Raw genomic sequence first — 71,645 nt, forward strand, 5'->3', positions numbered from 1 at the left:
GCTAGCCTTTGCAGGACGGGACCCGGCGGATCTCCCGCCCCACTCTGCTCCCGGGAACTGCTGGTCAGAGGTTAAGCTAATATGTTTGCAGACGGTAACTGGGAGCTGGAGCTGGAGCTGGATGCCAACAGCTCCTGCTCAGGAGAATCTCGATTTATGTTTCTTGGAACAATTCCTTCTTCCATTGCATTGATGCCTTTAAAAAAGTGACTTAACCAAGCTCCGCGTCTACTAGAGTCTTGCTAATTTATTAACCTAAGCCAGGGCCGAGAACCCGACGTGGCGCTAAAAAAGTAAAAGGAGGAAGAATGGAAGAAACGAGGCCGCTCCTGGGCCTCGAGGAAGCCTCGGCAGTGCTTTAATGGAGGGCAGGGCCGTGGGCGCGGGGGCCGCTCCCGCATGGCGCGGCTCGGGAACGTTCCAGGGCNCGGGGCGGGGCGGGCCTCCCTTGCACAGTGAGGATGTGGCGGCTATAAAAGCCCCACCCAGGGCAGCCAGCTCTGCTTTACAACTGGGGACGCTCGCAGCTCTCGGCTCCGGGCCCAGGTAAGCGGGGTACGCCCCGCCCTCCCGCTATGGCCCCGCGGCCGCCGCGCTAGCGGGGCGGGGAGCAGCGGGAAAAGAGGGAGACGGCCTTGCAGAGAGCCTTGGGTCACAGGAACCCGGGAGGCCGTCCAGGGAAGGGGGCTGGTGGGACGGGCTGGCCCGCACAAGGGGTTCTGGCGGGGGGGGCGGCGCAGTAGCAAGGTGGTCTGGGTAGGAGTGAGGGGGACTGGCTGCGCCCCGGCGTTGGGGTTGCAAGGCAGAGGGAGGGGGTCGGGCATCCCCCCGAAGTGCCCCCAGGAAGCTCGGAGAGGGGCGCCGGGAGGAGAACGGAGGGAGGCCCCACATTCCAGACGGGCCGGGCGCGGTGGTGGGCAGGGCGTGGCTGCCCTGGTAGCCTTGGGTCCCAGGCGGGGCAGTCTTGGGGACATTTCCCTCCACGTTTAACAAAAGCTTAACGGCCATCTAGAAAGTAACCTCTGGCAGTTTTAAATTACTTTATTTGAAAAAAAAAAAAAAGCCCACGCATTTGTGGAACTTGTATCGACCAGCTGGAGGGAAGCAGTGGGGGGAGGATGAGAGGTGGGAGTTTGTAGTCGCAACCTCTTTCCCCAATAATACAAAACAAAAAAAGGGGAAAAATAAACAAACCTCAGCTCATTGTCCTTTGTCTAGATTATCTTGTAGGAGAACAACCTCTGATTTCAGAGTTATCTGGAGAGTTTCCCACTTGGTTGACCATTTTTGCGTCAGGAAGGAAGTGTCCCCCAAGGTTGGGGGGAGGGCAGGAAGAGGGTTGTCATTGACTGTTACTCCTGGTGATGCGGCAGTGAGTGAGGGAGGAGGGTACAGAAAAGGGCGTGGTGCCCCCCCCCCGCCCCTCCCCGCCGGCTGCTCCTTGCAGCTGTGTGGCGGGTCTCAGCCTCTGGTGTGGAGGGCTGGATTCCATCAACTGGCTGTTGAGAACGTAGGAGGAGAACATCAATTTCCTTACCTGCGAAAGTGGCTTAAGGATGCCCATTCTTATCTCCACCTACGCAGTTATTATGGAAGACTTCAAAAAACACGTTCATTCAAAAATAAATATGTAAAGCACACTGAAAACACTAGGTGCTGTACCAATGTAGATGGTCGCTTTTATGTTAAGATTTGCCCTTTTGAAGCTGTGAGTATTCTGAACCTGTAAAAGAGCAGTGGCCTCCTGGGTGCACACTGGGTCTTTACCTAGAACTTTAAGATCCTAGAGTCCAGGAGCCTGGGCCCTGAGCTCAGTCTGACTCTACTGATGGATTCTGTCCAGAAATATGTGCTACTCTGCTGGTCTGGAGCTTGGTGGTTTGGAATGCAGAACATACTTTCTCACTGAGACAGTGTTATAGAGGTGTTTAGGTTCCTAGGTTAGCCAAGATGCCCCTAGTTAACATGCACTGTATCTAAGTACTATATTGGTAATACATGCTTAATTTGGGGGTGGGGTAAAGGTGGGGAGGAAAGGTGGGAGGATAAGGGATGAGGGTATGTGGGTAGGAAGAATAAATCACTGAAATTCTATTCTGGAACTTTCCTTGGTGTTAAGATTGGCCCTGATTATTTTAATTGGAAAATTATATCTTTGCCCCTCCCTCCCACTTTGTTTTTTCCACCTTCCTCATGTGTCCTTAGCATCCCTCTTCCCTGACATATTATAAAAGCCATTAGGCTTATCCATTTCTGCTGCCATCCCTCCTCCTCCCCATTTCAGTGACTCACACCCAGCTAGAGACTAGCAAATTGAATCAATATTCATTAAGTTAGGGATGGTTGGTGGTCCTGAAATCCTCGGCAACATAAAAGAGTCGTATTATTTAAAAACCAAGAAAACCTTGTTAACCTGAACAGATCTGTGCTTTATGAAGTTAGAGGCCATGGAATTAAGGAGCCACATAATTATAACATTCAGGCATTGTGAAGGAATATTTCAGATGAGGCTAGATTCAGAGAGGCAAACTCCAGAGAGGAGTCCACTAGCCAGTGGTGGTAAGAATTCCTGTTTAGTACTTCTCTCCCCTTCTTCCAAGTCCATCGATTATCTAAGAACTTCAAGGGTTTTTCTGAAAGTATCTATCACATCTGTAGTGCAAGGGTGTGACCATCAATGTGCATTTCTTTAGTTAACTAAAGATGGGAGTTAACTATGATTTGGAGACCTCCTGGATTTTGTAATTTCTCGCAGTGCCAAATGGACTGCCCGTGGCAAATGACCAGGAAATACTGCTTACTCACTGGCTTTGATTTGGTGCTTGTTCTTGGATTGCGTCTCAGAATTTAACATCTTGTGTCTTTGAGCTATTAAAGTACTGTATTGACTGACATTAGGCTGGCTGTCATGGCCATTAGTTTCCTGACTAATTTCTGAGCTAAGTAGTTTTCCTGGCAAGGTGGGTATCCGTCTATAATTGCTATTGATTTGGGGGACTGTAGGCTTTTCCTACACCGTTGGACCTAGGCTCTTGCACTGACACACTCATGAGCCTTGTGCAGGGCTGTGGGCCTGCCGAGGCATTTTTTGTTAATGGGGAGTGGCCCTGTCACAAGAAGGAGTCTCAGTCTCTTCTGGGCTGCTTTGACCATCTATTCATTCCACAATATTTATTAAGCATCTGTCATGTTCTGTGTACTGACAGATAGAGGTACTGGGTATGCAAGAGTGAACAAAACAGTCTGAAAAACAACCGAAACAGAACAAAAACCTGCTCTTTAGACTTCAAGTCTGGTGGGGAGAGAAAAAAATAGACCAAGTAAGTGAATTGTATAAGCACTAATTGGATTTTGAACTTTACATATTCCCAAATTAATATTTTTGTTTCCAAACTTGGCAGGGGCTCCTTTCCCCTTTAATCTAGCTGTTCCACAGACCTGAGTGTCATATTTAGCCTGTCTTGTGGTAGTGTTTTTTAAAATAATTGTGACTTAACCTGCCTTCCGGATTTTATTGTGTGAAGTAAATAGAAATGGAATGCTTCTGTTTTTTTGTTTTGTTTTTTTTGCACATGGGAATCCACCTCCCTCATTTTCCCTGGTGCCACACCCCATTCTAGTTAGAGGCTACATCAGGAAATTCCAGTTCTTTTAATAAATTCTTTCTGCCCCTTCACTGGTGTGCTTTTCCTTCTGTTGCCAGAGGCAGTCTCCATCTACTTTGCTGGGAAGCAGGTCAGCAGTAGGGGTCAGGAGATGCCTAGGCTTGTTTTGGGTGGTTCCAAACTGAGATTACCTCTGAATCTCCCTTCTGGGGTACACCCTGAAGCTTGAAGACATCTGCCCTCAGTCTTGTCGGAGAGAAGTCAGTATATCCAAGTAATCTGAGTTCTAATCCCTCGTTCAGTGTGGAAAGTTCTCAATCAGGGGAGTGGCTGTGACCTGGAGTCCTTGCTCTTTGTCTCCCTGCCACACCCAGTGTACACACTCACAGCTCAGAGGAAATGGGAGTCCCAAGGCCATTTGCAAGTTCTTCCTCCTTTCTGCTCCTTCCTTGCACTCCAGGTGCCCTAGGAGATGTCGGTTACATTTGCACGTTGTCCAGGGACTTAGCTAGGACCCGGGAGGCCCTGGCCGTACAGAGGTGGGGTGCTGGGGTGGGAAGGGGCTGCCTATCATGATGAGGAAGAGGCTGCCTCTAAAGTGACCTGCCCGGCTCTGTGAAGATTTGCAAGGAAGCTGGCAGCTGGAGCATCCAGCTCAGAATATATGGAACTGGAACTGCATTTAGGATGTTCAGTCTGAGGGAGAGAAAGAAAACGGAGCAAGAGTGCATTGAAAAAGAAGCCGTAAGGATGTGGAAAGGCCCCGTGTGTGTAAAGCATCCGTAAATAACGACTGAGCGCCTACTCTTTTGGTAGGCACTGTGCTCAGACATATAAGGAAACAAAAGTGAATGCGACAGAAACCGTATGGGCACATAAAATGGAAGACCACCTTTATATACTCATTTTTGATATTTCACAGACAGACTGAGACAGGAGCACAAGACAGGGAGGGGTGCGGGAGAAAAAGTACAGTATTTTTTGTATCCTGAAGTCTCATGAGGCTGTCAGATCAAGATTGCGTGTTCCCAGACAACCTGGGCCTAGAGGTGGTAGAACTCTGCCGAGTGTATTTAGAGAGGAAACACCAGCCTGGTGTCACTGCAGTGTGTGTGTGCGTACCCGTGCAGGGGGCCGTGTAGGAGATATTGATGGAGAGGTAGGTAAAGTCCAAAGTGTGGAAGATCTCGAAGACTGAATTTAGGCTTTTTCTGTGGGCACCAGGTCCCCGTTAGAAACACGGTAAGCAGTTGACATTGCACTGTAGCTGTGAAGGCTTTGATTTCCCAACCCTGAAGGTGTTCCATGCCGACTGACTTCATTCTTCCTGCCAGTCTCTTTGCACCCACTCCAAACCCATGACCGGGGACTGACGGAGAACCTCTGGGAACAAGAGGCTGCCACGTAGGTCTGTAGGTAGTAAACAAACAGATGTTGATTCAGATCAGGTAGCAAAACGGGCAAGCCAAAGCAAGTGTTCTTGTGTCTGTCCTTCTCAGTTTGATCACGGCCACTGGGCACAATTCCAGGATTTCTGCAAGATGACTTGGCCCTGTGACTCAGGCATTGATCAAGACCATAAAACCAAGGAGAAAAGGATGTGTTTTCAGGAATGTTCTGTGTACTAAAAAATGCTTTGGGGGGTGAGGAGTAGATGGAGCATTCCCAATCCCACTCATGCAATTTTTCCTCCCCTTTTGGTTTAAAATTCCAGTCTGGTCCTGTAGACCTGAACTCTGCTCAGAGAAGGTTTTGGTGGGGAAACCCAACCCTCTGCACTGCCACCCCCACACATTTTCACTTTAAAAACCCTCCTTTGTATCGTCCAGTTCCCGATTGATTCATCATGGTTGCTAGGGCTGTGTTTTGTGGTAACACATCAACACCACGTTTAAACTGTAAAGTGGGTGTGTCCACGAAACTGCTGGGTTGTCCTCAGATTTCAGATTTGGCTGTGCAGACCAGCCTTGTCGCAACATGTTCTTGTTTGTTTGTTTATGTGAATTAATATTTGGGTTTTCTGGAGCTGGTTTTTGCTGTTTGCAGAGTGTTGACTTTTGGGTTTGCTTTGTCTGTTTCCACTCTTTTTGCAAATTTTGTTTTACTTTCCTTTTTCGGGGAGAAGTTAAATCTCTTTTACTTGTACTATTTTTATTACCGCGTGTTTGAAGTGAAACAATAAAAGACAAAAAAAAAATAAGTAGGGTTTTAAAAAAAAGGACAAACCCTTAAGTATCTCTAAGACAGTCCTTATGTTCAACGTAAATGATTGCTTTCCAATAGCTGCACAGATTTCATAAATGTCTAGCTTTGCACTCCAAGGGCTTTTCCAGTCAGGCAGCTAACAGTCTTCATTCGTTAATATTTTCAAGGCCAGAGGAGAAAACTGTTCCCTTCATGACTGGGGCCGGGGGGCGGGGGTGCGCTACAAGGAATGAGTGAGGCTGTTCTCACCCTAGTGGTGAATCACTTCAAACCTGTTTGAAGTGGGTGTGGCTCTTTCACTAAGTCTCTTGTATCTCTCTAGTTCTTTTTCTTCTTTAAGATTTATTTGTTTTTCGAGAAGCGGGGGAAGCAGTCTCCCCACTGAGCTGGGAGCCAGACGTGGGGCTCAACCCCAAGACCCCGAGATCATGACCTGAGTGGAAGGCAGACGCTTAACCGACTGAACCACTCAGGTGTCCTTCTAGTTTTCTTAGAGAAAAAAAACTACCCGGTAAAGAGCTGTTTTAATGGTCTTGTCAGCCAGCCCTTCCCTGGGAATGGCACAGACTACTCATCAACAGATTGAATTTGCTGACTTTTTCCCCTTCTTTTTTACAAGCTGAAACCAGTTGGAGATCTGGGTGAGGTTGAAGTGCTGGAAGGAGTGGTGCAGACTGCCGTTTTCCTGTTCTGGGAGAAGTCTGCCGGGAAGGAGTGGTGGTTCTGCTTTTAACACACTTGCGAATTTTACACTGTGATGAGGCGTCAGTGGGGGTGGAATTGTCACATGGCTCATAGACTTCATTTTTTTCTCAAAGCACTGGGTAAACTAAGGCAGAGCTCCTGCTTTCAGTGAGAAATTCAGCCTCCAGAGCAAATGTGGTGAACAGATAGGATGAGTATTGGAGTGCAAATCACTGGCTTTCTGGCTCTCCCCTATTTCCACAGCCATACTTAAATTTGCACCATTCAGAAAACAATATTTTAGGCCCCCCACAGGGCACTACAGTAGACAAGGCTTGTTTTAAACTGTCTTCTTCGTTCTCCCACCACCCAGGGACAGACATTCTCCTCCATTCCTTCTCCTCAGCCTTTCCCCCATGTTTGTCTGGCTGGAACCTTCCAGAGTGATTGTCCTTCTCAAACCCGTGGGTACCTCACCGTTAATCTCTTAGTTGATCTCACGCATATTACTTTTATCTTTCTGTCTGAGTTTCCATCTTTTGGAATGGAGAACCGTTGTGGTAAAGCTGCCAGGGTGAAGACCCAAGAGCGAGATGACCCAGATTCTGGCGCTGCCTTGATTCTCAGAGGAGAATCTGGGCTGAGTCATCTGGGCTGAGGCCTCAGGTGTCTCACAGGGGCAAGCCGGGAAGAGAGCTGGAGAGCCCTGTGGCGGTGGAGTCTGCATTTCACCGTTTTGTGTGAAAGCCACGAGTGTGTGCTTGTCAGGGGTTTGTTGAGTGATTATGTGAAGGTTACCAGTGCCTGTAACCTACCATAGCCCTCCTGAGACTTTCTTCTTCCTGCTTTCAAGGGTTATGAGTGGCAAAGCCGACTGTTGGTTCCAGAAACTAATCAGTCCTCCACACGGATGTAGTGAAGAAACAAGGGCCGTATTTTATTCGTAAGGTGAAAATGTGTTTGCCATTAAGCTCACATGAAATAGGAAATATTTACTGGATACAAAACAACATGCACAGAGTTGTAGCAAGCTTTATGGAGATTCTTTCGCGGTTATTGTGACATTTTTGCTTTTTCTGCAGAATGGTTATAAATAATACAAATATAAATGTTAATTATGCCAAGTGCCGACTTATTTCTAAAAGTTTAATTAAGCCCCAGAGTGTGCAAAGGCCCTCTTAAATTTGTGGGGGACCAGGACACTGTGAGGAAGGTGAGGTAAAATACACTCCCTGCTGCTTTGAATTGGACTGAGGCATTTGAATACTTGGTACATACGGAAACTCAGTACATTGTGCTCAGCAAAGAAGTCTGGTGGCATCAGAAAGTGCTTTTGGCATTGGAAGGTGGGAGAGAGCATGTGGCATGGCAGCTACAGCCACCCCATGAGCTGAGACCAGAGTAGTGGTGACTTCAGGAAGGGGCACCGTCTCCATAACTAAAGGGAGGTGAGGGTAAGGAGATGGGGGAGGAAGCAGGGATCAGGGCTCTGTGGGTGAAAGGAGTACAGCGTTTGGGGAGAAGCAAGTAACCTTGGGGCTCCAGTCCAGTTTTGCTGGCAGAGTAGACAGAGGACGCTGAGGCTGGTTTTCTGTGACCATCTTTGAGGGCTGGCCTGAGCTGGAATTAGAGAAGGCTACCGAAGGATGAGTTTTGAATTATTTTGACGAGATGATGTGTAGGAATTTAATTAATAGTAGCATGTAGTATTGATGTGATGAAAGAACAGCACAACTGTGGGCGATAAAATGGAAAGGAACATTTGTGGGGCCTTTAAAATCCCTGTTTTCCATCTCTCCTCAGTGTGTTGTGGCTGTGGGAGAAGAATTAACGGGAATGGAGAGTGTGTATCAGATTGTCTTTGCCTTATTCAGTAACGAGGGTCCCATGTGAGACAGGCTTAGGCAGCTTTCTGCAAAGCCAGTGCTTAGGGCTGAAAGGGCAGCTTGAAAGAACTATACAATAAAAACTTGCTGTGCCTTTGTGGTCGAGATTCCCTAAACATCATTACCCACGTGAGACACCTGATTTAAGAACTAGGTGAACTTTCAGTCCACATTTCTTTGTGAGCAGAAACAATTCTGTTTGCAAGTCTGACTTAACTGATCCTGTCTTTGGGGTTTTGCTTTTGTTTTGGCATTTTTATTTCTGAGATGTTTACAGTGGGGACTTGAATTCTGTAAGGCCGATGGCAACAGTTTACCCCTCACTGCAGACCTACTGCAGTTCTGATGAAGCTCAGGGCTTATGGTCAAGGTCAGGATTCTGTAGTTAGTGTCCTAGGGAATTCGTCTCCGCTTTGGTGACTCTCAGCCTGATGGATACTGACGAGACCCTCTGGAATATTTCTTGGCCCAAGTAGAAGTAGGAGATTTCTTGCTCTGTCAAGGCAGACTCAAACTTGTCTGTCCTGACAAGGAATCTCAAACTTAATTTTTGCATGACCTGGCTCCTGCAAAAGGTTTTGGACTAGGATTGGACCGTGGTACCTTGGGACCCTCTAGACCAGAGCTCCCCAACAGAAATAGAATGTGAGCTGCATGTGCACTTGTAAATTTTCTAGTAGCCACATTAAAAAAAAGGAAAAGAAACAGGTGAAATTAAATTTAAATAGTTTATTTTGTTTAACCCAATAAACCCAACATATCATAAATACAATATATAGTCAATATAAAAAATGGAGAGGTTTTATATTCTTTTTCTCCTGCTGAATCTTCAGAATCCAGTGTGTAGTTTACACTTACAGCACGTCTCAGTTTGGACAGGACACTTTCCCAGTGCTCGATAGCCACGGTGGCTGGTAGCTGCTGTATTGGACAGTCCGGTTACCGAGATGTGTGGCCTCTCACACCACAGTGGTATTTGCTACAACAGATGAACCTGCATCACACATCACTGTCACTCAAAGCCCATAGTTCACATTAGGGTTCACTCCTAGTGCTGTACCTTCTAGGGTTCTGACAAATGTATAATGGCATGTATCCTCCATTATAGTGTCATGCAGAGTAGTTTCATGGCCCTAAAAATCCTCTGTGCTCCACCTCTTCATCCCTTCCTCCTTTCCCTATAATTCCTGGCAACCACTGATCCTTTTCCTGTCTCCATGGTCTTGCCTTAACCAGCATGTCCTATAGTTGGAATCATACTGTGTATGTAGTATGTAGCTCTTCAGACTGGCTTCTTTCACATAGTAATATGCATTTAAGATTTCTCCATGTCTGTTCATGGCGTGATAGCTCATTTCTTTTCAGTTCTGAATAATAGTCCATTGTTTGGATGCACCAGAGTGTATGTATAGAGCAAGACCTTAAAATCAGGATTACATCCCAACCGTGGGACATGTTCAGGGAGTCGGGGTGTATGAGAGCTGTGGGAGTGGGGGTAATTGGAATAGCTTTGATTTTCTTTTTGCTTTGCTTAAAACTATTCTGTGATCATTAAGAAGAGAAAGGGGTGGTCTAGGAGAGAGATCAGGATGAAAATCTTGCAGAAATATATCCATAAGCACAAATAAAGGCGAATCTTCTTACATTCCCCCACATCCACCTGACACGGAGCCTGGAATCTGCTTAGTCCACAGTGTTCCAGTAAGTTAGCAAATGTCTGTGTCAGATACTCCCTCCAAGCCAGTTTTATGAAAATATTTAGACCATGCAAACTGTAGGGAGAATGGAAAGCTGGATTTGCATGGGCATAATTTCCTTGATCAAAGAATATTAAGCAAAGAGACCAAAGCAGGAGTTATTACAATTCAGATGTTGATCCCACTGTTTCAGGTTACAGCTCTGCTCTATTTTCCTTCTTTTGGGGATGCTGCAGCTGAATGACCTATCTTGTCTCAGTTGAGATAAATTTCCTGCTACTTGGGCACTCTTCATTGGCAGAGGTTGGTGTATCAATTCCGAGAACTCTGTGATTGCAAAGCTGGAAAGCCAATTCATCAGGCTATACGGTCACTGCCCGATTAAGTGTATTAACTGGAAGATGACTTCATTTCAGCCCTTTTGAATCTTAAATACAAGGGATCAGTCCTTTCTGGAATGAGTTAATGTCAGAAAATCTGTCCATGGGGGCGCCTGGGTGGCGCAGTCGTTAAGCGTCTGCCTTCGGCTCAGGGCGTGATCCCAGCGTTCTGGGATCGAGCCCCACATCAGGCTCCTCCGCTGGAAGCCTGCTTCTTCCTCTCCCACTCCCCCTGCTTGTGTTCCCTCTCTCGCTGGCTGCCTCTCTCTGTCAAATTAATAAATAAAATCTTAAAAAAAAAAAAAAAAGAAAATCTGTCCATGGTCTTTTTCTTAAACAGTTGCATATCTTCTAAACATTCATTGCTGAGCTAAGAAACTCATGGATAGTAATAAAGGTTCTATTTAGGAATGGGTCAGTGTGCAAATGCTGTTGATTTCAGTCCTTTTCAATAGGGTAAATTACTGGGGAGAAGCAGTGGCTGGTTGGACAAGCTTATCACTTTTTATGAGAAATGGAAGACTCAGTTTTATCCTGTTAGAACAAGTTGCAGGAGCCTCGGGGAGCATTTTGTTTTTGTATTCACAAATCAGTCTCCCAGGTTCTCTTTACACAGAGCGGGAGAAAGACTCAACACTACTTCTCCTTCTCCTTCTCCTCCTCCCCCTCCTCCTCCTTCTTCTTCATTTTATATATTTATTTGAGAGAGAAAGCCTGAGGGGGGAGGGAGAAGCAGGAGCAGACTCCCTGCTGAGCAGGGAGCTCAATGTGGGACTCAGTCCCAGAACCCCCAGACCATGACCTGAGCCAAAGGCAGGCGCTTAACCTACTGAGTCACACAGGTGCCCTCACTGGCTACTTCTGTAGTGCATCCGAAACCTAAGGCAAACCATCTCCCAGCTTTAATTTGCCCAATCATAAGATAGGAATTGCATCTATTTGCAAAGATTACTCTAATATCCTCAGATGAAATGGTCTAAGAAATAGAGGTTAGTATAATGAATCACTGTGCTTCGGGGGAAAGGAAAGCCACTACATAAATACTTTTTGTTGTACTTTTTTCCCCCCAGCTTCCTTCAAAATGTCTACTGTTCACGAAATTCTCTGCAAGCTCAGCTTGGAGGGTGATGTAAGTATATCATTTTCACTTTGTGTAATTTTTGCAAATTAGACATCTCTCTGGATAACTGTGCTACTCTCTTTCCTTGTACATCTAAGGACAACGAGGACAAATTTAGACAATCATTCCCCGCTCTTCGTTCCCCTTTTCTTCCCCTTACTTTTACTGTTCCCTGTAGCTTAATTTGACAGAAATGTTATGGCACTAGAAACTTTTTTGGCATCACGTTAAAACTGGACAGGCATTAGTGACACTGGGATGGCTGGAGTTTTATCCTGCTATATTCTTGGTGTGTCAGTGGTAGTAATTGTCATGATGATACTTGAGTCTTAATGTCATGCCCTGGCATTTCATTATTGTTTGATATAAGCTACAGCCATATCAAAAATAATCCTTGTGTTTTAGACTTCTTACAGTGTCCAAGAAGTTATTCTAGACTAGGACTTATATGTTTGTTGTTGTTTTAATTTAACATCTGGGAATTCTTTTCTCCAGAAGAACAAGGATATTTGTGTGTGTGCGTGTGTGTGTGTTTGTTTTTATTTTTTAAAACTAAATAAGAAAGTATTCTAATTCATCATGTTTCCTTTTTTTGCTTTGGCTATCAGGGAGCTCAGAATTATATCTAATTGTCTTTCACAGGAAATATGAACCTGGAAATTCTGATGCATCTGTTTTGTTTTACAGCTAAAATTTTTTAAAACTATATGTGAAATTACAAGTCATTGCAAATACTTTTAGAATTGAGTAAAATATAAATTATGAATATGTAAAAATATATAACGTGTAATACCATACATCTTTCAGGTCATCTTGGCAGAAATAGCTATCACAAAAACAGCAATAATACTGGTTTGTAGGCATATCTTGCAGATTCTTCAGAATTTGCTCTCACTGAAACTGAAATACATTGAAGCACTCAAAAGTCACTTGACAGCAGTTTGGATTAGGTGGGACAGAACCCTCTGTATTATCTCTGGTGCTTGCCATCAAACGTTCAGATAGATGACGTCTATGCAAACGCAGGTTGTATGGAGTATGGAGCCTGTATATTTTTAATCTTTCCCCGTGGAACTTACGCACACTGTTGTTGGCAACTCTTAAGAGTGCATGTTGAGGTCCAGACAGGTCTAAGAGCTAAATAATTTTTTTTCTTAATGGATCTGATCATTAGTTGTTTTTAGTATCAGATTTCAGAAAAGGGCTTTTCGTGTAGCCTTTGAAGTTACTTTAGTATAATGCGTCTCTCTGTGTGGAGAGATGGGAGTGCAGTAGAAAATGTCATCTCTTTCCCATATTTTGGAGGAAGAAAAACATCACTTTTCCTCAATAATTCGATTTTCAGACAAGTGGATTCTACGGGTAATAGGTTCAATTATCCATTTAGTTTTATTTCTAGAAGTTTTATAAAAGGTATGCAAAACTTTCCCTACTCACTGTTTTTGGAATAAGAAGACATAGCACCTAGGAAATGAAGCTGTATGTGATATGGCTCAATGACCACACTACCTGCCTTTGTAAATAATTGAAAGCATTGTTAATAAGTAGGGAAATGTTTTTCTTAGATTTCCATCCACATTTTGTAGCCACCATAACAAATATAGTATTTCAGAATAACCCTTTGTCCTTACCTTTTCCTGAATGTATGTTCCGTTTCCATTGGTTTAATCTTACTGGAAAGTTCAGTAAAATTAGATGGAAAATACTTTAATAATCCACTGTGCTTCAGAGTTACAAATGCTAACTGGATTCACTGTTGGGCCAAGATGGTCACAACTGCGTTTTGAAATACTCTGTCCAGTCCTGAACTTAGATTTCCGGCTTGACCTGAGAAACATTTGAGAGGATGTCATCTTAGTTACTTACCTATATAACCGCACTCCTAATAAAACCAAATGAAATGGGTGCTGGGATGCCTCATAATGTGTGGCCCGTGGGTGGAGAGATAAGTCAGGGCACTTCAGGCTCTGACTCTTCCCAGAAACTGAACTAAGGCAAAGTCATCACATTACGATGGGCATTATGTACTGGGGGGAGGTTGTGGGGAAGGACGAGTCTTGATGTGGAAGGAGGATGGTTCCACTGACAACCTAAACCACACTGTCCATCTTCTTTTGCCTGCCCTTTGCTTTGGGACTGGGTAGCAGGGAGGAGGAAAGCTGTAAGAGCTCTCAAGGAAGGAGAGAAGTCAACACTTCAGATAGAAGAACTGATGTAGATACCGCCGTCCTTACCTCGGTCTGGTGGGGGGGTGGATGGGATGGAAGTGGGTCCATCAGATCAGGCAGGATACTGGGCTTTGATAAGCATTGGAAAAGGAAGAGGGTATCGTTCAAAGGCAATAAGAAAAACCATTTTTTTAAAAAGAAAAAATAGGAAGAGTGGTAGGCATAGGGTTAAAAGCTTAGTGTTAAAGACAGCAGAGGAGAGGGCACAGAGGAGAGAGTGGAGCAGGAACTTAGCGAACACGAACACGAAGAGGATGTGGGCCAAGAGGCCTGACCACCTTGGTGCCTGGCTTCCCTCACTTATCTGATAGTCTGAAACAAGCAGGCCAGCATTTACATTTGCATTTTAAAGAATTGTGAGCTCAGCGGTACAGGCCCGGTGGAAATTCAGATGCCTGTAGCAAAAACTTGGCTAAACACACTTGTCATTCAGGCATTTCCACATTTTCAGCTTGTTTCAAATTGTTGCCGGCCCAGTTTAACGCCTTCCCAGATAAATGGTGGTTTCCAGTTCCCAGCTTTGGGTAGTCTGCTTTTGAACTTGCACTAGAAGTAGGATAAGTGAAAATACAGACGGCATTTTCTAAACTAGCTGAGCTTTTGAAGATGAATTCTCTTTCGAAACAATGAAGTTTCTTATTCTCTATGGCACATTAATACTTACCTAGTTACCTAGTCTACGAATGATTTGAACTGTTTAAAGAAACCATAGAAAAATCTATTTCAGGGATATTTCAGCAGGGGGATTTTAGACATGTATGATTTGAGTGTGTTTGTCTTTTAACCTCAGCACTCCACGCCCCCAAGTGCGTACGGGTCGGTCAAAGCCTACACCAATTTCGATGCTGAGCGTGATGCTCTGAACATTGAAACGGCCATCAAGACCAAAGGTAGGTGACATTTGTCCTCCTCTTGTCAGGCTGACAATGACTGAGGCATTTTTATTTGTCTCATTCTCCCTCAAATCTCCATTTTCTGGTCATTTGAAATTGTCCTTGAGCTTTAATGGAGTGGATCTAAACCTTCCCCATCTCACCCCACCCCTCCTTCCCTCCCTCCCTTCATCCTTTCCTTTCTTCCTTTCGTTGGAGAGAAGGCTTAAAACCTGAGAAAGTATTTTAACCAAGGAGCCTAGTAACAGGGAAACAGGCCTCAGATGAGAGGAGGAGGCCTGATGCCCCCTGGATGCGTGTTTTGGGTTCAGCTCTTCACTTTGAGGCCTCAGTGCCTCTTTTACAAGGAAGAAGTTGGTCATGGTGATCCCAAACTGGCCTTTTTTTGTCCTGAATCCCCCTCAATTTCAATACATTTGTTGGAAAAAAGCTGGGAAAAGTTGTACTGCTTTGCTTTTAGATCTAATGAACAAAAAATTCAGACTTTTTTTATTAAGCCTACTAGTTACACCACTGCTTAGACCTGGAGCTTGCATTAGAAGAGCTGTCAGAATGAGTGTGTTTCCTCAAGTTCCAGGATGAGTAAGAGAGGGCAGAAGGCTTTGAAATAAAGCGGATAAAGCATTTATTTTGGTGGGGTTGAGTAAGAACTTATTCAGGTCCTCATTGTGCTGTTTTCTGTGTCTGTAAAAGTCAGTGTGCAGACTCTCTGTTTGATATTAATGAAGCGTGTGTCTCTGGGGTTGCCCCACCCCCAACCCCTGGGACATTGTGATTATTGTGGTGATGCTTGTGATTGACTACACTCTTTCCCCTTTTGGACAAAGCACTTCCTTTCACTGTGAGGCTAGATTGAGATGTGGACATGACCCAGCAGACAGAGCAGCTGCTGGTTCATACCTCTGGAGGGGCCATAGACGGTTTTCTCTTGGAAGTACAGTGTTTTAATTTATTGACACACTTGTGCAGTTCACATACAGGTCACCGACAGACTGGGGACCTCCACCAGGATGACCCAGGAACCCAAAATGAAGAACCCAAAATTTATATCTGCATTATTTACTGATCGTGTCCCTTTTCACTCTCAGAATTATTTTGTTTTCCTAAAACCCTTGGAGAAACTGGGCGCTTTGTTTCCAGAGATAGGATGGAAAGGAGAAAGATCCTTTAGGTCCTGTGGCTCTGACAGGACACAAGGATTTGCATCATCGGCCTAAAGCAGCCCTGTGTTTCCTGGGGACACTGGATACCTCCCAGAATGATTGCTGGACAGCTGGAGGGAGAATAAGGAAGCATCCAAATGAGACCTTTCAAAGCCTTTTTTTGATGCTTTTAAATGACCATACTTGTCAAAGGCCACGTTGGGAAGTCAGGAAGTCATTAATCGGAAAAAGAGCCTAAACCGTGCAGGCTTATCTCACCACAGATCTTTCTCTTCGGTGGAGCTGGGGTGTAGCAGATGAGAGATTTTGCAATCATGGCTCTTCATGTTTTGGCTCTGCCACTCATTTACTAGCTATCTGACCCTGCAAAAACACTTCCTTAAGCTTCAGTTTCCACATACAAAGCAGGGCTAATCAAAGTTCCACCTCACACAGTTGGGAAGTATGAAATGGTGGGTGCCTGCCGTATAGACAGTGCTCAAAATGTGTTATCTCAACACACACAGTCACACACACACACTTGCCGGCACGCGTGCGTGTACAGGCGCATGCATGATCCACTTTCCTAAAACTCACCCTATCTCACTGTTTGGGTGTGCCTACATTCCTGGGGTTTCCCAACACACCCCTGCAGAAACACCCTGAACTCACCTAACAGTTACCTCATCTGACAAAGATGGTGCCTTTTACAAGCTTGAGACAAAGGCCTTTTACAAGCTTGAGACAAAGGCTGCTTTTAAGCACTCTGGAATGCAAATGAGCTCTGGTCGCAGCTGAAACTCCATGGGTAATAAAAATACCTTCAGGCCCTTTCTCAGTTAGTCTGAAAATACTGTAGTTTCTCAACAGTAACGTCTGGAGGGCTAAGATTTGGATTCCTGCATTCCTGTTTGGTCAAAAGCAGCTGACATCACCATGATCCTGGTTGCCATTATTTATTGAGTGCCCGTTATGGGAAAAGGCATTGCACCAGGCACTTTAGGAATGTTCTTCTTAGGTGAACTTCAGATTCACCCTGACGTAGTGTTCTGCCCTCTCCGATTTATGGGTGACACAGTTTAGGGTTAACATGCTCCAGGTCTCTTGGCCTTGGTTCAAATTGGGGTTTGAACAACTTTGTCCAGCCCCAGGCCCGTGTTCTTAAACACCCCAATGTTGTGCCGCCCACCTGTTGAGGACTGGACTTTTTTTTCCTTTGCCATAAGTTATTTTAGACGTGAAAAACCTTTTGCAGTTGTGATTCTATTGATATCAGATACATGTCATATTTGTGGCCCAGCTTTAGGTCCCCTGTCTTCTCTTCAGATTTAATGCCTAGTGACTTCCACTTAGGACCGCTTCCTTATTTTTGGTGCCTAGTAATTGTAGAGAGTAACTGAATTTTTTGAGTTTTAATTCTGTTAGTCTTATAAAATAATTTCTGGATTGTCAGTATGTTTGGGAGCCTTAAATCCTTCTAGGAAGCTATTGAGAAGAAAGAAAATGATATTCATATAGAGCTCAGTGTACCAAAGACGTTAATATCAGCATTGGTTTTGGTAGCGAAAAACCCGGCTAGTTGGGGAGTGACTTAATAGATTATGATAACTCTCTCTGTGTTACATCGAATATCTGTAGAATGTGAAATATGAAAAATAAAATTTATGAACAGTTTTTATTGAGATAGAGTTCACATACATACCATTCACCTATATAAAATGTGCAATTCAATTTTTTAGTGTGTTCACCGAGTTGTGCAACTATCACAATTTTAGAATGCTCATTTTAACATGCATTTACCTTAACGTTGTCAGTTGCAGAACTGGTTCTTTTCCTTTCTTGTGCTTTCAGTGTGTTCTGTGTTTTCCAAATTTTCTATGATGACATGTATCAACTTCACAAATGGAAGGCAATAAATTTAATTACAAACAAAAATGAAGTCAGTCGCTGGGCAAGTAATATCCCTTTGTCCCTTTCCTCTTCCTCTTGAGATTTGTAGATAACTCACACTACTTTTAAAAATGAGCTGATTAATATTTTAGCTTCCCATTTAAAATGCCTTCTACCTTCCGTGTAAGAAGCTTGTGCCACACCTTCACCCTTTACCGAAGAACACAGTGCTCCATGATCGCTGTTTCCTTGACATCAAAGAAAACAAAGGGTACATCTCGAATGCTGATAGAAACAAAGCCCAAAGACCAGAAAAGATGACTACGTGGGCCTCCCCCTCCTAGATAGAGTAGCCCAGTACACGTGCAAGCATGTGCCACGTGCAGAGCTTTCTGGTCATTATCTGCTTTGTTCCACTGACCACGGACTTCCCTTTGGTCTGAGTGCTCTCAGGAAGGAGAGCTGGGAGCAAGTCTGGAGGGTCCTTCCGTTGCTGTGAAATAAAGGATGGTAAACTGGAGCAGGCCTGGCGGGGTGGGGGGGGGATTAGAAGGAGGGGCAGAACTGGGTGAGATCTGGACTGGTCATGAGGACCGGAAGCAGATACGACTCCTTCTTCCCCTCAGCCGTATCCTCTGTCACCTGGGCTGCATGGCTTCTGTCCTCTTCGTGGGTCTCCTTGCTTCATCCTTTGCAGATTCTCTCTCTAGCTTCATCTCTAGGCTATCCGGAGCCTTTACTCTGACAGGAGTGTGCACCCCCATCTGGTGGGAGTGTTAGCCCACTTCTAACACCGAGCAGTTCCCCCTCACCTCTCGGAGTGAGCCCCGTACACAGCCTCTTCTCCGCGCTTTCTCTGAGAAGGAGGCAGAATCGAATATTCCTTGGTCTGTGTCTCAGATACTTCATGTAAGCCATTTACAGCTCTTGTCACACTGTGTTGTAGTTATTTATGCACAGATTTGTTTCTCCCACCAGAATGTGAGTTCCTTGAGGGCAAGGATTTTATTTCATTAAACTTCTTTAATCTTATTTACACAGCCCCTGAGACTGTGTGGAAGAGTAAATATTTAACGTATATTTAAATGGTAGTCATATGTACGCAGATCCCAGACCACACAAGGTGAGTGCAGAGAAGGGGGACACGTGGCTGGTGAGATGAGGCAGCAGAGGGACAGTTCCAGAATCTGGGCAGAAGCCAGAAAGGAGAACAGTCCCCTGGTGAGCTTTGATCTGTTTTCACAAAATGAATTTAACTCACATTCAGAAGTCGCCTTTGTTTTCAGTTCGAAGGGATCTCAGTATTTCTTGAGTATGTTACCTAACCGAATACATGGTGGTTTTGTGTATGCTCTGGCTGGAGGTAGACTGTGCAATTACTTACCTTAATTTATGTCTAGTTAGAAACTGAATAAAGCCGTGCAAAAGTAGTAATATTGCTTAATTAACAAGAGGTTTCTGAGACTTAAATCTGTAGGAGTCTCTCGGTCTAGATTGGCCTTGGGTTAAATATATACTGTGGAGTGTACAACACAGCTGTGAATGGTTTACCATATGGGTCCAAATAACTAGAAAGGAAAGTCAGCTAAATTAGAAAAGGATGAATCCAGACTACATAAAATAGATTGTAATTAGAAACAGCACAACCCCAGAGTTAGTGTAAGTGCCAATAGACTGGTACAGCTTTGGTCTCTCTCTCTCTCTCTAGAAGGGGAGGGAAATGAGTTGCCCTATTATTACTGCCAGTTTTGATTTTAGCAGTATTTGTGTTCTCCGGAAGGGATGCAAAAGCGAGTGATTTCCCCCCCCCCTTCTCATAAGCACAAGTAGAGAGAAGCATAACTGCAGCAAGTTTTTGCACTTATTTTTTTTCTTATACTTTTAAAATGGAACCATGTTTTCCAGCACAGCCAAAAATATGAACGTCCCATGCTGGTGGAAAGCAGGCCAGGACATGTATTTTTGGTTTCACCTGCACACCTGGAGGAATATTCATTCAGCTGAGACAGCAGTTAGGAATATATTCTCTTGAAGATGCCAGGAGGCAGACTGGCTCTGAAAGGTGGCTTCTCTCCTAACTGGAAGGGTAGGAGGGGAGGGCCCAGACTCACAAGAACCCTTAAGACTCAGGGACAGTGTAATTGTAAGAAAGGTCCCTGTGGCTCACACAGCCCAGGCCTTCTCATCCTCCTGGACAGGAACAGGAGGAGGGGAGCCTTCTCTTCACTGAGGCCTTTCCCTTTGTGATCAAGTTTACTTTTGACCGAGTTCTCGTCTTACAGCACTGCTGGGAACAAAGAGGGACCAGTGCTGAGTCACGGCCACCTTTACTCCATGCACAGATTCTCTAATTTTCTTCAAAATGATCTTTGTCTGCATGGGTATATAGATGCCAAACCGGAGCAAAGAAGCCTAGAAAACGCGAGTGAGGGAGTCCCTGGTGCCTCTCTAATGGTAGGCATTAGCTTTTATTGCCTGCCTCTCGGCTCCTTCTTCTTCTTTTTGTAAAAACTCAGATTTCCCCTGAGGAAATCTGACTCTCTCTGCCACCCAGGGACACTGGGTGTAGTAACCAGATTCTTTTCTGGTGTCAGCAGTGCGATGGCAGTGAATATTAACTTCTTCACTATCAATGGAGTTAAGGGTGGGAGTGCTGGTTCCCTGCATCTGTTCAGGTTTTAAAATTTTCTGTCTCATGAGGCTAATAGAGTAGCGGGGCACAAAATGGGGCTTGCATTTTGCATGTCAGCCTTCATTTACAATTTGATTTGGTTTGAATTTTGGATGCTGGCCTACTTTGTGTTTTCCTGCTGGTCCTATGGAATATTTCAGAACTATAATTATGCATGGAAGGCAGACAGGGTTCTAGATGATTGAAGTATACAACTGAGTTGCCAGATAGAGGGCACTGAAATCCCTTCTAAGGGACTCAACAGAGGTGAGATCAGAGCCGAATGGAAGTAGAAGAAATTTGATTTTGGGCCCAAATGTTCTTAGGCACTTAGCTAAACCACACTTTGCATGAGCCAGGACCACACCCGCTCTCTGCCTGTCTTGGGAGAGGTGCTGGGCTCCCCAGCCCCCCACCCCCACCCCATGCAGTGTTTGTTTTCCCTCTCACCTCTCAGGCAGCTGCCACAGGTTATCCTGAAACCGGACTAGAATCTAATGTGTGCTAATGGCAAAAGTGTACCCCTAGCCCCCACTGCCCTCTATTTTCATTGACCCAAAACCAAATACAAACAAGAGTGAGGCCTGCAACAGAGAAGCTGAGTGTGGAGAAGGTAGTAGACACCTTCTGGGTCATTAACTCAGTCCGTCCTTTCTGCATCCCCCTAAATGTTCTCATGATCTGTTTTACAGAGTGAGAAACTGAGGCACAGAGAGGTAACTAATGTGCCCAGACAGTTCAGTTCTGAGCCCCACATAATTTCTGAAGCATGTGTCCCTGCCACTAATCTGCATGCCTCCCCTTTACAAAGTCTGTCCCCCATGTGAATGTCCAGCTCCTGGCAGGACCCTCTGGACACAGAGTGCTCACAGCTGCTGAGTGATCCCAAGGAGTGACTGCAAGAGCAGGAATTCCAGGCCAGGCAGCACAGTGGCTGATGGTGGGAAGGATACTTTGGAAAACTGTGTGTGTGTGTGTGTGTGCACGTGTGCTTCTCTGTTCCTGAAGTCACTTCGAGTAGACAGATGGCTTGTTGGCATATTAGCCTTGTTGGGAGGGGCTGCCCCCGTCTCACCATGTTATTAATGACTATCCCTGGAAGAGAGTTACTAGCTCTTTCTGTTGAAAAAAACCTCAGTTGGGATATCTCTTCAGTGGCCATGCACTGTTAGTGGGTGGCAAATCATTATCTATAGATTATTAAATGTGCATATGTTTGTATGTACTAAATAGTAAGTAAGTCCAATTCTATAGATGTATGGACATGTTACTGTCCCAAATCCTTTTTAGGAACTATTTGGAAGAGTGTGGTATGAAGAAGTATCAAAGTATAATTTCTATAATTTCAGACAGGTACCAACATGACTCATAGAGATATGGGATGGGCCCACGTGAAACATTTATTTAACTCAAAGGAGATAACACTAGTTCAAAGGGACATTTGAAAGACTAGGTGTTAATAGGCACTGAGGGAAGTGTTGGGATAAGATTGCTGGGCTGGACACAAGACCGTTAACGTCCTACAGGGCACTGAAGCCATAACCTTTGGACCACAATCTCCGAGTTAACGTGTAACCGCACAGAGCTCATGCCCGACAGTAGTGAGTAGCGAGGTGAGTGAGAACACACCCTGGAGAGGCGGTCTTGGATGGCCCTGTTAGCCATGCTGGGAGGCCCTGCTAGCCACACAACGCTGTGTTCCTCTGACCCTATTTTTAAATTTTGGATACGTTTCTGTAACAGGAAGCAGGTTAGCCCAGTGCAGTGAGCCTGGATCTTGAATCCTGGTTGGAGACCCAGCTCTGCAAGTGACTTGCTTGTGTGACCTTGGGCATGTCCCTGCCTTCTATGAGCGTTTGTTTCCTTGTGGGTAAAATGGGGATGACAGTAACACCCACCTCTTACAGATGTGGTGAAAATTACATGGTAGAGTTGTGTGAAGCACTGAGTAAATGCCTGGCACATAGTAGGTATTCAAGCGAGTGGCTGACGCTATTATAATAAACAAAAGAGGTCCACATGCCCACACCCATGGATCTCCTCTCTCTGTGGCCTGCCGCTGACCTTCGTGTTGCAGAGACGATTTCTTCTGAGGTTTGATACCCATAGCCCCAGTAATCTAAGCTGAGACATTTTCCCATCATCTAGATAAGGAATCTTTTTTTTTTTTTTTTTGACCAGTCAGCCACACCCTGAGGGCCTCCTGAGCCTTCATCAAACAAAATGAAATCCATTTTCTTTGTGCAGTCAGTGTGTCTTGGCAGACGTGAGTCAGCATCCTGTTCAGAGTGGCCTCTTGGTTCCTTGCCATGGACAATAAAGACACATTTTCCATGGAATGCCAGATGTGGAGCTGACTTGGGGTTTCCACCCGCAGAGAGGAGGAGGAAACTCCAGGAGGCTGATTTTATGATTTTGGAGTTGACCGTTACTTCAGACTGCAAGTGTTCTTTATGTTTGAAAAATACGGTAGATGGTTTAAGGGCCCCATGACCCCAGAGTTTTCTGCCTGAGCCCTGCTGTCAGCGGCGCCTCCCTGTGGTATCACTTGGCAGAAGTGTTGCAAGTTTGTTCCGTGATCTCCTCGGGTGTTCTTTCTTACCTGGATTATTTGGACAAAGGTAAGCATTTCTTTCCCTGAAATTGTAGTTGACCCTGCACCTCACAGGAGCAATTGGTCGAAGTGACTTGAAAGTCTTCTCCCGAAGCAGCGTGCTGACTGCCTCGTGTTGCTTGGCATTCAGAACGGTGACTGACCTTTCCGAGGCCCCAGCCTAAGAGTGCTGTTGGAAACATTTTGGTAGGTAGCTGGTGAGATTTGCTGGCCATTTTCATGAAAGGAAGGAATGCTTATGAAATTTTCTGTGATGTTTCCCATCAGGAGCCAAATAAATTTGTGTCTTCAATCCTTCCCAATCTTGAACATTTCAACTTCTATCAGTTTTGAAAAGAAATTAAAAAAAAATCTGCCTGGAACACAGAATTTGCTGTGTTCTCACCCACATTCTGTAGGATCCCCTGCCCGCATCACTGTTTCCCATCGTGAGCCTTTGCTTGTTACTTTGACTTTCCACACGAAGCGCATGAGGAATGGGATGGGAAAAGGAATATTATTCAGGTTTGTTGCTTTTTTCTCTATGCTCTTGCCCTGCCCGCACAGTTCTTTTTAGCCCCCGGGCCCCTTCTGCCCGGCAGACACTTCCTTCTGCCGAACAAAAGAGACCTGAATGTGTAAATCCAAAGGGGCAGAGCCTCATCTCCCGGGCATGTGCACCTGTGTTAAATTCATTAAATTTAAAGCTTTCCCGGTGTCCTGGCACTTGCTGTGCGCTGTTGACGATGATTGTGCTGACATAGGTGGCTGAGCGCTCAGTCGTCATCCTTCTAGCCTCATCCTGGGCAGACGTGGTGAGTAACCGGATGACCCTTGAAGCTTCAACCTGTACTGAGCTATTTTCCACAGGAATAAACAGCCTCACCAATGATGATAGCAGGTTGAGAGGAAGCAGCAGTGTTCAGAAGATAAGATGTTAAATCCCACTGGCAGAAATGTGTATTCTGGTGTTCCGACACAGGACATGCTTTAAGTGGCTTTGACTAGGCAATTGATCCCGAGCTCCATGATTTCACCCCCCCATATCACCCCCGCCCCTTTCGAGTTCAATTTGAAACTTGCAGACAATGGTCTGGGAGAAATAGCTTCTATAGGTGGGGTTCTTAGAAGGGGGAGGGGCGTCCACTTGTAGAAATAGCTCCCGTTTCTCTGTAGTTGCTGGTGTTAGCATTTGTGTGATGGATCAGATTGTTCACTTGTGAGGGTCCCAGCATGTTGGATGCTGCCGCTCAGCAGGCTGTTGGCTTGGTAAATAGGTAAAATACGTTTAGATTCCTTCAGACTGTCGTAGTGGCTGCCACCTACGCGAGATTCAGGTTAACCACTCGGGCTCTTTATGGGGATTTCCAATAATTGGATTGAATTCTGACTCTGTTGGCTGGACGCTTAGCTGCTGTGAACAGAAAGGCAAAAGGCTGTTTCACTGACTAAGAGCGTGGGACCACACTGCAGTTAGTGCAGTGAACTCGTCAGGTGTTTTTTCTTATCTGGTTTATTTGGACAAAGGTAAGCATTTCTGTTCCTGAAATTGTAGCCGACCCTGCACCTCACAGAAGCAGTTGGTAGCAAGTGACTCACAGTCTTCTACTAAGCAGATTTCCAAAGATCTTTGCATTCCTCATGCTTATCCACCTCTATTGGTGATTCTTCGATGCAGAATGACCAGGGAGCTGGTTGAAATGCTGCTTCCTTGGTCCAAAGTTCTAAGGAGCCTTTAATCAGTAGAGCTCAGGTGTGGCCCAAGGGGCTGTGTGTTTAATCAGTGCTTCATGTGACTCTAATTCAGGTGGGCTTACGATCACATTTTGACACAAACATAAACTTTGCGTTTGTTTCCAAGGGAGAATAATTTTTATGGGTCAGTGTTGTTGGTATGTGTTCAGGTCAGCAGCTCCAAAATTGCTTTCAGAAAATACTAGAGTTGAGATTTGAGGATATGATTGATTTTGTTGTTTTCTGGCATTTTCAGATTCGAGAAAGAAAGGTTTTTTTTGTTTTTTTTTTAAAGATATTATTTACGTGTTTGAGGGAGGGAGAGAGAGAGAGAGACAGAGAGAAAACATGACCCAGGGGAGGGGCAGAGGGAGAGAGAGAAGCAGACTTCCCGCTGAGCAGGGAGCCCTGACATGGGGCTCAATTCCAGGACCCTGAGATCATGACCTGAGCTGAAAGCAGATGCTTAACTGACTGAGCCACCCAGTAGCCCCTTGAGGAAGAAAGTTAAGTGTAAACCAAAAACACATTTATAAACAATGGTTTTTCCTAACATGAACTTAGAGCCATAGAATATTTAAAGAGAGAGAGAGAACATATGTGGGTAGGCTTGCAGGATTGTATCTGTTAGTGTTCCGTGGAAGCAGACCTGGAGGTCATTGTTCAAGTGCAAATGTAGAAACAGACCCAAACGGGCCAGACGTTTACACAGGCAGTAGTTGCAATCTTTCTGAGCCTCAGCTTCTCCATCTATAAACTAGGAAGAGGAAGGAATACCTATCCTTACTGGGTAGTTTTGAAGAATAATAAGGTAGTCTGTGTTAGGATGTTTCAGAAACCAAGGAGAATTATATAGATGTTGTAATTCTTATGCATATTGTGTTTTATTCTAATTAAAATATTTAGAACCATGCCCGGATTCTCTCGAGGTGAAGTTACTAGTTGATTCTAGATCAATGACTGCATGTCATTCAGTGTATGTAAAGAATTCTTTTTATGGCTTTAAGGTGAACTTTGAAAGTATAATCAAAGGAAAGAAAACTTTACGGTGTCCATAATCCTACCACTCACATGATCACTATTAAAATTTTGGTATAGTCTTCTAGATATTTTCTCTACATTTTACAAAAATTGGGTTATACTGTTTATACCGCTTTGCCACCTGTTTTTTTTTTTTTACTTAACAGTATATTATACATTTTTCCATGTCAGTTAATATTTTATGCCATCATTTTAAATGGCTATAGTATCCTATTATATGGACAGAAGAACATTTATTTAATCAGCCCCTTATTGGACATAGGGGCTTTTTTTCCTTTTATTTTTTGATTCTATATATAATGCTGAAATAAGCATCTTTGCAACTGAATCTCATATATAGGAATTGTATTTCTCTGTCGACATTGGTACTCTAAAATTTAGAGCTCAAGTTGTAGGTGCTGCACTTAAGTGATTAACATACTGGTATGAACTCACTCTGAAATGAGTATATAAACACAAAAATAAATGTTACTTATTTTTATACCCAGAAAATCTGACTTTGTGCATTTTGATCTAACATGCTTGTGAGTTGAGGGTACCTTCTTTGTCAATTTGCTCATTGCTTCTGCCTCAGAACATTACAGTTCTGACATTTCTGTTGCTTTGGGGACTCCCCTGATTTCCTTTAAGCCAGGCTGTTTGCCATTCACATGTGACCTTGTGGGCTTAGCCCCTCTCTCTCTCACCCAAGAGTTACCTATCCAGTTATGGCGAAGACTCTTCCTTTTCTTAAACAAAAAGTTCATAACCGGTTAGGAGGGAGACCTTTTACTTTCTGAATTCTTAAAATCAGGCTTTCTTTAGTTAAATGGCATTTTAAGAGTATTTCTGATATAAAATTGGAAACTTTCAGATACAAGAAGGCATTGCTTATCTTTGTAAATACACATGTTCCAATTAAAATAGGTACTAAAATATTTTGGTGGCACTTCAAAACTCCCAATTTAGATTTAATTTAGATTAAAACACTTACTCTTTTTAATAAAGTTATAAAATTGATTATTAAAATTGCCTATTGAAGATTAAAAGCAGTGGAACATTTATTTTCCTTAAAAAACAATTTAGTCTTCAATAAGTATGATTGTATTAATCAATTATGCTATTAAAATACTACTGCCATATTAAATCTGACTCATTTGTCATGACAGTTTCTATAATTATAGAAATTATACCTAGCTGCTTATATAGCTGTAATCCTGCAATAAATATAAATAATTGTCTCTATTAATTCAGTTCACAGTTACTGTCTATTAAATCCCCAGTTAAATGGCAATTTGGGGACCTAAATCTTTGTTGTTCCATCTGACTGCCAAAGCCCCACGAACACACCTCCTACGGTTGATTCCAGAAACCAATTTATGAGTAAAATAGTTTTTTTAAATGCCGGTATTCAAAAGGTTGATTTAGGCTTGAGGTTTGCAGGTGTCAGGATAAAAATTGGGTAAACACATTTGGTGGAGGGTACTGACAACCCTTGATGTCCTGGCATTTCAGTTTGGAAAACAGTATATAAATTTCAATGTGAAAAACTACTTAAAAACCTCAGTGTGAACCCAAAGGACTAGAGCACATGGGTGATAACTACTCCCAACTTGTATTTCTGTAGGTGTGGATGAGGTCACCATTGTCAACATTTTGACCAACCGCAGCAATGAACAGAGACAAGATATTGCCTTCGCCTACCAGAGAAGGACCAAAAAGGTACAAGCAGTTTCAGGGGTGGAGGGCATTCCTCGTTGAATTTCATTTCCTCAGCTATTGCTTTTTTCTTTTTATGGATTCTGGCTCATCCCGGCAAGAGCCTTCTAGAACTCTTGGGTATCCTTGTAAGAGTCATCACTCACACACTTATGATCCCTGGAGTGCTTGGAGCTCATCCATAAAGACCATGCCCTCCTCCATCCAGAGGGTGTGGAGGGAGCACGGCTGGGAACAGAAAGTTAGAGGGGACTACGGAACATCAACAACAGCATGTATCATTTCTAGAATGCTTGCTTTGTGCCAGGCATGTAGTTCTTTACATGTAGCAACTTATTTCATCTTTATAACTTCTGCTAGCTCTTGATAAGATGTTTCTAATTTAATCTTAGGACAGTAGCCTTTAGTTAGTATTGATCCTGATAGGCTCTCCTCACTTTTAAAATATATATATACTTGAGTTCGTAAGAGCTTTGCTGCAAATGGGCTTAGTGAGTAGTTCATTCGGTCTACTAGGCTGTCTTCAACATGCCACGCTCCCACTATTTAAAGAGTCTCTGTGCGCTTTTCCCCTTACTTGTGCACTAGTGGTTAAGGAACAACCCAGCATTTGTTCATCCTTTATTTTGTTGCAGTGTTAGGAAATTTTATTTTTAAGGACGGGATGCTTTATTTTTAACTTCCTGCTATTAAAAGCTTTTGATTTATTCTTGGACAGTGCAGTAAGCGTGGCTTCCTGCAGCTTCTGTTTGACTTAACGGCTTTCACTCGTAGCCACAGTGGAGGTGAGCTGGAAGGATTCTGGAAAAGACATTTCTTTTCTTGGGGTTGACATGACCACCAGGGTTCTGAGAGTTGCGGGTCAAGCCCTGCTCTGGCTCCCACCCCCACCTACTCAAACAGTTGGAAAGGACATAAATAGGGAAGAATCTGGCTTCTATCATCTTGCGTGCATTAAAATTCTTTTTCCAACTAGACTTACATAATCTTTTGTAGTGAGGCATAGAGGGGAATATTTTATTTCTCCAATTTCTAAAAGGATCTGGGACCTGGTAGGACTGAGTTCCGGTTGGAGCAGAAGGTTCACTTCTTTGGATAGTGTGCCTACAGTTGCTCCTTCATTTGTCACTTACAGAGTGGGGTGTTGGAACACACTTGGGTGTGTACACATAAGTGTACACAGAAACATAGAAGCCTGGATCTTGATTTCAAATTAGATAGATGGAAAACAGAGCCCTCACATACTCTGTTGGATAGAAGATATTACCAGAATCAGGATAGGGTTCATTGACCACACAGGCTTTGTGTGTGTTGGGGACAGCTTACTGTCCTACTGATTCTTCTTCTTCTTCTTCTTCTTTTTTTTTTTAAGAGAGGGAGAGAGTGGGGGGAGGGGCAAAGGGAGAGGGAAAGAGAGAAGCTTAAGCAGGCTCCATGCCTAGCACAGAGCCTGACATGGGACACAGTCTCACGACCCTGAGATCATGACTTGAGCCGAAGTCAAAAGTCGGATGCTCAGCCAACTGAGCCACCTAGGTGCCCCTGTCCTACTGATTCTTGATGTCTCTCAATCTTGGGCTAAGGAAAATTGTCATCGTGTATAGAAAGATACATAATTACTTGAGATCATTTCTGAGGATTTTGGAAGCAGAACATTAGTGTTTTGAATGAGTTGTTTGCATAATCAAGGAGAAAGCCCTGTATTAGAGAGTATGTTGGGGTATGGACTGAGGCTGCCTCTTTCATGAGCCTTGAACAGCGTAGGCAAAGCTAATGGAAGTGGAGGGGCGCCAGGGTGGCTCAGTCGTTAAGCGTCTGCCTCCGGCTCAGGGCGTGATCCTCGAGTTCTGGGATCAAGCCCCACGTCAGGCTCTTCCGCTGGGAGCCTGCTTCTTCCTCTCCCACTCCCCCTGCTTGTGTTCCCTCTCTCTCTGGCTGTCTCTCTCTCTCAAATAAATAAATAAAATCTTTCAAAAAAAAAAAAGCTAATAGAAGTGGAGAGGAGCTGAGGAAGAGGATTGGTCTTTGTTTTTTTCACCTTCAAGCAGATGCCAAATTTCTCCATATAAAGAATGGTAATGTTTTGTTTATCGAACATTTCTGAGGTTTCTGTTACATGCAAAGCCCTGTACTAGACATTATGAGAAGCAGGAAGTTGAACGCTGATAGGAGTTTATAATAGAAGTGGAAGATGTCAGTATGTACCCAAATGCGATTTGAGGTTTGAACAGAGAATGGGTAGAGGGGTGTCAAGGGTAGGCTAAGTTTGGAATTACCTAACCTCAAATTTCCAAATTGGAAAACTGGTGCTATAATTGGAAGGTGTTGCTTTTCAAGTCCCTTTCTAAGTGTGTGTGTTACTAGGACACTGGGAATCAGAAGAGAGCAGGTGGTGCAAGGGCTGGGCCAGGTGATGTCTGAGATCCATCCGAGTTCTCACCACCTAGGAATGATCTGAGAAGATTCTCCCCGAAGCGGACTGCACATCACCTCCTGGCACTTGCACATACTTCTGGGAGCTAACCATTATACGTGCCATGACATGCTGCTGGCAAGCAGGAGAGAAGGAAAGAAGGGAGAGAATAGGAGGGAAGAAGTGAAAAGAAAGGAAAATAATTGCAATGGGAGAGCTCAGGCATCACTTAGTGCTCATGATGTGCAGAAGTTTAATCATCAGTTTCAGTGGCTGCACAAAGACACATTGAATTGGGGTATTTGTCTGCATACACGGGGGCTGACTCAGACCACTGACTTAAAAATCAATGTTGTGAGAGGAGAAACTTTAAAAAACAGTACAGAGCAGGGAAGCCAAGGGGTGAAGGGGGGGGGACCTTCAGTCTCCCATCACTGTCAACTCTGTCCCGATTTGATATGGACAAATTGATGTTCTCTCAGTCTTAGATGAAGTGTTTTGCATAGGAAAGCTTCATGATCCCACTTCTACACATGGCGGCTCTTCTGGTTCCTCCGGAGACTTTTAGGAATCACCTCCGGCACAGCTGCACCAACGTCTTTTACTCTAACAACCTCCTTCTTAGCAGAGGCCTTGCCCTTGGAAAGTGCCCTATCTTCCATGAGTGCTTATCACTTGCAAGTGTGTTATAAAGTGCCCTCAACACTCCTAGCTTTCTGAGGAATTGCATTCTGCCCTGGTTTCTTTGTAACGACTGGGAGAAGATGGCTCTGTCAGCCTGGATGTTAAGGGATTTTGTCAGCAAAGTCTGATCTTGTGGTTTGTGACATCGGCGTCTGTTGAAGGAATGCAGTGGAGACAGCTGGGTCTGCAATCCCAGAGTGGTCAAGGAATCACAGTCCGTTTTACAAACACATCCCACGTTTGTTTTATTCATCAGTTTTAAAGGGAATATTGGTTACCAACCACGTTTCCCATATTCTTGCCTGTTTTTCTGAAGGAACTTGCATCAGCACTGAAGTCAGCCTTGTCCGGCCACCTGGAGACCGTGATTTTGGGCCTATTGAAAACACCTGCTCAGTATGATGCTTCTGAGCTGAAAGCCTCCATGAAGGTAAACATGTGTGGGATGCAATCTCTGTCAAATCCACCATTAATATTTGTGAATTACAGCTCTCTGGGTATAATTAGGTGATTTTCAGTTTTGTTGAATTCTCATTTGGAACCATTTTTTTTTCTAATGAACTGAAGCTATAAGTCTCAGGATTTGTACCAAAAATATTTCAATTACTCTTTTTAAGACTGTAAAGAAATTTCATGATGCTGGGAAGTCAGTTACCCAGCTGCTACTGCTTGGCACCTGGGCAATTGGAATACCATTTGGAAAAACTACTTCCTTGATTACACTTCCTCCTTAAAAAAAAGATTTGTTATGATATTAAGGCAAAAGTAAAACTCATAGCTTTTGTCAAGTGAAGCTTGCAAATTCTGCTCATGTTCTCTTGGGTGTTTCTTCTTCTGACCTCCTGTCAGTCCCACTGTATAATTCAAATTCAGGCAAATCAGGGCATTACAGTACATATATGTAAAGGGTGGTTTCAGATTGTAATTGGTACCTGTGTTTTGTTCTAGGTATTATAGCACAGGTTATCTCTTTTGTTTGTTTTTTGTTTTTGCAAAGTTATTTGGAATTTTAGATTACATTACATAGTAGAAATTCCAGGTTAGAAACTCCCTGAATTCTATGTGTACCTAAAACATCAAGTATCATATAAATGTGATAGATGCATAAGCATAAATGTATTTTACAGCAAAAAAAGATGACCCCTTTTATACAGTATGTGCCTGAAATACTTTGAATAATCTGATACTGCCCTCTGCTGATAAAACTGGGTAAAGCCTCCAGTGTAAGGGGGAAAGCTATGATTCTCTTTTTTTATTCGAAGTCCAAGTGCATTTTCTGCGATGCTCCTGTTTCTGAATTATGAAGAGACCAAGCTGTAAGCCTGTCACCAGAGCTGATGTCACGGTTCATGTCGTCTCTCCCCAGAGAGCACCTTGGGAGTGAGGCAGCTCCGCACACCAGGCATTTCCATTGCCCAGGACTTGATAGCTCAGGGCTGCCACAAGATTTGTTGGGGAATCTCCTTCAGTTCTCAGCCTAGCCCAAGCTGTGCTCAGTTTATTTGAGTGGACTGACTCTGAGTTTCCCAAGTAGGCTATATTACAGAGAAGGTATAATGACGAATGATGAAACATCAGCAACATTAATGATCCTGCTTGATAAAAAGGACACTCCTGAAAACCAAATCTTGGGTTTTTAGAGCCCTGGGTGAGTCAGCCCGTCCTAGGTTTCTTCCGGCCATTCTCCCGTCAGATCAGTTTGTTTTACTTTCGTCAAAAATCTGTTCAGTTGTGATGGGTGCGATTTTACTAGTATCTGTTACTAGGTATTAGTGACTTGAAATGGACCTCCTCGAGCTGTCATTCTCCACTGTAATCTCTGTAACTGGGGCTAATGAAAGGTTCTTTGAGCACTAAATCTTTGACCTTGTGCCAGCTCTTCCATTAGCTATCACAGTTGAGTACCCTTCTGAAATCCATAAAGCTTGAAGTGACATTAACTGAACTGCGGTTTTTAAAAAAAATCTGTTTTGACTTCTGGCAATACCACCAGTGGCAGTATTGGCCATATGTTTCGGTAGAAGTTGCCCTTGTAATAGGAATTGTGGACAATCTGTGGGAAGCCTGGGCCAAGTTTTGGAAATTGTCAAGGTCACCTCTGAATACAGAGATAAAAATACTGTTAGAATCCTCAGATGTTAACACCGGTGTATCAGCAGGGGAACAAAACATCTTATATTGCCACAGGTGTTTTACATCTCAACAGTGTCAGGATGCAGCATTTCTTCCAATGCATGAGTTATTTTTAGACTATATTTCTATCACCTCAAGATTGAAAACCTCCCCCTAAACTATTTGAAGACACTGAGTGGTCACTCGGTAACATGTGTGTACAATGTTGTGTAGACCTTTTGCTCACATGGGAAGAAAGCTTGGCTGTGCTAGAACCTCTATATATCACGGTCAGAAACTCTGGAAGAAGAGGCATTGGCTCATGGATTAGATTAAGAATAGGGGCGCCTGGGTGGCATAGCGGTTAAGCGTCTGCCTTCGGCTCAGGACGTGATCCCGGCGTTCTGGGATCGAGCCCCACATCAGGCTCCTCCACTATGAGCCTGCTTCTTCCTCTCCCACTCCCCCTGCTTGTGTTCCCTCTCTCGCTGGCTGTCTCTATCTCTGTCGAATAAATAAATAAAATCTTTAAAAAAATAAAATAAAATTCAAAATTAACCATTGACCCAAGATTTAGCTTATATTATACAAACCACTTTTCAGGGGCGCATAAACTCTAATAAGTTTAATTAATAGCTGACACACTTTTCATGTGGGTAAGTAAGTTTCTTATTGTATTAACACCTTATAATTGATTTACATTTTAAACAGTTGTAATTCTACTTAGTTCAAAGTGGTATTTCCATATTCGGAAAGACAAGTATTAGAGAATCCTGATTATTAAATCTTGACTTTGATCATGAAGCCAGCTTTGAAATACATGTTTCAGTGAGTCCTTTCAAGCTATCTGGCACGTTCAAAAGTGTATATATTAAATTTGAATACATCACTCATCAAATTCTTATTCCTTAATGAAGTGTTGGTGTCTAGGTTTAGTTGGCACTTCATTATTTCCTTTTGCTTCCCTAAAATGCCTGAAGAGTGCATAGTAATCAAGCAAAAATGGAAGTACAAGAATGAAATTTTTAACATTAACCCAATTTTACATTTCAAAGAGGTGAAGCTAAAAATTTTATCTTATCTGTACCTTTCCCTGGTAAAAGACTTATTCCAGTCCAGTGATGCTGGCTGCAAATGACAACAAACTCTCTATATTCCTTTATTTAAATTACTGAGCAGAATTATTTAATAAAGAAACTTTTCCCATCTATTAAAATAATTTGAAAAATAAAGAAAAATAGGAAGAAGAAAAAGTTACTCATTTCGTAAACCCATCACCAAAAGGCAACTATATTGATACAGTTGAGCTCAGATACATCACTTATCCCATCTTTTATTCTGGTGAAGCGTTTTTTAAAGAAATAGAAAGTAACATTACTTTGTGCTGAGGAATACGGTACAGATCCCCTCAGTAGGAATGTGGAAAGGAGCTTGCTAACTGACCCAGTCCAGGTTTGCAGTTTACTTGATTGAGATCAGAGATGTAGGCTAATGGCCAAGAGGACTTTCCCTGCTGATGTCTCTTGCCTGGTTCACAGGGGCTGGGGACTGATGAGGACTCCCTCATTGAGATCATCTGCTCAAGGACCAACCAAGAGCTTCAGGAAATTAACAGAGTCTACAAAGAAAGTGAGTAGCCCTAACTCTTTGATGCAGCTTCTCAGCCCAATTTCTGTAACATCATCATGGTTCCCTGGACTACTGTTGGGGACAGGATGCCCAGATTACCTATGCAGAAGTGCTGTCTGGGCCATCCCGGTGTTTGCCATGGTCCAAGCCCCTCTTCTCCACCTTTTTGTGGCCTGTTTTGGTAATTGCATTCCACTAGAACTTTTATAAAAGGATAGGCAGGAGGGAAATGATGGAAAACAATTTTTTTTTTAAAAGGGTCCGATGGGAGGAGTAGAAAGCATTGTACATGGATTTAATGTATTGGGTGCTTTCCAGTCTCTACTTAAGAAGTTCCCAACTCTGGATTGTGGATAATTATTGCAAAAGGCATGTGAATCTGTGTGCACCAAGCACTGTAGGAGGCTGGGGGTCGAATCAATGATGTAGCTTACATGTGTATATGTTACTAGGTTTCAATGTAGAAGCTATTTTGAATAATAAAATATACATTCATTCAGAAGCACTCTTTAATTCTTAGTAGTTTTTGCCATTGTGCATTTTCTCATTTAGTGGCTAGCAAAGCACAATTGGGGTGTGTGTGTGTGTGTGTGTGTGTGTGTGTATGTAGCCTTCCAAATTTTTTCATGTTCAAAGTGAGTTTTCATAGTCAAGAAGTTTGGGAAACAGTATTTTAGCTACAAAAGAGGTCACTGATCAAAGGTGAGCTTGAGGATGCCTGATTTGATCCAGCCCTGTCCATCTCCTGTCACTGATAATAACATTTGGCTCTGATTTTATGAGGCTAAAAATCATAAAATAAATCATGGACCATCTGCCCTCATTTGAATGGATACATCCATGCTGCCACAGCTGTTTCTGCTTCAGAGGCTTAGTGGGGTGGGGGCAGTTGCAGTGGGTGGGTGGCTGGCTGCACAGGCAGGAAGCATAAAACCAGATGTGTTGTTTTCCAAGTGTACAAGACTGATCTGGAGAAGGACATCGTTTCTGACACATCTGGTGACTTCCGCAAGCTGATGGTTGCCCTTGCAAAGGTTGGTTTCCGGTTTATTTCTTTGTGCTTGTTTCCTCCTGGGACAAGTCCCATACCTCATTTTATGCCTGGGAGCAAGTTAACTCGATCCTCTGCCTCAGAAATTCCAGCTGCATTTCTGACAGGGGGTTTGCACTGTCACTGCAGAGTTGTCATTTTTGTATAATAGGATTTCTTATCCTGGGAAACCGCATGGTCAAGTGGACTTTGGGGCCAGAGGAGGAATAGGCAGCTCTCAAGTCCTGGCCTGGATTATGTGCCAGCACTCACCGCATGACTTGGGGAAGGTCACTTTGCCTCTATGGCCACACAGGACCTGGTGGGAAGTAACCCTCTTGTTTTTCTTTCATTCTCTCTGCTCTCACTTCTCAGGAGAGGGTTTGCCCAGGTAGTCCTCTGCTGGAGAGGAGGGCTTTGTTTGCTAATGTTAACAAATAAATGTGGATGAAAGGCGTTTCTCTTCTGAGTCCGAATCCGACCAGTGTGCAATTTAAGACCTATGTGAAAGGGGAGGGAAGAGAAATTATTTTCTCTAGGAACCTTAATGACAAATGATTGATTGGTATGCTGCCTCCTGCCCACTCACATCTCCGTTACTGTAACAACTCCATACAGCCCTCCCCGCCAACTCCTCACCCTATGCGCCACCAACCACCCATCTTTCTGGAGTCCGCTTTCACTAATTCACTCCCTTGATCAAAACCCATTTCTGCTACATCAAGTCCAGACTCTAACTGCCCCTAGACCCTGCCCCTCCCTCACTTCATCTTCTTTCTAGGATTCCTTCCTGCTTACCTTCCATTCTCTCTGCACAGCTGTGGCGTGCTCAGCCTCTCCCTGTGCTGGTCCTCCCGTGGGGAATGGCTTCCTCCTCCTCCCCTTTACTAGCCTCAGTGACTCAGGCCTCAGTGTTCACCTCATCCCTACCCTGTTGTCCGCAGACTTTGCTGACCATACTGACAGATGGCTCCTTTCTTCTGCATTTTATGTCTTCATAAGCCATGGATTACGGTGTTGTTTTACCTTTTGTTCCATGCTTATTTTTCCATCTGGATGGTAAGCTCTCTGAGGGAAGGAACTGAATATCATTGGTGCTTTTTCTGAAGGCAGAGGGAATTCTAGAAAGTGCTTGTCCCAGGAGGGCATTGATGATGGTGAAGCACCCCCCCCTTCACTGCCTCAGTTATTTTACCAAACCTTGGTCTCATCTAGACTTAAAAGTGAAGAAAACTTTTACGTGTGTGTGTGTGTGTGTGTTCCATAAACCAAATAATGGTTTGTGTGAGTTGGAGAGAAATTAAAATTTTCAACATCAAAATACACAGAGAAACCTGTTTGATGTTCTTACTTTTGTTTTCCTCTGTAGGGGAGAAGAGCAGAGGATGGCTCTGTCATTGATTACGAACTGATTGACCAAGATGCCCGGGTAAGTGCCAATCTTCTTGCTTGAGTTTCTGTTTTCTAGCAAATCTCTAGATAGTCTGTGCAGTAGTTCTCGGTCCTGTGTAACAATGTACGTCCAAACTTAGTGGCTTAAAACAACCACACTCACATCTCTGTTTCTGTGGAGAGGGGCTTAGCCGGGTGCTTCCAGCTCAGGACCTCTCGTGGGGCTGGGGCCAAAATATGGACCAGGGCTGCATCATCTGAGAGCCTGACACCGTCAGGATGGTCTGCTTTCAAGATCACCCGGCCACGTGACTGTGGGCAGGAGCCCTTGTATTTCTCCGCCTGGGTCTCTCTAAGGGCTTGCTTGAGCGTCCTCGGAGCATGGCAGCTGGCTTTCCTCAGAGTGAGGAAAAGATGTAAAAGAGAAAACAAGGAGGAAGCCAAATGCTTGTTATCACCTAATCTCGGAAGTCACAGTGTCACTTCTTTTTTTTTTTTTTTTTAAGATTTTATTTATTTATCTGACAGAGAGAGAGAGAGGGAGAGAGAGCACAAGCAAGAGGAGTGGCAGGCAGAGAAGCAGGGTCCCCACTGAGCTGGGAGCCCAAGGTGGGGCTCGATCTCATGGGATCATGGCCTGAGCCGAAGGCAGATGCTTAACCGACTGAGCCACCCAGGTGCCTCTCACAGCGTCACTTCTGTCATACTCTTCATTAGAAGCGAGTCACTGTGTGTTGCCTATGATCAGTTCAAAACGAAGCAGGTGCCACTTTTGGAAGGGAGGAATGTCAGAGAACTTGTGGGCTCATTTCGCTTTCTGGGCTTAGTAGTTATTGTAAGATATTCCCTCTTGAGGCTGTTTTTAATACAGAATCAATAGCTGATTCACATATGCTTATTTAGGCTTTGCTCGTATGGAAGTACCAGATTCTGTAGGGTGTGATAAGGCTGTGTGCACTGGTGTGCATTTGCTACAAATAAACACCTATAAACCGCAGGGCTGAGTGGAAGAAGACGCAACATGCCCTTCGTGGTGAGGGAAAGGGGAGAGTAGCAGAGACCCTTCTTTTCTGGTTGAATAGCACTTTCGCTGGTTCTAGTCCCATAATCACTAAGAACTGTTTGTTAAGCTGATTCAGATCACCGTGAACTGCCTGCCTTTCCCAGACAGTCAACAACTATCTCAAAGCATTTTATAAGAGCTACAGAATGAAATTAATTTAAATTCATTTTAGTTTTAAAATTCAGTATGTTTTGGGGTACCTGGGTGGCTCAGTTGGTTAAGCGTCTGACTCTTGGTTTCAGCTAAGGTCATGATCTCAGGTTGTGAGATCAGCCCCATGAGTTGGGCTCCGTGCTCGGCATGGAGTCTTGCTTGAGATTCTCTCTCCTCCCTCTCCTTCTGCTCCTCCCTGCTTTCCCACTCTCATTCTCTCTCTCAATAAATAAGTAAAATCTTTAAAAAATAAAATAAAATTCAATATGTTTTCACACAGCACTTTTAGCAGGAGGTGGAGAAGCGTTTTACACAAAGTAATAGAAGTTAGGGTTTACAACTCCTAGATCGTGGGTGGCCACTGAATGAGTATCTTATCCTTGTATAAGTCTTTCTCCCTCCCTCCCTACCATTCTTAGCATTACTTGTAGCCCCTAAATTTTCCAGAAACTAAAAATGAGACTTCCTGAGTCTCTAAGAAATGTGCGTGTGGCACCTGCTCTGAGCTCTCTTCAGCAGACAACCTTTAGCTTATTTGCTGTCAAAAGTACCAAAGGAAGGAGGGCTGGGTGTGCTAATGAACCTTTGCTTGTCCTTCTGTGTAAGAATAGAAGCTCTGGGCTCTTCCTTTGGCATTCAAGGTAAGTACACACCTCACACACAGTCTAGTCTCATGCTGTGTTTGTGCCTAAGGAGGACAGCTCTTGATTAAGACTTTTGACTTAAATACAACATTTTTGCCTGTGCCTTCAGCGCAATCATCCTTTCTCGTCTGGCATTTTCGGTGTATGGGTTTTGAGTGTTTTGCATGACATTTTGTATGACCTTCCCCCGGATCGCGTAGTCACCTTTCTTGTTGGTTGTGCTTGTAGGATCTCTATGACGCTGGAGTGAAGAGGAAAGGAACCGATGTGCCCAAGTGGATCAGCATCATGACCGAGCGGAGTGTGTGTCACCTCCAGAAAGGTGGGTTCTATACTGAAGAGGTCTTAGAGCCGAGGGATGGTGCTCTCAGCCAGGCTTGCCGGTTATCTGTGTTGGGGCACGGGTCTGCAGAACAAAGTTCACTCTCTTTTATCCGTTTTCCATCACCAAATCCATTTGCCCTTCTCTTCCGTTTTGGATCCTTCCTCCTCCTAAATATTTTCCACGTTTAATGCTTTAGCTTGCTGCCCCCGCCCTTGTCCAGGATCATTTTATCTTGCCATATTTGTTGAAGTAATGATTTGCCTGGGTGCTAGATACTGTTTCTCATTGCTTTCAAATAGAATAGGTTCCTCTCAGAGTTAAAGATGGTCAAAATATGTGGCCCAGGCAGTGTGCCATTCAGAACAGGCGCCCGGTACAGCTCACCGAAGCCAGCCGGTGCCGTGTCAGCTCCGGTCCACCATGACAGCCCCTAACTCTCTAAGATGCTCTGGTCATCCTCAGTTGTTTAGTTATTTTTACCATGGTGCATAACCATGTGGGTGATCATTGATAGCTTTGATTAGCGGCTCTGTTATAGTAATTACTTTTTGCTTTTCCTTAGTATTTGAAAGGTACAAGAGCTACAGCCCTTATGATATGCTGGAGAGCATCAAGAAGGAGGTCAAAGGAGACCTGGAAAATGCTTTCCTGAACCTGGGTGAGCAAGTTTGCCCTTCCACCCCCCAGCCCATCCCTAGTGGACATCAGCTTTCAGGAAACTGTGCCATAGAGGAAGTGACAGGTGGCCATCCTGTTCATTCAAGTGTTTGGGACATGTGGTTCCTTTACCTGATTTGGGTAGTTGTATAATCTGCACTGTATAAATTTAAGATATGAAACTGAGGAGGGCTTGAAACTGGTAGAGTGAGGAATTGCCCAGGAAGAATAAGATGACAAGAAAAAGGGCTCTGTTGGGTAAACTCACATATCCACTTGGATTTCTGCGGCCCTTAAGTTCCCCTGTTTAAAATGACAGTGGAGCTGAGTTTCAGAGGATCCCCAGTTTTCCCTTAGTTTTTCCCATTTTGCAGCCCATTCCTGTTACATTAGGTCATCCTGTTTGTGCACTGGGGTTGGGGCCTTACTCCTCACTGGTGAGGAGAGGAAAGCTGACCCCTTTTCTTCTCTTCACAGTCCAGTGCATTCAGAACAAGCCCCTGTATTTTGCTGACCGACTGTACGACTCCATGAAGGTAAGGGCAGTCAGCTGAGAGGTCCATGTTTGCACACTAGGCTTTTCTTCTCTCGTTTCCCCAAACCAAGTCTCCTTGACTAGTGGATGGCGGATGGGCCTCCACTGTCCAGGCGCAGGAGTGTACTGGTCAGCCGTGGTTGTATTTGACAGGTGAGAAGACAAGTCGGCCTTCTCTCGCTCTCCCCAACTACTTGAACATGCGTTTGTGTGCAGGTGGAAAATTACCACCTTGTGTCTGATTCCTGCTTAGATTTCTCAGGGATTGCCTTCCATTATCCCACAGTAAAGACAGGCAAGGAAAGGAGAGATTACCAAGCAACCACTGTGCAGTAGACATGGTGCTACTTACTTCACCTGAAATCATTACCAAAAAGCCCATGTGGCTTGTGTTATTTTCTTTATAGATCGGGAGACTGGAGCTCAGAAAGCTCCAACTAGCCTGATGTTACATAGCCACATTGGAGCTTGGGTCTGTCTGACTCCGAAGGCAGCCCTGCAACTATGTCTTGAATGGACTGTCTCTTCCCACGATCCCATTCCATTTTCTAGGCCTCAAGTGTCCCTTGTGCTTTCTGGCTCCCTGGCCCTTCTTCCTGGATCACCCCTTGTCCATTCCATCTCCCTCGGGTTCTGTGTCAGATAGGACCTGTTCATCGATGCCTCTGGTCTGAGACTCTGAAAGTAAACTTGGTGGTCTTTACTGTTCATACCATTCAATATGGCACAGACCACAGTGAACACAGGGCAGCATGTCTTCTTTAAGCCCGGAGAGCCAGGAACTATTTGTTACATATGTAAACACACACACTTCTGAAACTGAGCCGTGCTGTGTTAGTGCTCGTGCAAATTTATTGAGTGCGCAAAGTGGGGCTTTGTGCTGATTTCATCCCGGCATGTTTGAAATTCCAAGATGCTCATTTTTCTTTCTTTTTTTTTTTAAATTTATTTTTTATTTTTAATTTTTTTGAGAGAGGGAGCTAGGGAGGGGCAGAGGGAAGGGGAGAGAGAATCTCATGTAGGCTCTATGCCCAGTGCAGAGCCTGACACAGGGCTCAGTCTCACAACCCTGAGATCATGACCTTAGTCGAAATCAAGAGTCAGACGCTCGACCATCTGAGCCAATCAGGTGCCCCAATATGATCATTTTTCTTAAAGGAGCAGTTTCATTGTTACCTTTGCAGTTTCTTAGAGGGCAGCATCAAAAACTCAGATGAATTCCACGTGTAAGAAAACTTACTAGATTAACATTATCAGTGGATTGTAACTTGGAACATCAACTTGACTTTCAGGGCAAGGGAACTCGTGATAAAGTCCTGATTAGAATCATGGTCTCTCGCAGTGAAGTCGACATGTTGAAAATTAGGTCTGAATTCAAGAGAAAGTACGGCAAGTCCCTGTACTACTATATCCAGGTAAGCCCTATGGTGATGTGTTGGCCCTTCCTTGGCCATCCAGAGGGCCCTGGGTCCCTGGGCCAGGGGTGTGTCAGAATGATGACAATATGGGTGGTTTTCTAATTCACTGGGGGAGAGATGCTAGTCAGCAGATACCAGGGGTTTATTTTGAAAGTGCCATTTATGATTTATCCTAGAATCTTATAGACAGGCAAATATTTTATACTTCCCAAATCTGTTATTCTATAGTGATAATTGGTGTTCATGACAATGATCCTGCAAGACTTCTGACATCCCGAGGAGCCCGAGATCAATTAAATTTTACATTTTATTATGCAGTTGAGCCTTGAACAACACAGGTTTGAACTGCGCTGATTGATTTATCGATTTTTTTCAATAAATCCAGTGTAGTACTGTAAATGTATTTTCCTTCTGATTTTAATAATTTTTTTTAATCCCACTTACTTTATTGTAAGAATATAGTATATAATACACGTAACATACAAAATATGTGTTAATCGACTGTTCATATTGTTGGTATGGCTCCCGATCAACAGTAGGCTGTTAGTAGTGAAGTTTTTGGGGCGTCAGAAGTTATATGGGGATTTTTGTTGGGGTGGAACAGTGGCGGGGGTTGGCACCCCTCAGCCCTCCATTGTTAAAAGGGTCAACTATTTCCATTTTTTCAAAGTCCTCTGTGATAGGCCTGGCAATGTTTAGTTACTCAGAACTTCGATCTCTCCCACCAATTTAGTCTCTGTTTTGGAGAGACGGAGCCTTCGTATGCAAGGAGGGGCTGCTCACAGTGGCCTCCGGCTGGGTTTATCAGACAGGCATTGCAGCCCCCCCTTCCTAAAAGACACTGAAATTTTCAAAGACATGTCAGTAGTTACCAAGGATGAACTCTGAGGTGGGTTCAGTATACCCATGTTTATTAGGGCACGTGTCCTCACTTCACTAGCCTAGTCCTGCTAGGAGTAGGAATCTTGGAACCAGCATCATGAGACAGGAAAGGCCCTCGTCTTCTCTGGAAGCATGAGGGCCGGCAAGAAAAGTGGTGGTGCTTGCAGGACCTCACTGCAGGAAGAGCAGGCCAGCTTGTGTGGGTCTGATTCCTCGCTGTGTGGACCCCAGTACCTCACATTCTCTCTGCCCTTGTGGTCACGTCACTCGAAGGTCTCCCTGGGCCAGACTCCCCGAGGGCCTGCTAATGATCACTTGGGTCTTTGTGTCTGGGCAGGTCCCGCAGAGCCTTCTCCTTGCTGCTACTAGGGGGGCTCTGTGTACGTTGAGCCTGCTTCTACGCTATTGCAGAGTTTGGGTCTTTTTTCGGATACTGAGTTGCTTCTTTCTCCTTGGCCATTTGTAGCAAGACACGAAGGGCGACTACCAGAAAGCGCTGCTGTACCTGTGTGGTGGGGATGACTGAAGCCCGCGATGGATGAGCACCCAGGAATGGTGCTCCTTTGTTTCCAGCTAACAGTTCTAGAAAATAGCTTGTGACTAACAGTCCCCTTGTGCCCGTCCCTGCGAGGATGGCGTTAGCATCGCCCCCTCCCCATCCGTATTTCAGTTGCCTGAGCATCGCCTGCCTCTCATGTCTAGTCTCTCCTTTTAGCCAAAGCAGTGAACATTCCAAGGACTTGGAAGTGAAATATATGATGTGAAACACTTTGCCCTTGTGTATGGTGTCATAAACAGATGAATAAACTGAATTTTTACTTTATAAACAAGTACTTTGTTGACCTTGCTTTTGACTTAATTGTTTAAAAATCAAACATGCGTAAAAAAATAAAAAAAAAAAATCAGACATGTGTAAGGGCTCTATTGTTCAGCTGGTAAAGCTGTCCCCTGGAGGAATAAAGCTCTAGAACTCAGCTGTCTGATATGGTAGCCACTATCCAGATGTGGCTATTTACATTTAAATTAATGTAAATGAAATAAAATTAAAAATTCAGTTCCTCAGTGACACTCTCCACATTTCAAATGCTCGATACCCACATGTGGTTAGCAGCCAGTGTATTGGACAGCACAGGCACAGAACTTTACATCATACCAGAAAGTTCTCTTGCACAGCTCTTCAAGCCTAGGGAGTGATAGTACCTATGGGGGAAAACTCCCACCTGCTTGTCTTTCTATAGGTAAGTTCGGTGAAAAACAGTATCAGTGGTGGCCTCGGTCTGGGAAGAGGAGTGGGGTGGCATGGTGGGCTCCAGCAAATATTGCAAATTTATCTATAAGCCATTAGCCTTCGAGAAATAAATAATGTTCTGCCCCAACTTTAAGGACACACCTGTCGGTGAGTCAGGCTACGGTATTCTTGTAAGGAGGTGTAACAAAAGTGGATTGAGGGCACAGAGAAGAAAGTGATTGCTTTGGGGAGGATTGAGAATGATGATCCAGAGGAGAAGGAAGCATTTTTGCTGTGTCTGAAAATCTAAGGTGAAGTTTTTACAGCAGGGAGGAAGCTCTCCACCAGATTCTTCTGGTTCTGATAATGGAATAGGTGATTCACACTACTGGCACTATAGGCACCAAAACCATGTACAGAAAAAATTATGTCTCCCACACGTCCCAGCCAGCGAGGGGCTGTTCCTAGGACTGCCTGGTTTCTGGTCCATCCTTTCATGGATAGACTGCAGTAGACATGATGTGTATTACTGTATCGCTGTCCATAATGTAACGATGCTGTCCATAGGCTGCTAGCCCAGGACACCGGATGGCTTGCTTACACATGTCCTTCTCCTAAGCAGGGTGTAGGGCTGGAGGCAGAGGGAGTTGATGAGTATCCTCAAACCCTTCTACTATATTTCCTCCTGGTCAGAGGATGCTGTGTTAACTGCTCATTCCCGAACCTGGCTGACGTACAGCACACTCAGTAGTCTGCAGGGAGCAAGCAGGTAATGGAAATTAATGTGTAAGATGGCTGTTGGACAGAACGGGGACCGAGGGTGTAGGGCTGGAGAAATGAAGACCACCTGTCCCACTTGAAGCATTCAAATTCAATTAAAATGACACTATGTTGACCAAACAAAATCTATCTGTGGGCTGAACGATTTGCCATTTTGACCTCTGGCAAACTTTCGGTAGAAACTCAGATGGCCCATGTTGTGCCTGTAAGTCCACTAAGCTATTGTTTAAAAAGTATGTTAGGCAAAAATACTGTGTTCTCAAATGTATCCTCCTATGCATATTCGAACTGACACTCAAATCCCAAAATATGTTTTTCTGTGTGCTTGAGACAGAGTTCAAGGAACTGCATAAGAAGCAGGGCCTTTATGTTAACCCTTAATTACAGTATTGAACTCAAAATTGATAGGGCTGGGTAGAGGCTGTCTGGAGTAATGTTTCGAATCAGCAAGTATTTGGGCTTTGTTTCTTCCCATCATAAAGTGTGTTTCAGGCTGCAAAGGGGAAGGTGGTAGGAGAAGGCAAAGCTATACAGCTAGAATGTGGGGAGGCTTCTGCTCCCACCACGCCTGGGGCACCCTGGCCACTGGTCTGGCTGGTTGGACCCTCCAGCAGGCATGAGGGAAAATCCAAAAGGCAGACTGGCACCAGAAGGGCTCCGGGAGAACGGTTCCAAATGCTGCCCGCTGTCTCCTGTATGGAGCAGTGATTGTCTCATGTTATCCAAAACGACAGAAAGGGCACTTAGACTTTGGTCTCCTATTCTTCTGAATTCCAGTCTGTCCTCAGTGAAGCTGTCCAAACCATTTCTTGAAATAAATAACCATCTGGAGATTTGAATAGTCTCCCAAACAATTTTACTTTGTAAAGAGAAGGAAAAGGGCACTGGGCAGGCTTTAACATTTTGTCAGCTGATAATAAGAACTTTGATTTTATTCTTTGAGGAATTAAAGGCAAAGCATGTAGTGTGCCGTAGAAACTTATTGAACTATGACTGTGAACAATAGGACGATTTTTCCCCCCGACCGGTGTGGTCGGACTGGGCAGGGCTGACATACTGTACAACTCCAGATGGCACTCTTCACATTGTAGCCTATGTGAGTGGTATCTCCCTTTCAATTGTGCAGTGCACAACCTGAGTGTCCATATATGTGTGACAGCACTATATGGTGACCCTAGGCGTGTGTGAGATGTCTTTTGTCACAGAGCTGGCTTCCAGATTAAAGACTCATATACTTGGAAACAGTTGGCTAAATCTCTGAAGGCCTCGATTTTTCCATAGACTCTTGATCTTTGATCTGTTTTACTTGGCTGTACACAAACGGCTATGCACATGAATCTTCCCAGCACGTGAAGTTCCTCTAGTGTAAATTATTAGTAAAGAGAGCTAAAGTGGGGAAAACCTGCTCACACCGTGGCTACATTTAGCAAGAAAAATGATTTGAGGACAGAATTCTTTTAAATCAATTTTTAGTCTTTAAATGACTCCAATCTCCGGCCTCTCCCCATGTTTTGACAAACGGCTTTGGCTTCTTATCCACATCAGTTTATTTGACCTCCTTTTTCCATCAACTACCAAAATGAAAACTGTGCTACGAGAGAGGGAAGGAGCAATTTTAAACATCCCTTAGCAATGAGGCAGAACGTGCTATAGCCATCAAGTTCTAGTTGTTCGTTCATTTATTGAAAAAAGCCTGTAGCCTGATTTCTTTTATGTGAGTACATTTGAGCAAGCAAAGTGTATAGAGATGACTTATCTCATTACATTAGAAGAGTGATTTGCTATCTCAGCATCTATAAGCAATTTTAACAGACATTTCTGGATGAAGAAAAGCTTTTGTAAATATATGCGAAAGACACAATTTCATCAAGCATTAAATTGGAGGTGCCCTGGAAAAATATTACATTTGTGCATTCAATTAGCTTGATTGTGGCTGAATTTTGTCCACTGAAGGCAGCATTTCTGCAGAAAAACAGAAGCATTCCCTACGTCAGCAGGTTTCCTAAAACAGAAAAGCACACTTTCCCCCTTTACAAGTCTTCTTTTGCATTTGTGCTGTTTCCAGCTATGCGTCCCTAATCAGGCTGCTCAGTCTTGTTCTCCACAGTAGAGCGCAAGGGGAGAGGAAACGAGAAGCCACTTTATTTAGGTGAAATCCAAACCCAACAATTCCAACCGTAAATAGCCTGTGCCGGGTCCAAGAGCGCGGCAAGCTCTGGGCAAAAATGTCAAGATGGGCTTAAGTTCTCCAGACTTCTCTTCCTGGTCTTTGCAGGGCCTTTCCCTCCTTCAGGGTCAGTGGGATGCTGTTTAAGCCTTGGTATGGCTGTTAACCCATGTCCCTTTCCTGCACTTAAGTTTATAGGGTCAGCCTTATCTTGGAATGAAAGTTTTGTTTGCCTATTACAGGAATGAGAGGCAGTTGAGTACAAGAGGGCTTTCTTGGACTCCTAAATTCACAGTGAAGAAATGAGCCAAGTATTTAGAATGATCACCAGCCCTCTGCACTTCTCCTCCTTGCTGATCTGTAGTTGAACAATCTGCTCTCCATTAAGAAGAAATAAACCAGGGGAGCCTTGGTGGCTCAGTCGGTTAAATGTCTGCCTTCGGCACAGGTCATGATCCTGGAGTCCTGGCATCAAGCCCCGCATGGAGCCCCACATTGGGCTCCCTGCTCAGTGGGGAGTCTGCTGCTCCCTCTCCTTCTGCTCCCCCCCCCACTCATGCTTTCTTTCTCATTCACTCTCTCTCTCTCTAATGAATAAATGTTAAAAAAGAAAAAAAAAGAAGAGAATAAGAAAAGACATAGTATGTCAATGGAACCTGGCTGTGGGGTGGCTGTTATTTTTAAACAACAGGTGGCAACAAAATGGAACTTTCCTAGCTATAATCCGTTATAGCCCAAGGCTATTATACTTGCAAGCACATTTCTAAATATTAATTAATTTAAGAATCAGGAAGGAGTTTGGATCAGGAATTGAGAAATGTTTCTAACAAGTTTTAGGTTTTTATGTCAGAGAGTTTGCCAGATTTCAAATTTTACCATGGATTCTTGAGTTTGGGAGAACCAACTTGGTCTTAATGGATCACCTTGGTTCTTTTCTTAAAGGATTTATTTATTTATTTGACAGAGAGAGAGAGAGCGTGAGCTCAAGCAGGGAGAGCAGAAGAGGGAGAAGCGGGCTCCCCGCTGAGTAGGGAGTCCAATGCAGGTCTTGATCCCAGACCTGAGCTGAAGGCAGACACTTAACCAACTTAGCCACCCAGGCTCTCTGATTACCTTGGTTCTAATAGATATGAACTCATATATGACTGGAAAGATTTTTTTAAAAGATTTTTTATTTATTTTTAGAGAGAGAGCACGCACAAGCATGAGCGAACAGGGGAGGAGCAAAGGGAGAGGGAGAGGGAGAGAATCCCAAGTGGACTCCATGCTGAGTGTGGAGCCCGACCCAGGGCTCAGTCTCATGACCACGAGATCATGACCTGAGCTGAAACCAAGAGTTGGACAATTAACCAACTGAGCCACCCAGATGCCCCATGACTAGACAGATTTTTAAAGTCTAGAGTTGAGCAGATAATATGGGACTTTAGTCACTGACTCATTCATTGACTTACTAATTTAGTCAACAGATATACCTACCATGTCCTGGTGACTGAACTGAACACTGGAGATTTATAGAAGAACAAGATAACACTGACCATGTAGAATGAAAAGGCTGAGACTGAGGAAGGCAAGGTGATGTTCTTGGGGGTCCATAGTAGCTGATCCTCCCCCAGGATGAAACATCTGGAAGGTTTCTGGGAGAGACAATCCTCAAAGCAGGATTTATTTGGGGGGGTGATGGTGGTGGTAGTGGTTGTGTGTGTATGTGTGTGGTTTTTGATGTACAATAATTGTAGAAAGCTGGAAAATAAAGCATAAAGAAGAAAATCAACTTTAACCACAACCAATCATTGGTAACATTTTGGCAGAATGATCTGTTTGAGAATTAGCTTTTCTTTCCGTGGCAGTACGCACATCAGGAAAGAAAGAAAGGCAATTTTTCCTCCTCCTCAAGAGGAAGTGCTGGGCTTTAAGCAGTCAAAGTCAGGCTTTCTTTGCTGAAAGAGTTAGGTGGCTTTTGATTTTTCAAAGTCTAGTTCAAGAGATTGTAGGCCCGGATTGTTCTGGGTGATGCTTCCGGGTGAAAGGAAGAAACAAGTACCCTATCGCTGGGACAGCCGGCTCTCCAGAGACTGAGCGGGACAGTGTTCAGGTGATGGGGATGGTGTCTGGCCCCCACACAGTGCATGAGAGTGTCCAAAGCTCTGACGGGGGACCAAAAACTGCCCACAACAGTACTGGTTATCTCTGGGAATGGCTCGGTGACTGCATGTGGTGAATAGGGAATGAGGCCCTGCCCAATGTTAAAATGTTTTTTCCAATCTTGACCTGATTTTATCCACATCTTTCCTCAATTACCAGAACAGCTCAAGTCCCATGGTGAATTGCTGGAAGGGAATCTTTTTTATGTTCTATTTCTGACTTCTCTCTCTCTCTCTTTCCCTCTTTCTCCCTTCCTCCCTCCCTCCCTTCCTGCATTCCTTCCTGGCATTTTATGATCTACAAAATACATCCCACATAAATCATAGTATTATTCCTGACACCTCAGAGCTCTATAATTTAGATCCAACTTTGTGCTTTACAGAGCCTAAGCTAGCTAAAATTTTGTAAATCAGTAAAGAAAACAGGATCCTATTAGAGTCATAAAGCGAGAGAAGAAAAATGAAGGATGTGCTCTGGATATCATATTTCAGGTTGCTAGAAAAACAAAGAAACAACAGAAAGTGATTTCAGAGCATAGATTTTAAAAAAGGAAGATGTAGAATCAAAACTTTTCAGCTTATCAGTGGGATAACTGCCAGTTCTTTTAATATGAAGTTTCCATGTAGTTACTATCTGGCCTCTAATATTGATAAATGCAGAGTCAGATAAGGTATGTCAGTCTTGTTCCCAGCCTCCAAACCCCACATGGAAATTCAGGCCCGGCTAATCCCTGGTTTCAGACCTATGCTGGTCTGAGCATGAAATATTTAACCAGTTGTGTCTCGTGCTGCTCCTGGGAATCTGGTGGCCTCCGTACTGCCCTGGGAAGGAGTAAGCTATTCATGGGGCTCATGCTCTGTCCCCAGCTCTGTGCCTGGCCTTGATAATCCTGGCCCAGTAGGGGCTGAGATTGTTATAATTTGTCTTCTGCCCCAGTTAACTGACCTCATCTCCCAGCTACCCTAAGCCCTGGGTTTACATGATCCTTCTCCCTATATCCTGGAACCATTCCTTCCAATCCTAGTCCTACTTTGCTCAGTTCCTTGATGAATGTCCACATAATAAGGACAGCCATTCTTGAAGGATGAGCTCTGCCCAGCAATTGGAACAGCCCCTTTATCTGAGCACTACTGTCTGTTTCCATTGTCACAGTTAACTATTTGCCTCTACGTAGAACATATTCCATGGTCCTTTGCTTGCTTTGCCTTGCTATAAATAACCAGCCAAGCAATGATAAATTCAGAGATGCCAACACAATTTGGCACAAAAAACACGCTACGCAAGTTCAGAGATCAGATAATTACCTTTTCCTCTCTTCTCTCATCCTCCACCTGCTGCTCTGCCAGAAACTCCTCCCTTAACATTAGTCTTTGCATTAAGACATTGTCTCCATGCAGCCATATTAATTGGGAGGGGTGGTTCTAATTAATACCTTAGCATACTTTATAGCCATTTATCATTTCTTTGAAAGAGAATGTCGCTCTTAAACAACGAGGATGTGGGCTGTGAGGTTTTTTTTTTCCTTTTCCTTTTATTTTGCACTATAAACAATGACAACCAGTAATATACTGCTTTTCTTCACATTAGTATGGATTTTAGGTAATTATTACTTTTCCCCTGTAGAACTAACCTATGGACAAAAAAATAAGTATCACATTGTAAAATCTGTAAATCCCAGAAGTCAACAGCTTGAAGACAATCCCCAGGGGCAGGGAAGAAATCAAGTGTCATGAGAGATGAGACAAGCATATATATATATATATGGAAAGCCAGGTAGGTGAGCGACTATTTCAATGCCACTTACCGAGACAATAGGTACCCCTTTTCTCCTGGCACCCTCTGTCACCACCTTAAAGGGGTCATTTTTGGTCTATGATCTGAAGAACTCTTTTCAACTGACACCAAGAGTTGCTTTGAGGAGAGGTGCAATGAGAAAGTATGAATAATAATCAAAATCCAAACTCAGGGAAGAACACACAGTGAAAAAGAAACCCAGAAATGTCGACGTTTTGTTACTTGAACCAACTGTTTCCACTGGACCCAAGAGGGAGTCTGAAAAACATCCGAGAGTTCAAATCAGCATATATCTCATGTCCCTAAAAACCCTAGAGGGTTACTTTACTGACTTGATGGTGATCAGCTTATGCCCTGAAGCAACAGAGACAGGTACCAACACTGCCAAAGTTAAAAAAAAAAAAAAGTGGAAATTGTGTTTCCTTAGAAATGAATTGGCTTTGAAACTGCCTTTTCTCCTGGCCTAGCAAGCGTTTTCTCCCACATTGCTGCAGGTTTTATTGGCTTACACCTGAAATGAAAATCGAACTTTGAGGTGTGAGGACTGGGCAGTCCTGAGAGGGCAGGGGGTCTGGAAGTACAGTAGTCAGCACAGGCTGTGCTCTCATAATGGTTTGGCCTTGCTTGTATACCAAGAACCTATCCCTGAGGTCAGTCTGAAGTCGTTTGCAAGCCTGCTGACCACTCACTATCCCACTGGTGCAGCATGATAGAGTGAGCTCTTCAGTACTGCACAGATATGAAATCTCCATGAATGTAAAGAACAAAATCACAGTTGTGCTGGGCTATTTCCCCCATCCCAGTTTTAGCAGGATGTGGCTGTGGCCATGGGGCTCCCAGGAGCTCTGAGACCATCGAGTTGGTGGGCACTGTCACCAGCACTTAAATAGGGAATGTGCAGTAGGAACCGTGCACATTAGGGCTCAGTGTCAGCATCTGCAAGTGGGCTGTAAATGAAGAGCTGGCTGACTCCTCTTGGCTGGAGGGAGCCTGTCGGTGGGCGTGGAAAGCAGTATCTCAGATTCAGACTGCAGGAGGGGCTGGCCCATGAAGCCAAAGTTGGGCTAGATCGCCGTGAGGTAAGCCGCACAGATGGTTGTTGAACGGAAGATCCCAGCCTCACAGTGGACCAGGATCCCACCTCCCGTTTCACCGACACGGTCAGTGAAGTCCAGTGGTTCCTAAAAGTGGGAGCTAAGTCAGCCACGTGGCTGGGCCTTGGATGTTCACCGCGAGACATTCAGCAGGGCGGTGACATGCAGGTGGGCGAGCAACTGGCGCCTGGATACGCCATAGGCACTTCCAAGGTAGAAAACAGTAAACTTTTCAGCTGACCGCCCTGGTCAACAGCCGGTCACAGCTGATGCCCAGCACCGGTTTTGTGCACCGGCTGCTGAGCGTTCTCTCCTCAAATGGCTTTTACACCCACGCAGCACTCAGGACATTCGGAGGAGGAAGTCTCACACGCCCCTTTGGGGAGGTACGCCCGTGAGCCAGCGGCCGATGGGTAGCTGAGCAGGGTGCCGGCAGAGTGTCTTCGCGTAGCGTCGAGGCGCCACGCAGCCGCTGTCCTGCAGACGCCCCCATAGGGCAGCACGTAGTGCGCAGACTCCGCGTCGCCAGCCGCCATCTTGCCAAGGGGAGGTTGGCTGGGAGCGAGAGGCAAACGTTTCGGGGCCTCTGGGGCCAGCTGGGCCGCCGTCGAGCGCTACGAGGCGCGCGGGTGCTCACAGCCCGAGTGCCGGCTGGGGGGCACAGGAGGACGAGCCACGGGGCCGCAGGCGCCCACCGGGTCTTCCCCGCCCCGCGCGTCGCCGCCCGTCGCTGCTCTGGAAGTCAGGCCTGGAGATTTTTTTTTTTTTTAAAGATTTTATTATTTATTCGACAGAGATAGAGACAGCCAGCGAGAGAGGGAACACAAGCAGGGGGAGTGGGAGAGGAAGAAGCAGGCTCATAGCAGAAGAGCCTGATGTGGGGCTCGATCCCATAACGCTGGGATCACGTCCTGAGCCGAAGGCAGACGCTTAACCGCTGTGCCACCCAGGCGCCCCAGGCCTGGAGTCTTGAATGAGGTACAAGCGTAACCAAACGTGCAACTTAACTTCAAACTAAATCGAAGTAAGACATTTAACTGGAAGGGCCAGTTAAGAGAGGTCATTAATATACTTCTGGTGTATTTTATAATGGACTCCAGCTTAGATATCACAGGTTTGAGGGCTCCTCCTCGGAGATAAGTACATCACCCCCCGCCCCCTCAAGAATCCAGGTGTGAGGGTGCACAGTGCCTGGAGGCAGCAAGTCCCTGGTGAGGTGGCCATGGGGCAGTTAGGATGATTGGCTCGTCCCCAGCATGGGTCTGTTTCCCTTGAACCCCATTGTGAGCCTGGGAGTTCACATAAGCTGAATTCTTTTCCGGGAGTTTCCCCACTGTGCCTGATGGGTCTGCCCCCCATGGGAGCACTACTCTTTACCTCATAGGGTTGTGATGATTAAATGAGATAATTCAGGTAATGTCCTTAGCATAGTCCTTGGTATAGTGGAAGTATTTAATCAAATAAATCAATTTCATATATAATCAGGTCAATGATATATAAATAATACCGTACAATATTATTAGAGAGTTGTCCCTCAGAGACCCAGGAGAGACTTTCCACTGTATAGTATTTGCACAGGGCAGCAGACTATAGTTTCAGGGGTCCCATGTGGCTTGTCCTCCTTCTGTGGCCTGTTTCCATTTGGGAATTTAGTTTCCATGGTTCTCTTGACTTTTTCTCTTGTCATATAGTTACCTTGGGATGTGCCTCCTAGTTCATTCCTTCCTGTTTGTAAACACATCGCAAGACCTGACTATACAAGCCCATCTGGGAAATGCACAGTTTGGATCTTAGTATGGATGTTCTTGAATTTATTTTATACCTAACATCATTCATATTCTTGGCAGTGAGACAGGATCCCTCCCCAACCATTGTGTTTTGTTTTTTTTTGTTTTTTTTTTTTTTTGTGCTTCACGTTTCCATCAACTTTGGACCACATCAAGTTGGTGAATATATGTAAGCTGATGATAAGTAGGAAATGTTTCATGATGGCCATTCTCTCCTGTTAGTGAAAATCGTTTAACCTGCTGACCTAACACAGATCAGTTTTTCTTTCTTTTTTTTTTTAATTTTAATTCTAGTATAGTTAGCATACAGTATTATGTTAGTATCAGGTGTACAATGTAGTGATTCCACAATCCTATATTACTCATTGCTCATCAAGATAAGTGTACTCTTAATCCCTTTCACCTGTGTTATCCATTTCACATCGATCTCCCCTCTGGCAACCACCAGTTTGTTCTCAAGAGTTAAGAGCCTGTTTTTTGGTTTGTCTCTTTTTTCTTTGTCCGTTTGTTTTGTTTCTTAAATTGAGTGAAATATGATTGAAATCATATGGTAGTTGTCTTTCCTCCAACTTATTTCATGTACCATTATACCCTCTGGATCCATCTATGTTGTTCCAAATGGGAAGATTGCATTCATTTTTATAGGTGAGTAATATTCTATTGTGTGTACGTATGTGTGTGTGTGTATGTGTATACATATATATATGCCACATCTTCTTTATCCATTCATCTCTGGAGGGATAGTTAGGTTGCTCCCATATCTTGGCTATTGTAAATAATGCTGCAGTAAACATAGGGGTACATTTATCTTTTTGAATTAGTGTTTTGTATTCTTTGGGTAAATACCCAGTAGTGAAATTACTGGATCATATGGTAATGTTATTTTTTAATTTTTTGAGGAACCTCTGTGCTGTCTTGCACAGTGGCTGCACCAATTTGCAGTCCCATCAACAGTGCAATTTGGTTCCTCTTTCTCCACATCCTTGCCAACACTTGTTCCTTGTGTTTTTCATTTTAGCCATTCTGACAGGTGTGAGTTGATACCTCATTTTGGTTTGAATTTGTATCTTCCTTATAATGAGTGATGTTCAGCATATTTTCATGTATCTGCTTGCCATCTGTATATCTTTGGAAAAATGTCTGTTCATGTCTTCCACCCACTTTTGATTGGAGTGTGTGTGTGTGTGTGCGCGCGTGTGTGTGTTGAATTGTAGCAGTTCTTTATATATTTTGGATAAGAACCCTTTATCGGATATGTCATTTGCAAATACCTTCTCTCATTTAGTAGTCTTTTAGTTTTGTTGATTGTTCTTTTGCTGTGCAGAAGCTTTTAATTTTGATGTAGTCCCAGCAGTGTATTTTTGCTTTTGTTTCCCTTTCCTCAGGAGACATCTAGAAAAATGTTGCTAAGGCCGATATCAGAGAAATTACTCCCTGTGCTCTCTCCTAGGATTTTTATGGTTTCAGATCTCACATTTAGGTCTTTAACCCATTTTAAGTTTATTTTTGTGTATGGGGTAAGAAAGTGGTCCAATTTCATTCTTTTGCATGTTGCTGTCCAGTTTTCCCAACACCATTTGTTGAAGAAACAGTCTTTTTCCCATTGCATATTTTTGCCTCCTTTGTCAAAGATCAGATCAGTTCCTTTAGGGAGAGGAGTTAAGGCCTTACTTTCTGGAACCATGTGACGATGATGGCAATTAAATAATGGTAGTGAAAGCTGTAGGAAATATCAGGCTGCCTAGGTTCTGGGGATTTTTGGTCCCGCAAGATCAAAATACATGGAAAATGCCAGGAAGCCATTAGAGCGTGTTTTCTATTCTGCATGGGCATGTTAAACCAGCATGGTGAGTCTTAATTTTAGGAGGTACCTCTCAGGCTTGTTCTTGTGGCCAAGTCCCTATGAGTCACTTTTGGGGACATGACAGAGTAATGATCCATCTTGCGTGTATTATATAATCCAGGAGCAGTTTTCTTGATAGAAAATTCTATAATCATATGTGTACAGGTTCCATGCCTCAAAAATGTATACATAAATTATTTCTAGGAAATGACGTCTGCAGTGATGGTCCTTCATGTACCTGTCCTCACCTCCTTTCCTGGAGCTGGCTTTTTTTTTTTTTTTAAGATTTTTATTTGTTTATTCGACAGAGATAGAGACAGCCAGCGAGAGAGGGAGCACAAGCAGGGGGAGTGGGAGAGGAAGAAGCAGGCTCAGCGGAGGAGCCTGATGTGGGGCTCGATCCCATAACACCGGGATCATGCCCTGAGCTGAAGGCAGACGCTTAACCGCTGTGCCACCCAGGCACCCCCCTGGAGCTGGCTTTTACTGAGGCTAGGTTGTGGAAGGAGGCCTGTGGAGGACTTCTCTGTTAGCTCAGTAACATATAAGAAGGTTTGCTAGANCTGGAGCTGGCTTTTACTGGGGCTAGGTTGTGGAAGGAGGCCTGTGGAGGACTTCTCTGTTAGCTCAGTAACATATAAGAAGGTTTGCTAGAGGGAGTTAACCTTTTCTGAATATAGAGTTTTATTGCCTTTTAGTCCTCTCCATTTCCTCCATTCTCTGGACTTGTACATGTAGCAGAGAATACTTGCTCTGCAAGATGAAGAGAAGGGAGAACAGGCACCTTTTTCAGGGTGTCTGCGCAGAGCTGGGGACTAAAAATCCATTTGTATGAGCCCATGAGTCAGACTGAGGAAATTAGTCGAGAAACCCCCAAATCTCTCACCAGAAAAGCTTTCTATTAGTTAGAATATACTGCTTGAACATGGAGTAAATTGCTGTTTGAATATTTTTTTCTGGAATTGATGTTGGTGTTTGATAGGTTAAGATTAAAAATTTATTCTCTCATCCACAGTAAAGGACATGATGTAGAGATTTTGTACATTCTGAGTTTTTTTTATGTAAATCTGTTTACTACCAGGACCTTTGTTTTGTCAATCAATCCAAGGTTGCTACTAATAAGAGCAGTATTTTCTTGAACTTATTCTTTGCCAGGCACTGTGTTAAGTGCTTGATATAGATTATGACATTTAATGTTTATGACATTTAATGTTTAAGTGCTTGATATAGATTATGACATTTAATTTAATGTTCATAAGAAGTAGGTTATCACAGGTCCATTTGACTGAGAGAGCTGCGGTTCAGAGAGGTTAAGCAACTTTCTCAAAGTTGTACAGCTAGTGAGAGGCAGAGCCCAGATCTCTTATTTTAACATCTTTGTTGGTAATCAGCTCATTCTACTGCCTCTGCACCAGAATTTTAATAAAAATGGAAGAAAAGTCTATCCATTAATTGTGTGTGTGTGTGAATTGGGAAAAGACTCAACCTTTTTTAAACTTTTGATTTTAGAATAGTTTTAGATTTACAAAATTATTGTGAAAATAGTGGAGTATCTATATTCTCTATACCCAGTTTCTCTTTTTATTAACAACTTACATTAGAATGATATGTATGTCATAATAAATAAACCAACATTTATACATTATTATTAACTAAAGTCCATGGCTTATTCAGATTTCCTTAGTTTTCCCCTTACGTCCTTTTTCTGCTCCAGGTTCCCATCTAGGATATCACACTACATTTAGTAGTCCTGTGGCAGTTTCTCAGACTTTTTTTGTTTTTGGTTACCTTGACAGTTTTGAGGATTACTTGTCAGAAATTTTGTAGAATGTCCCTCAGTTGGAACTTGTCTGATGTTTTTCTCATGATTAGGTTGGGGTAATATGTTTTTGGAGGAAGACCGCAGAGGCAAAATGCTATTTTCATCATCTTATATCAAGGGTCATCCTGTCAACAAGACTTATCACTGTTGCTGTTAATGTTGATCATCTAGCTAAGGTAGTATTTGTTAGGTTTCCCCCCTGTAAAGTTATTCTTTTCTCCTGTTTCCATGCTGTTCTCTTAAAGAGTTGGGAGTTATGCATCACCTCTTTGAGGATAGAGTATCTACTTAAGTAATTTGGAATTTGTCACAGTGGATTTGTCTCTTTTCCTTATTTATTTATTCCTATTATTATACAGTCATTAATGTCAGTATGGACTCGTGGATATTTATTTCATACTTTATTATTTCATAATCCAACATGGCTTTATTTTATTGCTCAAATTGTTTTAGCTTTGGCTACTGAGAGGTCTTTCAGCTGGCTCCTGTGATATATCAAGTTCGAATTTTTTTGGAGCACTTTCTTACTCTCTGGCACTACAAGATGCTTCAGGATCATCTTGTATATTTCCTTCTCCAGTCCTTGAATCTGCCATTTCTCCAACCAGCCCTGGTTTCCTTCATTGGAGAATTAGTATTAGAAACCAAGATATGGGCATTAAGTGTGCTCATTGCTGTTGGGATGTCATTGCTTCTAGGTCCTCTCAGCTGAAAGAGCAAGGAAATATATGTGTGTATACTAACTTGTGTATATACACATCTTTATATTTTCTGTATGTAACCATCTGTATCTAAATTAAACTAAACGTGAACTCATATTAGTATCTCCAACTCTAATTTATTGCTACATGGATCATTCTAACTTCTTCCCCTTGTTTATCTGTAAATTCTCACTCCCAGCAGTGAGAAATCTGGTTCCTGCCATTTACCATTCATTTACTTAATTGTTCAATTCTGGTATAGTTATAGCAACATCTGAATTTTTAATCCAAATCTCCAAGGAAAAAAGCATTATCAGCTGGAGTACAGTGCTGTGTGCAGTTCCTTTTTACTTTGGTGTTGTAGAGTCTGCTTATTTCCAAAGTTTCTTGAGTCAGTACCATTTACTCCCACCCCCTTCAGTGAGGTTCACACATTTGTAACGTAGTTGGGTGGTTTGTCACATTTTGTATTTCATTCTGGGATCCTCTGTCCTCCTAAGTAATTTTTTTTCTAATTATCATCTTGTTTACAGTAACACAGAGAATAGTTTGAACACTCCCAGAATTCACTGCACTTCATCTACTCAGTCAACTTCACCTTCCTAACTCCTGGCAACCACTGATCTGTTTACTAGCTTTATAGTTTTGCCTTTCCAGAATGTCATATAATTAGAATCATACAGTAGGTATCTTTTTCAGGCTCTTCTTTTCATTTAGCATTATGCATTTAAGAATTACCCATGTCTTTTCGTGGCTTGATGGCTGTTTCTTTTTATCACTGGGTAGTATTCCATTGTCTGGGTGAACCACAGTTTGTTTATCCATTTACTTTTTTAAAAGAACATGTTGGTTGCTTCCAATCTGTGCAGATTCTTGTGGGGATATAAGTTGCAGCTCATTTGGATAAATACTAGGAGTAAAATTGCTGAGTCATGGTGAGACTGTGTTTAATTTTGTAGGAAACAGCCAAACTGACTGTCAAAATGGGTGCATTATTTGGTATTCCCATCAACAATGAATGTTTTTGTTGCTCTCTATCTTTGCCAGCATTTGGTGGTGTCGTTTTTTTGGATATAGGCATTGTAATAGTTTTGTAGTAGTATCTTGTTTTTACTTGTGGTTCCCTAATGACAAATGATGTTGAGCCCATTTTCTATGCTTGTTTGCCATCTGTATATATATCTTCTTTGGTGAAGTGTCTGTTCATATCTTTGCCTGATTTTTATTTGGCCTTTTTTTGTTTAAAAAAATTGTTGGCTTTTAGGGTTCTTTTATATTTTGGATATATTGCAGTATTTGGATATACTGCAAATATTTTCTTTCAGTCCATCTTCTCATTTTCTTTCCAGTCTTCCAGGCTTGTCTTTTCATTTTCTTAACAGTGTCTTTCACAGAGCAGAAGTTTTAATTTTAATAAAGTCCAACTTATCAATTTTTTCTTTCATAGACTGCGCTGTTGATGTTGTATTTAAAGACTCATTACCACACCCAAGGTCATGTAGATTTTCTCTTATGTTTTCTTCAAGAAGTTTTCATATTTTTTCCATTTCACTTTTAGGCCTATGATCCATTCTGAGTTAATTATTGTGCAAGGCATAATGTCTGTGTCCAGGTTCATCTTTTTTGTATATGGACATTCAGTTGTTCTAGCACCATTTGTTGGAAAGCCAACTTTTTTTTTTTTTTTTTTAATTAGGAAAGTATTTCTGTCTAGTTTGGAGAACTAGAGTGCTGTGGAAGCAGGCTTTGAAAACTCTGGCCCAGTCACTGAAGTCTTCTTGTAACCTCCATATGCTATTTTCTTTCCCCTGTCTTCCTGTCAAATCAGATGCTGTCTGCTGCCTACTGAAGATAACTACAAAGACTTTGCTATTTCAATGCACAAGAGAGGAATTGCTGTCTGTGTCAGAGACAGTAAAGTCCCTTTGGGAGAGGAGTTTGTAGAGGAAGAGGCAGTAGTTGGAGAGCCTCTATTTTATCCTTGAAAATAGAAAACTCTTAAGATGGATAGGATTTAATTAACATGCTTTTGAGACAAACATCTTTTAGGAAAAATATAGAATTATGCAGTATGTACATACATCTGCATGTGTGTGAGTGCACACACACACACACACACACAGTGTACACACACATGCATGCACACAGCCTTTCTTCCAAAGGAAGAGCACCATCAATACCCTTTTCCAGGTCTTGGGAAGAGTCAGACAGAAGCTCTCCATCATCACACGCCTCATCCTCAGGGAAGTGGGGAGCAGACTTTCTTAACTGTGATATATGTTACAACATTAAATATGATAGTATATGAAATTAGCTGCATACTTCACAATCCCGTTTATTTAGAGATTGTGTGAAAATCAGACATACATTTATTATTTTGCTTGTGATGAATTAAAAATGAAGAAGAGTGCCATCTTGTGGGCATCTCTGTTACTACCACAATCACATGAGACTTGGTGGAAGTCCATCAACTCTAGGGAACCAATCTGTGTAAGAACACATCTGTATGTAATGTATCAGCTGAGGGCAACTGATTAAAGACCTCTCTTCTTTTACCTCTATTGAATCATTCTATGGACTTTAATTTTCATAAATGACTAAAAGGTACTTCCTAATAACCTATAAAGTCAGTATGGAGGGGTACTAACATCGGCATTTATAATAAAAAATGGCATATTATCAGTTCCTTTACATACTCTAATTCCATTTTGTGTAAGATGTTTGGCTGACAAGCCTCCTAGTACATGAACCTACATGGAAAGGGAATTTCAGAAATTTCCAGGGAGGATGTTTTGTATTCAGCGTTATATTGAGTTTGGTTGTGGTTTTCAACTAGTGCTAGTCTTGTCTTAGAGAGTATGTTATTTATTTATCAGTATGAGAAAAGAACCAGGACAAACCACTTAGTAACAAGACAGAAGTTTTAGTAGCAATTCAGGGACTACTGAGTCAAATGGTGGACTCCAGGCCAAGATAGGGAATTGGATGCTGGGAAGCTTTTGGCAAGATGGAGCCAAGAAGGACAGGTCATGCTGCTTATTGCTGAGAGACGCCCTTCTAATTCCAGGTTTACTGTTTTTTGCCATGAGACCTTGGCAAATCCCTACACCTCACAGGGAATTTTTTAATCTGTGAAATGATAACTTTGAAATGTATATTCCCCAGGATCTCTTCAAGGCATGAAATTTGATGTATCAAAGAGAAGGCTTCGTTTCATTCAAACCCAGGTTTCCTGGTTAAGGATGGGATTTATCACAAAGATATTTATTTTTAGCGAAGCTTCTAAGGAGAGCGTTCTGAAGCCATGGAAATGTTCTATATTTTACATAGTAACAAATTACATAAACACTCAAATATAATTACTCCTTCAGTATTGTTCTCCTCACTTTGAATTCCTATAGCCCTTATATGATGAGGTATCAGGCAAAAGCCACACTCACTTCAAGTACTAAGGCCGCTGGACCCTTGCTGCACTGGAGATATATTCTCCTTGCAGATGCGTGTACTTGACATCACAGCATTTTAAGACATCTCAGGCAGTGATGGGTGACATTATCCACCTAGCCCGCAGCTACTATATCAACCTCATGCTGTCAGTATCTGACAGTGGTGTTGATTCTAGGGAAAGAAACCATCCTTTCCATGGCCAGCTGAGGGACATTTGGGATGGGTGTCATTTCATGAAGTCTTTTTATGTTCAGAAAGGAACATTGCTTTGCATTTGTGTTTAACTGTGTGTGTATATTTTAAGAGTTCTCATGATTTAAGAACTCTCATTCATTCCTGTTTGCTTAAGTGAACGCACTTTAAAGTTTTCTGGGGCAAGAGGAGGGTCCAAAATCCAACAAGATACTAGAAAGTTCAGCCCTACATTGCATCTTATCTTCATCAAAATCATGCTTCCGTGGATTGCTAAATGTGCCCTTTTAAAAAAATGTGGAACAGAAATCATGCTGATGGCATTTTACCACAAGAGAGCGCTCTAACAAAACACCTCACAGCTCAAAAATATACATCGGCCTCCTCAAACATTTACGTGCTACAATTTCTGGCTAGTCTTGAAACATAAAGCTCAACGTCACAAATATTGTTTCAAACTTTATGAAAAGAGGGTTTTTTAAAGAGTGTTTCGAGCTTGGGAAGTGAACCGTTAGCATAAGTTAAACTACTTTGTTTAGCTGGAGAGTCTTTACCATTCATCCATCAGTTTCCAAGAAGGGTTGCCCCCTTGGAAAAAAAAAGTTTAAAAACCTTTACTGTCTTTAAAAACAGACCAAACAACACAAATTCAAAAACATTTTAGGAACATTTTCATTTCCAAACTAGATCTTTTTTGGATTATCTTCCTAAGAATTTGGTAAATATATGATTGAAATAAAAACAACAACAACAAAAGAAAACAACCAAACAAATCCATTCTCCAATCTAGATACAACTATCAGGGAAAGTGCTGTGTTACCTCTCTCAGAATATAGATAGTAGAGAAAGTAGGGGAAAGGCTATGTGATAGTCTTTGAAGTAAATTAAAGCACCTGGACTGCATTTTCCTAGTGGACAGTTAATACTTGAGGGCAGTATTGCCAACATTGAATATCCTTTACATTTAAACAATCTTTACTGTTAATAAAATAATTAGAAAAATTAATGGGCACGTGTGCTATTATTAACATGGCTTTGCTTAAAGGAGATTCAGGTGATTATTCACTGATGTTACGAGATTCTCCCTCCCCCCTCCTCAGATGACATGTTTATACTTAAGCAGCACTTCTACATTTTTAATAGAGATGAAGAGATTTCATTTAATTAGGTAGAGTGACTTGTTTATGTTCAGGTTATACATTTACGAGTTCTAATGAAGAACAGAAAATACCTATTGAGCAGCCTTTGATGTTCCACTTGTTTAAGGATAATTGTAAACCCAGCTCAATGGAACAGCATCTCAGTCAATCCAGTGATTGGAGAGTAGAGCATAGGGAGTGAAGTCAAGGTAAAATAATTGCACAAATCGCACGTCAATCAATGTTCAAAGGATTTTTTTCCCTCTCAAATCAAAGCTCTTCCATCTTACATTTGATTGGAATATTGAAACTAGGTTACAGGAATAAATGTTACGGATGTAATAAGATTCTTTTCTTTCTTAAAAAATCCCTCACCATTTATATAAAACTTTTCTCTATCTTTATTTGAATTTTTACTTTTTATATTCTGTGTAGCCTATTTTATTTGCTAATTAGATAGCTAAACCATGATACTGTCAAACGATTTTTTCCACACTCATAAATCCTTTCTGAAAATAACTTAATTTTTTCTTAAACTCTGACCTAAGGTAAAAAATCCAAATATTTGTGTGCCTCAGATGTACTGCAAAAAGGCCACCTAAATTAATGAGGTTTCTTGAATTGGTGTATAGAAATGCATTACAAAGCTTAAGAAGTCCAAGAGATTTCTCATGATTTTTAAAGCAATATTAATGATCTATGGAATGAGAAATTGAGCTTTGTGTTATTACTATAGGATTAGTCTTTATTTCCTGAAAGCTGGTCTATTTATGGGTATATAGGATGGAATTAAAGTCTGAGAAGATTAATTTTTTCTTTAAGTTCTGTAGAAGGTCTATTTCCTATCACTTCTTGTAAGTTTCCCTTTCAATTGTAGTTGCAGTCTGCATTTGGAGTGAGTCCAGGAAGCTTGAATAATAATGTAATCCCTGGTGGAGCCTCTCTTAGGGAAGGGAGTGGGATCAATGAAATGCTGTGTACAGGTTCCTGACAATATATTCATCTTGCTATTATTGTGGCTGATGGATTGTAGCAAGGCGACTCCTAGGACTTGCGTTTGCCATCTTTAGTATACGTTATAATTTCAATGTGAAAAACAAAACCCCAGCATACAAAAGAAATAAAGCCATCCCTAATTGAAAAGAAGTACCTTAAAAATTCTCCTTGAAAGAAAGATACTAGTCTTGTTGCAAGGAGCATGGAGAGTAGAGAACAGAAGATGAAAGAGGAAAAGAAAAGAAACCATTGCCCTTTGCCTAGCCTGCTGACCACATTGAAGGCTCTAGTACATTTTAGTAGTTGCACATCCATTTTCTCTTTCTTCTGTGTGCTTGTCTAATTTATTTTCATAAGAAAACTCTGCTCCTCTTGTCTGGAGCCAGCATTAAGTAGCTGAAATCTTGAATGGTGTGGGTTTAAGATCAAACAGGACCTAATAAGGTGGGATTTGTTTTCTTATTGATCTTTTTGTTGCTTGGGTCCTGCCGACAAGCTGCAAAGTGACGGGGAGGTATTAGGGCGGCAGCTCTTCAGAGAAATGTGTTCTGGCCAGAGCTTCACATTGAAATAGGAGGGCAAGAGACTTAAAATAGCTCAGAACAAGGGGTTCAGGGCTTGCAGAATGGAAGTGGGTTCAGGGGAATGTCCAGCAGCATGAATGTTAAAAGTGAAAGATGCTAACTAATTTATTTTTGTTTATTGTATTTTAGGTTCTGGGAAGTTGGCTGATGTCCTTGATTAGAGTTGATCAACATGCCTAATTCAGGCCTAACTTAAGAAACAAAAGCCTCCCGACTTTGTGGGAGACACTGGGAAGTAGGACAGGATACAATTCATGTAAGAAAAAAGCAAAGGAGTTTGGTATCTTTTTTTAAAAGTTCACTTAGGAGTCAAAAAGACACAAAAACAAAACTAAGGAATTATTTAAAGGAAGCTAAAGGAAATTAAAGTGGGCAAAAAAATTTAGTGAACAAGTTAAACACCCTGCTACCAAATGGAAAGAAGGAGGAGAAGGTTGTTTTGGGGGGGGGGAAGGGCACTGTTATTAAAAATAAATCATTTGGCCCAGTCTTTCAGAAATAGAGAATTGAGTTAAACACCCATTTTTGTGGTCTTGGTAGCTTAATTGAACCAGCAGGCATTAACATCTGTCTCCTGTTAGGGTAGATAATACATAGTTGATGTTCCTGTAGGACTAGAAGCACAACACTTTCATATTATTGGCAAAGAAGAAACTATGTCTATAGATTCTACCTTATTTTAGATAACCACTTCAGTCAGCTTGGGCATCAGGGATCGTGTTCTGCTTCCGCCCACCTTTCAGTGTTGCTGAAAAGCGAGAGGGAAAAACACAATAGAAGGAAGTAGCCATTACAAGTGAAATGTTATTGAGGACAGTGGAACTCCTCAAGAGCTGACTTCTGGAGGCTCTTTGGTAAGGTATTTACAGATTTCGTATTTCTGTCGGCCTCCTCCAGTATTCCATTCTTTGTTCCTTAGCCTTAGGTTCTTGTTAAATCTATTCTTTTTGGGAAGAGAAGATAATATATGTGGTTATGACCAGGCACTACCAGGAGAAAGGTCAGTTGGAGAAGATTGTCCCCTTTCCAGGGATGCTTTTTTTCCTTGGGGTGCAGCAGTGTCACTAGCTGCTTGAATATCACCTCTTTGCTTGGCCTCACTTCTAAGTGCAGTCCTTTGGCATGACAGGAAGAAGATATTCAAAATTATCCCAGTGAGAAGGAATATAGGATTCACCTAGTTATATTTGGGCAGAGGAGAACTTCCTTCGATATTGAAGATGGGAAGAAACTTAAAGGCCAGCTACTCCAAGCTTTTCATTTCTCAGATTGGTAAACTGAGGGCCTTTAAAGCTCAATGAATTGTTCAAGACAATGTAAGGAGTTGGTGGTAGAAATAATTTTACTCCTGAAGGGCACTTTTGAGGAGAAAGCTTCTGGGGAAACAGAGGCATCATTCTGGGACTGGAGGGTCCCCGAGATAAGAGAATTATGTTCCTTGCTCCTCGGAGTGTAGTTAATGGACCAGCAGCATTGGCACCACCTGGGGCTTGTTAGAAATGCAGCATCTCAGGGGCGCCTGGGTGGCACAGCGGTTAAGCGTCTGCCTTCGGCTCAGGGCGTGATCCCGGCGTTATGGGATCGAGCCCCACATCAGGCTCCTCTGCTATGAGCCTGCTTCTTCCTCTCCCACTCCCCCTGCTTATGTTCCTTCTCTCGCTGGCTGTTTCTATCTCTATCAAATAAATAAATAAAATCTTAAAAAAAAAAAAAGAAATGCAGCATCTCAGTCTCTTTTAGACCTGTGGAATTAGAGTCTGCATTTCAACAAGATCTACAGGTCATTTCTTTCTTTGCATGGTAGAGGCTGAGAAACACTGATGCCCCAAACACCAACTAAAGTGATTGCGCAGCTCAAAGCTGCCTAATTATAGCAAGTGTTATAATGACTTTTAAAATACACTGTCGTAAGCAGCATTTTTAGCTGAGGTGAGTACATTAAACATTAAAAATACAAAGAATAAAAAATGATGCTGTACAATGAAGGTGAAGATGGGGGGAAATGGTTGTATTAAATGGTACAACTTTTTTCTGGTGGGCAATTTGGTAATAGGTATTAAAGTCTTTTAAAAATGTGCATACCTGGGTGGCTCAGTCAGTTAAGCATTCGACTCTTGATTTCAGCTCAGGTCATGATCTCGGGGTCCTGGAATTGAGCCCCAGGTCAGGCTCTGCACTCAGCCAGGAGTCTGCCTGAGGATTTCTCTTTCCCTCTGCCCCTCCTCCCTGCTCACACGCTCTCTCTCTCAAATAAATAAATGAGTCTTTTAAAAAATGTGCATACCCATTTGATCCAACAATTCTACTTTCTAGGAAGTTATTCTGGAAAAATAGTTCTGGACTAGTTTGAAAAGATGTGTGAATAAGAATGTCATAATGTTTATGATAACTTAAAAAATTATAAGCAACCTAATATCTAATAGTAGAGAATATTTAAGGAAATAATGAAACCTAAAGTGAAATACTATATAGTCACTTAAAATGATAAATCAGAGTTGCATTTAATACTCCAGAAATACGTTTATATATATTTGTTGATAAGTAAAAAACTCAGGTTACCATACTCTGTATAAAATGGTCTCATATCTTGTTTAGAAATAGATGTATTAATTTAAAATCCAGAAGACCATGAAGCTTAAATGTTAGCAGTAATTACTTCAGATGGTATTATTATAGGTTATATGTTTCTTTTTGCTTATCTTCATTTTATGGTTTTTTTCTTTTTTACAATTAATGTATATTAATTAGCTAATCAAAGGTGATAATATAGTTACTATTTTGGAATAACTTTTTTTCTTTAAATGTTGAACATTAAAAAAAATAAAATGTTGAATATTTTTGGGCACTTGGGTGGCTCAGTTAGGCATCCAACTCTTGGTTTCCGCTCAGGTCATGATCCTGGGGTCGTGAGATTGAGTCCAACATTGGACTCTGTACTCAGTGTGGAGTCTGCTGGAGATTGTCTCCCCTCTCTTTCTGCCCCCTCCCTGTTCTCGCATGTGTTCTCTCTCTCTCTCAAATAAATAAAATCTCTTTTAAAAATGTTGAGTATTTCACTTCCCAAGCTACATTCCTAAAAGAAAAAACGTTTTAAGATCTTGTGTGCAATTTTTTCACTATACTGACTACATTGTATTGAAAATTTCTATCAAACATCTTTCTCCTGTAAGATTGTGAACACCTTGATGACAGAGATTGAGTCTCTAGCATCCTTGTATCTAGGGCCTAGCATGGAGCTTGGCACGCAGCATGCAGTTAACAAGTGTTTTAAATGAATGAATGAATGACCGTGTAAAGACTTTTTTCTTCACGAGTGGCTTAAAGTTCTTAGCACACTGGAATTAATTGCTATTGCATGTAGGTAATGTGCCTGATGAGATAGCTATGGAGGGCAAAGTTCTGCCTGACCTGTTGGTTTAGCTGCAGTTTCTACTCCGCTAATAAATTGTACTGTGTGGTGTGGGCTAGGGCTGAACGTGTGAGGCGGTCAGGCTATAGAGGCCTCTAAAGGCTCAGAGGAAATGTCTAGGAGTAACCACCCTCTGCTCCAGTGGGGAATCCTAGGATATTGTGCCCGAGCAGAACTTCACAGGCAGTGAAAACAGGGTTTCCAGGTCCTAGTTTGTTTGTTTCATTATATTAGTTATAACTTAAGGTCTTATCTCATTAGGCAGCAGAGTTTTGAGAAGTTTGAACTGTTGCTAACTAGTGCTCCCTTTGTTCCAGCATTATGCTAAAAAGCACTAACATAATATAATAAAAAAATATTATTATAAAAAAAAGCATTTGCAAACGTTCTTTGATCTAATCTTATGCTTCCTTATGAGGGAGGTAACCATTCTACAGAGCAAGAGACTGAAACTGAAAAAGGTTGAGCTACTTGCCCCAAGTTCAGACATGAAGAGTTAGAGCTGGAATCCACACATGGGACCCTGAACCCAGAGCCCAGCCCTCCTTCTGTGTTATAAAGAAGCTGGAGAAATGGGATTTTCTCCTGCCCTAACACACTTCAGTATGACTCTGCCTGTGGAGATGTCCGTGGGACTTTTAGAATTTCCCCAGTTCTCTCTGTTAAACAGATTCTTTTTGAGAATGGGTCTCCATATTCTGTAGTTATGTATCTTCTCTCTTGCTCTTGGTTCCCAGTGAGGTCACCAGAAAACCTATTTCATGGCTTAAAAAAAAGGAGAAGAAAAATATTTTTTAATAAAGTAATTCATGTTAGTTAGAAATAGTCAAAGTTCAAGAAGGCAGTTTGCATAATTTATTTAAAGGTAAACCCTAGCTTTAATTTGGCTTATAATTTAATTATGAATTAATTTTAATTCATGAAGTCCTGAGAAAATTCATGGAAGGTTCATTGAATGTATGTGTCTTGTTTCTTAGATATTCCAGTTTCCATATTAGAAAATGTTAAGAGTATTAAAAAAATACTTTCTTATCTGTAAAACTGGGGAAACATTTCTGGTACTGAGTAGTATAGTAATGAAATACGAATATTTGTTTAGAATACTTTTTGTCTGCTTTCTGCAACTAGCCTGTGAGCTTCATAGGAGCAGGAGGGTCACATCGGTCTTGCTTGTCACTGTATGTGCCTAGCACACAATAGCGTGTTATAGCATATAAATGAACAAGAATAATAGCGAATACTTGTTGAGCCCTTACTGTGGTTCAGGTAGTGTTGTAAGTGCTTAATACTAACTCATGTAATGGAACTTTTGACAAATATTGATCGTATGACTTTTATGTAAACAGAAAAGAAATTTGAGTTTATATATCTGGGAACTATTTAGTGTTGTGGAGGTTTGGGAGACCTTATCACAAGGTGAACTGCAAGACAGTGGACTTAAAGTGATTCAGCAGAATGTAGCTTTTCTTTCTCATACTTGACAAATATTTAAGTTTTCATGTTTTTACATTCCTTTTTATTTGCTGTTTTACTATTCCCAAAGCAGATTTTCAAGAAATGAGAGAAAAGGCTAGACGCAGACTACTTAAAGAAATAGAATGCCAATACCATTAAAATTGGGCTTTAATTTTAATGAAGTCTTTGACTAGCAGCTGTGAATGGCAGTGGTGGGAGGGGAGGATTGTCCTTCCAGAAAGTTTCAAGCTGACACCTATGTTGCTCCTGCAGTAACCTCCACTTAATTTATTTTCATTTACTGCAAAAATTGATGAGAACATAACCTTGTAAGGTTTTTATGTTTTATTGGCCATAAAAGATAAAATATGGAGTAAAAGGAAGTAAAATAGTATTTTGTTAGGTTCGTGGATGGATTTATGCTTTAACTAACTGATAGAATAATCAGAGGGTCATAAAGATCAGAGTCTCTGCCTCCTATCTCTTCTCTTTTTATGTGTGCATTCAACAAGCTTCTCTTTGTGGCTGTCAGGCTCTTGGGAGCCTGGAGCTCCCCCAAATAGTAGAGCTTGGAGCTTGGAGCTCACCCAAACACCAGGCCCTCTTTGTCTAAGGGCATTAATTTAGCTGTTTAGGTGAAGAATATCATGGAGGCTTCTGTTGCAGACATTAAGCAATTGGGATAAGTCTCAATGACTCAGATACTTGACATGTGCAAATGGGATGTTTGTTTACAAGGGACTCTAGATTGCATTGTGTCTTAAATGAACAGGCAAAAACAAAGCGTGCAAATTAAAGTGAATTTTGCAGGAAACACACAAAGAGATCCGGATCTTTGGGAATTGTTGATTGTGGTAGAGGAGTGAATGCCCAACCCCATCCATTTCCTAACAGACTTTCCCTTGCCAAAACAAAACAAAACAAAACAAAATATATCAAACACATTTCAAAGTGATTCTATTTGGTCATCTAAACCAGTCATTCCCAAACTTTAGCCGACACATCAGAATCACCTGGGTTTAAACCCAGATTTCTGGGTGCCACCCTGAGTTTCTGATTCAGTAGGTCTGGAGTGGGGCTTAAGAATTTGCATTTCTAACAAGCTCCCAGGTGATGCTGATACTGCTGGGCTAGGGACACAGTTTAAGAACCACCGTTTCAGGCACTCTGTTGTTCATGGCATAGCTGGGTAGACGTGCTTCAAGAAGCTGTAAGAAGCCAAGGAAGATATCCTCTCACCTCAGAAGAGGGTGTCCAAGTGAGTCTGTTGGGGTAGGTGAGTGTTTCATCTGCAAGCAAGCCAGGGCCTGTCCTGAGGATAAATAACTGCTTTAATTTTTAGACTAATTAATTAGTTAGTTAATCAATCTAAGGTTGGGGTGAGGAATAAAATATGCAAATTAATATCTTTTCTTTAGTGTTTTTTGTTTTGTCTTATTTTATTTTGGAGGATTTGCTTCTAAAGTAATATACTTGCTTGGAGCTTCTTGAGGGTGCCGATCTGTTTTATTGCTGTGTCCTGGATGCCAAGCACAGTGCCATGCACCAGAACTGCCATATAATTTGTAAGACTCAGTGCAAAATGAAAGTGTAGGGCTCTTTGTTCAAAAGTTAAGAATTTGAAGACAGTGACAGCAGGACATTAATCCCAATTCACTTCAATTGTGAATCCCATTAATCCCTTCTAAGTGCAGGGCCCTGTGTGGCAGCATAGATTGAACACCCATGAAACTGGTCCTGCTTGTCACCTAGTAGATACTCCACAAGAGCAAGCAAAGGGTCCTCACCAAAGGGTCTTGACTAGATTGACCAAGAAGGGATTTCGAAGGACTTCCTCGTTTGATTCCTCCCCTCTGCCCTTTTCTGGTGGAGGCATGTGCTATCATTTTATGTAGCCTTTGTAGTTATACTGGTGCCTTTTCACCTGTTACCCCATTGATAGCAACTCCGTGAGGTAAGTATTATGATCCCATTAAAGATGCTCAGCTGTGACTGAGTGATTTGGACCAGTTTTCTTAAGTCTGGTACTTTAAAACAATTTTTTTTCTTCTGCCACATTTGCCTCTCAGAGACATTTAGCTATTTGTCTTGAAAACACACAGCCAGTGACAGTTGAACAGGAATTTGAACCCAATCTTCTGAATCGTGGTTGAGCATTCTACTATTTACCCCTGAAGAAGGCAAGTTTTGGAAAGTTCATTGATTCTATTTATTGATATCTTTGAGCTTTGAAGCTTTAGCATTTGAGTCCAGGAACTAGTTCACTCCTGGTCTGTCCCCATGTGCTTTTAGTTCTGAGAACAGATGGCTCCTTGGATACAAAGTATTATCAGGAGAGTCTGGCCCTTTAAGTTGCTACTGCTGATTTGGAAGACTTCTGAGTTCATCCTCCAACTCTCAAATGTTCTTCTGCATTGCTACCTATGGTTTAGATTAAATAAAAATATTTCCTGGTGTACTGTAATTCTTCTCCGCCCCCACTGTCCTGATTTACTTCTGTGCACCTAATGCTCATTTCCCTGTTCTCCATGGGTGTGAAACTCTGCCCCCCAGGGTATGAAACCTGGTGGTTATGGCTGCCATGCCCATGGACTGTCTGAGTTTGAGTCATGCTTCTTACTTGCTGTGTGATGTTGGCCATGTTTTTTATTTAACCTCCTT

The 71,645-nt window shown here is 42.7% G+C and overlaps 1 protein-coding gene, 1 long non-coding RNA gene and 1 pseudogene across 2 annotated transcripts; 2 read left to right on the forward strand and 1 right to left on the reverse strand.

Annotated features, from left to right (window-relative positions):
- Window positions 1–434: 434 nt before the first annotated feature.
- ANXA2 (annexin A2) lies at window positions 435–43,234 on the forward strand. Its single transcript, XM_034660899.1, has 13 exons — window positions 435–546; window positions 11,528–11,586; window positions 14,596–14,695; window positions 27,376–27,470; window positions 30,881–30,994; window positions 34,215–34,305; window positions 35,260–35,339; window positions 36,705–36,764; window positions 38,816–38,909; window positions 39,475–39,570; window positions 40,047–40,105; window positions 41,397–41,519; window positions 42,871–43,234. The coding sequence occupies exons 2-13, from the start codon at window positions 11,539–11,541 to the stop codon at window positions 42,928–42,930; spliced, it is 1,020 nt and encodes a 339-aa protein (XP_034516790.1). The 5' UTR covers window positions 435–546; window positions 11,528–11,538; the 3' UTR covers window positions 42,931–43,234.
- LOC117802361 lies at window positions 14,702–24,074 on the forward strand. The gene is made up of 2 exons (XR_004625608.1): window positions 14,702–22,014; window positions 22,649–24,074. It is a non-coding gene; the product is annotated as an uncharacterized LOC117802361 (long non-coding RNA).
- Window positions 43,235–51,157: 7,923 nt separating the features above from the next.
- LOC109490186 lies at window positions 51,158–52,145 on the reverse strand (annotated as a pseudogene).
- Between the last annotated feature and the right edge of the window lie 19,500 nt (window positions 52,146–71,645).

Source organism: Ailuropoda melanoleuca, chromosome 5 (genome assembly GCF_002007445.2).
Source record: "Ailuropoda melanoleuca isolate Jingjing chromosome 5, ASM200744v2, whole genome shotgun sequence".
Taxonomy (NCBI): domain Eukaryota; kingdom Metazoa; phylum Chordata; class Mammalia; order Carnivora; family Ursidae; genus Ailuropoda; species Ailuropoda melanoleuca.

Coding starts and splice junctions, on each gene's coding strand:
- ANXA2 (XM_034660899.1), top strand. CDS start 11,539: ATGTCTACTGTTCACGAAATTCTCTGCAAGCTCAGCTTGGAGGGTGAT. Junction 30,995..34,214: donor AGCTGAAAGCCTCCATGAAG/GTAAACATGTGT, acceptor CCTGGTTCACAG/GGGCTGGGGACTGATGAGGA. Junction 41,520..42,870: donor CCCTGTACTACTATATCCAG/GTAAGCCCTATG, acceptor GGCCATTTGTAG/CAAGACACGAAGGGCGACTA.